Below are 72,089 nucleotides of genomic sequence, written 5' to 3' on the forward strand. Positions count from 1 at the left end.
ATTTCGTCCTTCTTGGAAATATCTCCAAACCTAATACATTGGGGACAAGATTTGCAATAGAGAGAAGCATCTTTGAGAAGAGTTGGCCACCAAAATCCGCAATCAAGGATCTTTCTTGCCGTTCTTTGGGGCCCATAGTGACCACCTCCTTCGGAAGCATGGCAAGCGTCCAAGATTGCTTGGAATTCGGTTTGGGGTATGCACCGTCGCACTATTTGGTCCGCTCCACACCTCCACAAATAGGGGTCATCCCAAATATAGTATTTGGATTCGCTTTTCAGCTTATCCTTTTTGTTTTTGTCAAGATTAGGAGGGAAAGTGCGTGAAACCAAATAGTTTGCTATTGGGGCATACCAAGGAACCACTTCCGAGATTGCGTGCAAGGTATCTAAAGGAAAGGAGTCATTGATGGGAGTGGTGTCGCCCTTTGTGTGTTCAAGGCGGCTTAAATGGTCCGCCACTAGGTTTTGGGCACCACTCCTATCTTTGATCTCCAAGTCAAATTCTTGTAACAAAAGCACCCAGCGAATTAATCTCGGTTTTGATTCCTTTTTGGCCAACAAGTACTTTAGTGCCGCATGATCCGAGTACACTACAACCTTGGAACCAAGAAGATAGGCTCGGAACTTGTCCAAAGCAAAAACAATAGCTAGTAGTTCCTTCTCGGTAGTAGTGTAGTTGGATTGGGCTCCATCTAATGTTTTGGAAGCATAAGCTATGACATAGGGAATCTTACCCTCGCGTTGTGCTAACGCGGCTCCTATCGCATAGTTCGAAGCATCACACATGATTTCAAAAGGTTGAGTCCAATTGGGGCCTCGTACTATAGGAGCTTGTGTCAATGCTACTTTGAGTTTGTCATATGCTTCCATACATTCTTTGCTTAGCTCAAATTCGACGTCTTTTTGGAGTAATCGAGAGAGAGGTAGGGCCACCTTGCTAAAGTCTTTGATGAATCTCCGGTAAAATCCTGCATGTCCTAGAAAAGAACGGACTTCCCTCTCGGAGGAGGGGTAAGGTAAACTAGATATGACATTTATCTTTTCCGGATCTACGGAGATGCCTTCCTTTGATACTATGTGTCCCAAAACAATTCCTTGTTTGACCATGAAATGACATTTTTCGAAATTTAAAACAAGGTTTGTTTTGGTGCATCTCTCCAAGACTTTTTCAAGGTTACCTAAACAATGCTCAAATGAATCACCATACACACTAAAATCATCCATGAAAACTTCCATTGATTGCTCTAGAAAATCCGCAAATAGGCTCATCATGCATCTTTGGAACATTGCCGGTGCATTGCATAGGCCGAATGGCATACGCTTGTAAGCATACGTCCCAAAGGGGCAAGTAAATGTGGTTTTTTCTTGGTCTTCTAGAGCAATATGAATTTGGAAGTATCCGGAGTAGCCATCAAGAAAACAATAATATGATTTACCGGCTAATCGATCAAGCATTTGATCAATAAATGGTAGTGGAAAATGATCCTTTCTTGTGGCCGCATTCAATCTCCGGTAGTCTATGCATACTCTCCAAGAATTTTGCACTCTTGTTGCTATAAGTTCACCACTTTCGTTTTTGATTGTTGTCACTCCGGACTTTTTGGGCACTACTTGGACCGGGCTTACCCATTCGCTATCCGAGATAGGATAGATGATGTCCGCTTCAAGTAGCTTAGTAACTTCTTTCTTTACTACCTCAAGGATGGTTGGATTGAGTCTTCTTTGAGGTTGCCGGACCGGTCTTGCTCCTTCTTCAAGGAATATGCGGTGCTCGCATACTTTGGGACTTATTCCCACTAGATCCGCCAAACTCCATCCGATTGCCTTTTTGTTTTTTCTCAATACGTTCAGCAATTTCTCTTCTTGTTGAGGGGTTAGCTCTTGTGCAATTATCACGGGTAGCTCTTGGGCTTCATCAAGGTATGAATACCTTAAGTGAGGTGGTAGTGGCTTCAATTCCATCTTTTTATTTTCCTTTGAGGTTTGAGTTTCCGGATGAGTTGCATGATGTGTGGTGTTTAGTTCGCTTGACTTTTCATTTGCTTCTTCAACCCTATACTTCTCATCTAATCTTGCTAGATGTACTTCGGCCACTATGTTGTCGATTGGATCACACCGAAATAAAGAATGGTTCTCCGGTGGATGCTTCATTGCTTCCTCTAGGCTAAAGCTTACAATTCTCCCATCTATTTCAAATGAGTAGTTCCCCGAGTAAGCATCAAGTTTAAATCTAGAGGTCCTCAAGAATGGTCTTCCAAGTAGGATAGACGATGCTCTCTCGGTTTCGCTTGATGGCATTTCAAGGACATAGAAGTCAATGGGGAATATCAACCCTTTTATATTCACCAATACATCTTCCGCAACACCCGCTACGGTTATTATGCTTTTATCTGCTAGGACAAATCTTGCCGTCGACCTTTTTAGTGGTGGTAAGTTCAATACCCGGTAGACGGATAGTGGCATGATGCTAACACATGCTCCAAGGTCGCACATACAATCTCTAAATTGAACTCCATTGACTGTGCAAGTGACCATACAAGGACCCGGATCATCACACTTCTCGGGTAGCGTTCCCATTAAAGCGGAAATAGAACTCCCCAATGGGATGGTTTCCAATTCAAGAATTCTGTCCTTATGTATGCATAAGTCTTTGAGAAATTTAGCATATCTAGGAACTTGATGGATATCATCAAGGAGGGGGATGGTTACCTCGACTTTCTTGAACACTTCCACCATTTTGGGGTCAAGTTCTATGCGCTTTTTAGCTTTCTTTGCAAGTGTTGGGAATGGAAGTGGTTGAGCAACTTCTTCTTCCAAGGTTCTTTTGGCCTTGGTTGTCTCTCTTGTTGGTTGGACCTCATCCTCAATTATGGCTTGTGGTGCCTCCTCTTCCACTACTTCTTCTATATTTGTTCTCTCCTCTTCTTGAGCGGTTGTGATAGGGCTTGAATCCTTTGCTTCCTTCCCTTTTAGTTGCGTACCGGATCTAAGGGTGATGGCATTGATGCCTCCTTTTGGATTTGGTTGAGGTTGAGAGGGAATGACACTTTGGATTGGGGGTTGAGGAGAGGGGGTTGATGGTGTATCCATGCGTGCAAGAAGAGCTTGTAGTGTAGAGGTGAGGCCGGTGAGGCCGGAAGCAAGTGTGTTCTGTAGTTCCTTTTGACCTTGGATAATGGTTCGGAGTGTTTCGTCTTGGTTAGAGGGGGTGGTTGCATATGTGAGTTGAGGAGCTTGTGATTGGTTGGGTGGTGGTCTTTGATGTGGTGGTTGATATGTTTGGTAGTTTCTTTGTGGGTTTTGTTGGTTGTATGGTTGATTTTGTGAGTTGTATGGTCGGTTTTGTGAGAAGTTTTGTGAATTGTTACCCCATCTTTGACCTCCTCCATTATTGTTGTTGTTGTCCCTATTCCCTTGTTGATGGTTGTCTCTCCAATTTTGATTATTGTATCCACTTCCTTGGTTGTGGCTTCCTCCTCCTTGATAAGAGTACCCTTGGTTAGGATTACCGCTTTGGTAGTATCCTTGATTGGGGCGATCATAGAAATTGTGGGTAGCCGCCAAGGTATTGTCTTCTTGAAGGCTTGGACATTCATCCGTGTAGTGAGAGTAGCAAGAGCAAATGCCACATACTCTTTGAGAGACCAATTGTTGGTTGTGTTGTTGAGGTGGTGGAGGGTGTTGTTGGTATGATTGAGGTTGTGATTGTTGTTGGTTCAATTGGAGTTGTTTCAAGATGGATGTCATCTCATTCAAGGATTGAGTTAGAGCATTGGTTTCACTACTAGTTGATACCTCATTCACGGTCCTTGAACGATTGACTCTTCGCCTCATATGTTGATTGGATTCGGCCAAGTCAATAATAAGTTGCCATGCCTCCTCCGCGGTTTTATATTTGGACAGAGAACCATTGCTAGAAGTGTCCAAGAGGGTTCTATCTTGCTCTCACATCCCTTGACATATGTATCCAAGCAATACTTGAGTGTCAAGCATGTGATTGGGGCATGCATCTAGTAGCTTACGAAACCGTTCCCAATACTCATAGAGTGGTTCCGTCTCACCTTGCACAATACAAGACATTTCTTTCCTTAACCTATCCATCTTCTCCGGAGGTAGGAATTTATCCAAGAATCCCCTTCTAAGTAAGTCCCAATCGGAGGTAACTTCACTAGAGAGAGTGTAGAACCATTCTTTAGCCTTGTCCTCAAGAGAGAAAGGGAAAGCGAACAACCATATAGCAACTTCATTGGACCCTTCCCGTCTAGTAGTTGAACATATGCGATGGAAGTCCTTGAGATGTCGAATAGGGTCTTGTGCGGGAAGCCCATGAAACTTAGGTAGGAGGTTGATCAAAGCGGTCTTTAATTCAAAGTTGGCATTCAAGTTGGGGTGAGTTACGTGAAGGGGTTGAAGGACATAATCCGGTGCACCCGCTTCCTTGATGGTAACTCTCCTCGGAGCATCCATGGTATTAGTACCTAGAACAAAAGAAGATTTGTTAGTGAGATTGGTGGGGGTAGGATTAATGCCTTCGTTGAGTGACGGTTCAATGTTCACTTTTAGTAAGGTGGTTGAGGTGGTGAAAACCTCTTCCCCTTTTCCAAACTTAAGCTGCCTCCGAGCTTGTCTAATATGAAACAAAGTTCGTTCTATTTCCGGATCAAAAGGGACTAAGCTCGGATTCGGTTGTGAACGCGTCATGCAATGAAGGGGGGATGAAATTCATTGTAACAATTGAGGGGTTAGTCACTTGAATTATTCACAATGAGGTGCAACTATGTACATATACACATGCTTAATCCAAACAATAACATGGCACACAAAGCAAATTCCCCGGCAACGGCGCCATTTTGACAAATGAATTTTTGTTGGTATAGAATTTATCAAGTGATCAATCGTAGCATAGTCTAAACCAACGCGAAATCCATCATCAAACAAAACTACAATCTATATCCGAGAGTATTAATCTCCCGAGTCGTTCTCCCTTGGAATTGCCAAAGTATGCATCTTATTGATTTAGTAAGCTTTGTTGAGTTCTTTGAAGATTTTAGCAAGTAATGAGAAACAAACAATCAATTATAAAAGGGACTTGACTTAGGGTTGGTATTGGAAAGTCTATCCTCATAGCTCATTCAATGTTGACAACTATTAGGCCTTGCTTCATTTAGTTATCCCCTAAGTATAGAGGAAAATCAAATGAAAACAATCAACTTGAGTCACAAGTCCTAGCTTCACCTTATGGGAATCTAGCTTTAGTGCACTCCAAGTCAATTAGCAATCCCTAACTCTCAATCAACTATTGAGATAACTATTCAATTCCTCCCAATATCCAAACCCTATGCCAAGTACAAAAATTCTACTCCATAGCTAGTATTGACATTTTATCAAACATGTAATGAGCAAAAAGGAAAGTCATGGTGAAATGAAGAGAAAAGTAAAATTAGAAATATTGCAACACAAGAAATTAGCAACAAGTATCAAGGAGCAACAATGAGAATCAAAATCTCAAAATATCAATGGAATCCAAAAAATCATAGAATTGAATCCTAGATCCAAGGAATATCAACAATTACAACCACAACTTGAAATTGGAAGAGAAAACCTATTACATGACAAAGTGAAATGAAGGTTGCAATGGATCTCACCAAGGAATGGGTAAGAATCCAGAATTTTGATAAGGAAGAGCCCTAGTAAAAGCTTGAGAGAAGTTGATGAATCCTAGAGAGAAGTTGGAGTTTCTCTCTCTAACAATGTAACTAACTCACTCCAAAATATCTCAAAAACTAGAAAATGAACTAAGTGTCCTCAACCTTTGCCCCCTTGGTCCTCTTAAGCCTTTTCCCGCCAAAGCACTCCTCAAAAGTTAGGACCTCTAACCAACTCCACGCCTAAGTCACGTGACTCTTAAAAAAATTCATTTTCGAACATCGGCGCGTACGCGCAAGGTACGCGTGCGCGCCCTGGATACGGCTCTGGAGTGTGCGCGGAAGCGGAGTGTACGCGTACGCGTCCATGAGGATCCTGGCTTAGCCGCTACTCAAGCCGGCTCGTGGCTTGGCTCTTAGTCTCGGCTTCACGTTGCTCTCATCCGCGCGGGCGCGCCAGGTGCGCGCACGCGCCCATGCGGAATTTCCAAAGCTTCAATTCTCATGCTTCCTTTCCTTGTACCCGTCTTCCTTCTCTTTTCCTGTCCATTCCTACTCTATACCCTGAAACCACTTAGCACACAAGTCACGGCATCGAATGGCATCAAGAGGAGATTAGAGAGGTATCTATTTAGTGCAAAATAAGCATGTTTTCATTCATGAGACAAGACTAGGAAAGGAATGCAAGTCCTTGTATTTTCATGCAGAAAATGTGTGAAATCATTGATAAACCCTTTGAAATTAGCACAAGATAAACCCTCAAAATGGGGTTTGTCAAACACTAGACTCAAACAAGAAATATTTTTGGATTTTATGATTTTGTAAATTTTTTGGATTTTTTCGAAAATTAAGTGAAAAGGAAAAATAAAGATATCAAAATTCTTAATGAGAATTCCAGGAATCATGCAATGTTAGTCTAAAGCTTCAGTCTAAAGAAATTAGACATGGCTGAACAAGCTTCAGCAGGACATTGCATTCAAGAGCTAAATTGATGAAAATCAATCAGCTTTGGTGATGATAAGAACATCACCTTGAAACACTAGAATTCATTCTTAAGAACTCTGAAGAAAAAAAAATACCTAATCTAAGCAACAAGATGAACCGTCAGTTGTCCATACTCGAACAATCCCCGGCAATGGCGCCAAAAACTTGGTGGACGAAATTGTGATCACTACAACTTCGCACAACTAACCAGCAAGTGTACTGGGTCGTCCAAGTAATAAACCTTACGCGAGTAAGGGTGGATCCCACAGAGATTGTTGGTATGAAGCAAGCTATGGTCACCTTGTAAATCTTAGTCAGGCAAACTCAAATGGGTATGGTGATAAACGCATAAAACATAAAGATAAAAATAGAGATACTTATGTAATTCATTGGTAGGAATTTCAGATAAGCGTATGAAGATGCCTTCCCTTCCGTCTCTCTGCTTTCCTACTGTCTTCATCCAATCCTTCCTACTCCTTTCCATGGCAAGCTTAAGCAAGGGTTTCACCGTTGTCAGTGGCTACCTCCCATCCTCTCAGTGGAAATGTTCAACACACCCTTTCACGGCACGGCTATCCATCTGTCAGTTCTCGATCAGGCCGGAATAGAATCCAGTGATTCTTTTGCGTCTGTCACTAACGCCCCGCCCTCAGGAGTTTGAAGCACGTCACAGTCATTCAATCATTGAATCCTACTCAGAATACCACAGACAAGGTTAGACCTTCCGGATTCTCTTGAATGCCGCCATCAGTTCTAGCCTATACCACGAAGACTCTGATCTCACGGAATGGCTGGCTCGGTTGTCAGGCGAGCATTCGGTTGTCAGGCGATCAACCATGCATCGTGTATCAGGAATCCAAGAGATATTCACCCAATCGAAGGTAGAACGGAGGTGGTTGTCAGTCACACGTTCATAGGTGAGAATGATGATGAGTGTCACGGATCATCACATTCATCAAGTTGAAGAACAAGTGATATCTTAGAACAAGAACAAGCGGAATTGAATAGAAGAACAGTAGTAATTGCATTAATACTCGAGGTACAGCAGAGCTCCACACCTTAATCTATGGTGTGTAGAAACTCCACCGTTGAAAATACATAAAAACAAGGTCTAGGCATGGCCGAATGGCCAGTCTCCCAATGATCTAAGATAGCATCAGAACAAAGATAACTACCCAGATGTCTCAATACAATGGTAAAAGGTCCTACTTATAGAGAACTAGTAGCCTAAGGTTTACAGAGATGAGTAAATGACATAAAAATCCACTTCCGGGCCCACTTGGTGTGTGCTTGGGCTGAGCAATGAAGCATTTTCGTGTAGAGACTCCTCTTGGAGTTAAACGCCAGCTTTGGTGCCAGTTTGGGCGTTTAACTCCCATTCTTGTGCCAGTTCCGGCGTTTAACGCTGGGAATTCTGAGGGTGACTTTGAACGCCGGTTTGGGCCATCAAATCTTGGGCAAAGTATGGACTATTATATATTGCTGGAAAGCCCAGGATGTCTACTTTCCAGCGCCGTTGAGAGCGCGCCAATTGGGCTTCTGTAGCTCCAGAAAATCCGCTTCGAGTGCAGGGAGGTCAGAATCCAACAGCATCTGCAGTCCTTTTTAGTCTCTGAATCAGATTTTTGCTCAGGTCCCTCAATTTCAGCCAGAAAATACCTGAAATCACAGAAAAACACACAAACTCATAGTAAAGTCCAGAAAAGTGAATTTTAACTAAAAACTAATAAAAATATACTAAAAACTAACTAGATCATACTAAAAATATACTAAAAACAATGCCAAAAAGTGTACAAATTATCCGCTCATCAATTCTCTTGGAGTCTTTTTGGTTTATTTTGTTTATAATCTCTCCTTTTGTATTTTGGTTTGCCTAGAGGCATGTATATGAGAGAACAAAAACTTGTATAAGCTGTTTTCACTGTATGGTTTCGTATATTTCTATATGGCTAGCCGGCTTAAACTCTGCGAGTCAAGGCTAGTTCCTTATAATATACACTATTATACTATTATCCTGTTTATATTTCATCTATATCTTGTGCCTTAAGTTAGTAGCTGATTTAGTATGCTTTGCGCTTTTAAATCCTATTTTGAGCTATATTCTTCATCAGGTTTCTAGATTATACTACTCTTTCTATATATTATGTATGAGCTTAGAACTGTTGTAATCTCTGGTTAACCTTTGCTTTACGACGCGAGGTAAGGCTTAGGCTAATTAGGGTGTTACATTTAGTGGTATCAGAGCGGTTCGTCCTCGTGAGCCTGAGAGATGGACCGATTGTGCTTTATTGCATATTCTGTGTGTCTTTTATTTGATGCTATTAGGTTATCTGCTATATATATGCATAACATGCTTGTTTGTGAATGCCTGTTTGGGATAATTGAAGCACTAGAATTTTGATATTGAGACTGATCACCTTGATATTGATTATTTGGTGTAGACAGGAACCCTACATGGCCACTCGCGGACGAGGTCAAACACGAATGCGAGAAAGTCGGAATGAGTAATCAGGTGACAATCATGCCGAATTCATGGCGGCAATGGCGAATCTCGCTAATACCATGGAAGCTAATATTGTTGCGACTCTACAAGCTGTGCAGAGATTGGGCCAACCGGCCGGGAATGGAAATGGCAATGGGAATGGCGAAGGAAATGCTAATGATAATGCTGAGGGTAACAGTGATAACACAGGAGGAGTTTTGATGACCTTGGCAACGTTCTTCATGGTTCATCCGCCAACTTTTCGAGGATCCACAAATCCTATTGAAGTGAACCACTGGTTCCAGGGTATGGAGCGTGCTTTACAAGTGCAACATGTTCCCCTCAATCAATATGTAGAGTTTGGCGCTTATCAACTAGCAGGAGAGGCCCAGCCCTGGTGGCAAGCTGAGTGTCATTTGCTACAGTTTCAGAATGCCGATATTCCATGGGAGGTGTTCCAAACGGCTTTCTATAAGAAATACTTCCATAAGTCTGCAAGGGAAGCAAAGGAAATGGAGCTAATGCAGCTGAAGCAAGGTTCCATGTCTGTGGATGAGTACACCAACAAGTTCGAAGAGCTTTGTAGGTTTTCTCGAGTGTGTCAGGGTGACCAGGAGACTTACGAGAGTTGGAGATGCGTTAAGTACCAAAGGAGTTTGAAGGATAACATTATGACTGCTGTGACTCCTTTGGAGATCCGTGTCTTCTCTAACTTAGTGAACAAGGCTAGAGTAGTGGAAGAGTATACCAAGACCGTGGCGGCATCTAAGGACACTTATGGAGGGAGCTCTAGTCGGGGGCGTGGCAAGTACTTTCGTTCGAGAGGACAAAGCTTTAAGAAAGGAGAATATGCGCCTCAAGGCCAAGGGGGCTTTAGAAAGAATAATCAGAATCAATTTCAGTATGCTAAGGGAAGAGGAAATCAGAGTAAGAATTCTCTGGATTTGACTTGTGTATGTTGTGGGCGTTTCCATCCTTATGACTCATGCAAAATTAGTTTAGGTGGTTGTTTCAATTGTGGGTTGCCTGCGCACATTGCGAGGGATTGCACTCGTAGGAAGAACCAGAATACGGGCCAGAGTCAGCATCAAGGTCGAGTCTTTGCTGTGAATGCCAAGGATGCTTCCAAGGCGGATCCATTGATGAGAGGTATATGTCTAATTGGTGATAAATCCTTACTTGCATTATATGATACTGGAGCTTCGCATTCGTTTATTTCATTTGCTAAAGTTGAGAAATTGGGCTTGAAAGTGTCAGAATTACCTTTTGATCTGCATGTGCATACTCCGCATCAAATAGTTATGACTAGGTCAGGTTATAGACAAGTAGGTTTCAAGCTTGAGGGTAGAGACTTTGTGCACGATTTAATCTGTTTACCCATGGTGGGGCTAAAAATGATTTTGGGGTTTGATTGGCTGTCAAATAATCGGGTTTTGTTGGATTGCTTTGAACGAACTATTCGGTTTATGCCGGAAGGAGAGAATGGAGCAGTGGTAGCTACAAGGTGTTACTTGAACTCTGTAATGGTGCATTGTAGTGGGGAGGAGTGTCAGGGTTATATTCTGTTGGCTACTAATGCGTTGGGTGATGCCCAGAACTTAGATCAGATTCTGGTGGTTAGAGATTTTCCAAAAGTATTTTCGAAAGATATCCCTGAGTTCCCACCTCAAAGGGAAATTAAATTTGCAATTGAATTGGTGCCGGGAGCCAGACCAGTATCGATTGCGCCGTATAGAATGGCTCCGATAGAACTTGCAGAATTAAAGACTCAGTTGGAAGAGCTTCTTAATAAGAGGTTCATTCGACCGAGTGTATCACCGTGGGGAGCGCCAATTTTATTGGTGAAGAAGAAAGATGGAGGAATGCATCTGTGTGTGGATTACTGACAGCTAAATAAAGTGATAGTGAAGAACAAGTACCCGCTACCAAGGATAGATAACTTGATGGATCAATTGCAAAGAGTTGGAGTGTTTTCCAAGATTGATTTGAGATCCGGTTACAACTAGATAAGAGTGAAGGAAGAGGATATCCCTAAGACTGCGTTTAGGACACGCTATGGACACTACAAATTTGCAGTAATGTCCTTTGGGTTAATGAATGCACCTGCTGTTTTCATGGATTACATGAACAGAGTCTTTCGTTCCTTTTTGGACAAATTCGTGGTGGTTTTCATAGATGACATCTTAGTTTACTCTAAGACGACAAAAGAGCACGAGGAACACTTGAGAATTGTGTTGCAAATCTTAAAAAAGCGGAAGTTGTACGCTAAGTTGTCAAAGTGCGAGTTCTGGAAGGAGGAAGTAAAGTTCTTAGGTCACGTGGTGAGTAAATGAGGAATAGCTGTAGATCCTTCTAAGGTAGAAGCGGTGATGGAATGGGAAAGATCGATGACTATGACGGAAGTTAGGAGCTTTTTGGGTTTAGTCGGATATTACCGAAGATTTATTGAAGGATTTTCCCGGATTGCGCTACCAATGACAAAGTTGACAAGCAAAGAAGTGCCATTCGTGTGGACGTCGGAATGCGAGAAAAGTTTTCAGACTTTAAAGTAGAGATTAACTTCAGCACCTGTTCTAATCCTACTGGAACTGCATGAACCATTTGAGGTATATTGTGATGCTTCTTTGAAGGGTTTGGGTTGCGTGTTGATGCAACACCGGAACGTGGTGGCTTACGCATCGCGTCAGCTAAGATCGCATGAGGTGAATTACCAAACTCATGACTTGGAATTAGCGGTGATTGTGTTTGCACTAAAGATTTAGAGACACCACTTGTACAGAGTGAGGTTTAGCGTCTTTTCTGATCATAAGAGTCTCAAGTATATCTTTGATCAGAAAGAGCTAAATATGCGCCAGAGAAGGTGGATGGAGTTGCTTAAAAATTATGATTTCAAGTTGAGTTATCACCCTGAAAAGGCGAACGTGGTAGCAGACGCTTTGAGTCAGAAATCTTTAACGATTGCTTGGATGAGAATCAAGGAAGAAGAGCTAGTAGATAAGTTTGTAGATCTTAAGCTGGATATTGGTGAAGTTGCCCGAAGAGCTTGTTTGAACCAATTACATATCTCAAGCACGTTTAAATCAGAAATACAAAGGGCTCAGCAAGATGAGCAGAAGCTTCAGCAATTGTTTCAACCAGTTGGTGATAAGAGGCGCGAAGAATTCACTAAGGATGAAGAAGGGTTATGGAGATATAAGGGGAGGATTTGCATACCAGATGTTGGGAGTTTAAAACAGGACTTATTGTTGGAAGCTCATAACAGTGGGTTTTCTATTCATCCCGGGAGTACGAAGATGTATTATGACCTGAAGAAGATGTTTTGGTGGCTTGGGATGAACGGTGATGTAGCAACAGTAGTATCCAAGTGTTTGACTTGTCAAAAAGTGAAGATAAAGCATCAGAAGCCATCGGGAATGCTACAGCCTCTTGAGATTCCTCAGTGGAAGTGGGGAGGAATTGCTATGGATTTTGTGACCGATTTACCGAGGACTAGGTCGGGATTTGATGCGATTTGGGTGATCGTGGATCGCTTAACCAAATCTACTCACTTTCTGCCTATCTGAGTAAATTGTTCTATGGAAGAGTTGGCAAGATTGTACGTCAAGGAGATAGTAAGGTTGCATGGTGTACCATCAAGCATAGTATCGGACTGTGATCCCCGATTCACTTCAAGGTTTTGGGAAACTTTCCAAAGAGCCTTCGGTACGAAGCTATGTCTCAATACCGCATATCATCCACAAATAGATGGACAATCGGAAAGGACTATTCAGATGCTGGAAGATATGCTGAGAGCATATGTGTTGGATCAAGCCGGGAGTTGGGACTGTTAGATGCCATTGGTGGAGTTTGCATACAACAACAGTTTTCATGCGAGCATTGGGATGGCTCTGTATGAAGCATTGTATGGATGGGAGTGCCAGTCTCTACTCTGTTGGTATGAATCAGGTGACGCAAGTATTTTGGGCCTAGATTTAGTAGCAGAGACTACTGAAAACATTAAGAAGATTCATGCAAGGATACTAACTACCCAAAGTTGACAGAAGAGTTATGCGAATTAGAGAAGGAAACCATTAGAATTTGAAGTGGGAGAACATGTATTTCTGCGGGTTACACTGACAATTGGGATTGGAAGAGAAATCAAGACTAGGAAGTTGAACCCAAGATATATAGGACCATTTGAGATTTTAAAGAGATTTGGGCCTGTGGCGTATCAAGTTGCTTTGCCACCTCATCTGTCTAACTTGCATGACGTATTCCACGTGTCACAACTCCGTAAGTACACAATGGATGCATCCCATGTGTTGGAGCCTGAGTCAATTGAGTTGAAGGAGAACTTAACTTTTCAAGTAACGCCAGTGAGGATCGACGATACTTGTGTGAAGAAGTTGCGAGGAAAGGATGTTTCATTGGTTAAAGTTGCTTGGGAGTGAGCAGGAGTAGAAGAGCACACTTGGGAATTGGAGTCTGAGATGTGAAAGGACTATCCCGAGCTTTTCTCAGGTAATTCAAATTTTGAGGGCAAAATTTCTTATTTGGTAGGGAGAATGTAAAAACCGCAACTAATCAGCCGGTTAATTAAGTGATTAATTACCCAAATCAGATTCCGAAAAGTTAGAGAGAGAATTTGAGGATTTAATGGTGATTTTTGGACTCAGTGGGTCTTTTTGAGTCAGAAAATGTGCTTTCTACGAAAAAACGTGAAAAATCGCGAACCGGCAGTTGACGGTTCAAGTCTGCCCAGTATCGCACGAGAAAAGTGAAAACTGTCAAAAACCTTAGAAAAACATTAGAAATGGAAAATCGGGCGTTAATTTTAAAGGTTTGGCCCGAAGTTGGGACGAATGGGCTAAAAATGGTAAAGGGTTGGACTGGGCCCAAGTTGGGCCCAAGCCCAACATATAAAAGGGTTCATAAGTGAACCCATTTCAGCATAACACGTAAACAAACACACTCACACAACTGAGAAATAGAAGAGAGAAACCCTATGAGCACTATTCATTGTCAACTTCCAAAGCTCATATCTTGAGCTAGAGAGCTCCGATCATCGCACCGTTTGCGGCTATGCATTCCTTGTGAATAGCTCTACAAAACTCATATAAGAAACTGGGTGCTCGAATCCCTCTCAGTTTCTCTCCTCAAAATTTTGGGTTTATAAGGTTTTTGATTAAATGAGTTATTTTGATTTTGGATGTTTAGGTTTGCTTTAATCCTTGCTTAGCCTTGGATTCTTGCTATTAAATCTGTGGGAAAAGGTAAAAGCCACTAAACCCTTGTGAATTTATGTTTATTTGGAACCCTAGGTTGATTTGAGGTGATTTGTATGTATATAGTTTGATTTTGTGGCTTTGGGAGCTCTTGGAACTTATTTGTGCTTATTGGAGTGGATTTGAAAGCTTGGATTGTGGTTGGAAGCTTGTTAGCGCTAAGTTGGAAATTGGGTGCATAAAGGGAATCGGCCAAGGTATGGTTTCAATTTCCTCTATGTAGTATATAATATTCATGGACACTTAGGCTAGTGACCTATAGGATAGGTATGAATAATAATGGTTGAGGAATTGTGAATGTTGATGTATGATGATTTATTGTGAATTAGTGATGATATGGTGATGATGATTGATCGTATGAATTTGATAAGTGAATTGTGATAATATGTGTGATGTTGGTATGGATGGATTGGTAAAGTGATTGGAAAATGTGAGATAAGATTGATTAGAATGTGTATTTTGTGATATATTGATATTGAGAAGGAGGAGGATGATACGTGAAGGAAAATGTGGTAAAGTTGGGGTGTTAAGGCACAACAGGTCAGTTTCGATGAAATATGAGGTTTTGAATGGTTTTGGTATGATTTGGAATGTGTATGGTAAGAAATTGTGTACATGATGAATTTTGGTAAAATTGGGATTTTGATGAATTTTGTTCGATCATAACTTTTGCCTCGGTTTTCGAAATTGATTGAAATTTATTTGGAATTAAAGATCTTTGAAAATCCTTTAATTTGATATAAAGTTTGCCAAATTTGAAATTTTGTAGAGGAAGTTATGATCATTCAAAGTTGGTGTTAAAAATATGAAATTCTACAAAGTTGCAGAATTTCATGATTTCTGATATGTGCGAGCGCACACTCTTGTGCGCAAAAATTTTGACCTGTGCGGACGCACACACCTGTGCGCACGCACAGGCAGGGAAGTGCATTCTGTTTGCCGTGCTAGCACAGCTTGTGCGCGCATATTTCTAAGGGAAAACTTCAACCTATGCGGACGTACATGTTGGGAAGGCCAATCTGTTGGGGGCACTGGCACGGGTTGTGCGACTGAACAGATTCTGAAAGTTTTGCCACTGTGCGTACGCACACATTTTAAAATTTCTGGGACGTGCGCACGCAAAGACCCCTGTGCGGCCACACACGTCCTGTTTCTCAAATTTACTTATTTTCAACTATTTTACCTTGCCAACAAGGTTGTAAGCTTCTATAATACCGTTTTAAGACTTTTCGGCTTGGTTTTGAGTATTAGCAAATGGAGGCCTAGGTTTCTGGCGAGCGAAGGATGGTTTGATGCCACATGAAGGGTGTTGGATAGAAGAGATGAGAAATTATGATTTGCTGATGTTTGGAAACTGAATTGTGAATGGACAGTGGTTGAGATGAGTTGGGGACTCAGATTGAGATTATGGATCTCTGTATACTGAAAATGGTTTTTGAAAACCACTGAAATAATGTTTTTACTGAGATTATGAGACGCTATGCGCCTGGCAGGGATGGTGGTTAATCCCGCCTGTCGAGGTAGCAGCGGTGGCGTAAGGACGGTGGTTAATCCCGCTTACGTTGAGATATGAGGTCTGAGGCAGAGTATCCCACTCGCATCCCTTCAGATCTATAGCGCGTGCAGGTGCCGGTACCTGGACAGTGATCTAGGCACTATATCTCGGGGGTTCCCATATGAGAAATCCGAAGGGCGACGTCTCCATGGAGATGTGTCGGATTGGTAGTTAAACCGACAATGTGATATCACAGCCAGTAGGGCAGGCATTCATCATATGCATTTTCTATCTGATTGTATGCTTTGTTTACTTGAAATGGCTTGCCTAATTGAATAACATGCTTACTTGCTATTTGAATTATTTGCCTTATATGCTTCTACTTGTGGTTTACTTGCATTGTATATTACCTGTGCTTTCTACTGGGATTGAGGAGGTTCGGAAGGCGGTGGTGATGGGACCGCATGGAGGATTGGTTGGTGAAGGCTGTGGGATAGTGGTGTTTGTTTAGAGTAGAAATCACTTCAGATAGATACCGGTTTTATTTAAGTCAAGTTGGTATATTATGCTTATTTGTTTTAGAATGCTTTTAAGTTGAATTTTGTGATGGATATGGAGTTTAGGATTGCCTTTGGCGTCCCAGGGTCTTATATCCTACATCACTGGGCACTGTTACCATACTGAGAACCTCCGGTTCTCATACCATATCTTTGTTGTGTTTTTCAGATGCAGGTCGAAACCCACCTCGGTGAGTTACTTTTGATGGTGATAGTAGCAGAGGATCTTGGATTCTCTTGGAGTCTTTTTGGTTTATTTTGTTTATACATCTCTCCTTTTGTATTTTGATTTTCCTAGAGGCATGTATATGAGAGAACAAAAAGTTGTATAAGCTGTTTTCATTGTATGGTTCCGTATATTTCTATATGGCTGGCCGACTTAAACTCCGTGAGTCGAGGCTAGTTCCTTATGATATACACTATTTTACTATTATCCTATTTATATTTCATCTATACTTGTGCCTTAAGTTTGTAGCTGATTTAGTACACTTTGCGCTTTTAAATCCTATTTTGAGCTATATTCTTCATCGGGCTTCTAGATTATACTACTCTTTCTATATATATATATATATATATATATATATATATATATATATATATATTATGTATGAGCTTAGAACTGTCGTAATCTCTGGTTAACCTTTGCTTTACGACGCGAGGTAAGGCTTAGGCTAATTAGGGTGTTACATCCTTCTCATTAAAGTACCATTCAGATAAGCCTAAGGTCGCCGGCTCAGTGGATGGCTGCGACCTTTCCCTCTTACTAGAGGTGGCCTTGGCTTTGCCTTTCCCTTTGTCAGACATCTTGAAAACAGAAATTACAGGATACAAATTTTAAATAAAGTAGAGGGAAGAAAAGTAGGTAAATAAGTGAGTAGACAGAAAAATAGGTAACAAAAGGCGAGTGTGACTCAATCATGAAGTGAGTTTAAAGAAATGGAATCTTGGAATGCAAGAAAACTGAAGTCAAACAACAATCAGGGTACAAACCAAGAATTCATACAATTATAGCAAGATGCTTGTTTGTTAAGCAACAACAATTATCATGCCTCAAAAGGAAACTAAAAGAATTAGTTGGCAACTAAAAGAAAAGTTAAAGAGTCAAATAAGTCAAGAGTTAGAAAAGTGGGTTAAAATTAGTGGCACGGTGATGTTGTTTTTAACCAAAATGTGTTCACAAAGTCAAAGAACAAGCAAGCTCACTTTCATGAAAACAAAGCAAATCATTGATGATGAAAGATGTAATTTAAGAAGCACAAAAGATAAGCATAAGTTATCATCAATGTATTTCATCACTCAAGTAAAAAGGCACCATCAATAGCAACTTCAGAGAACCTCAACAGAAAGAAACAAGATTAGGCCAGTTAGAAAATTTATGAGACAACTTCAATGGTCGAGAAGAAGTTAAAACTGAAACAGGACCATTAAGAGGGAAAGTTTGTAACCTAACTTGAAAAATTCAAACATAAAAGAAGTTTAAAAATTTATTGGTCAACAAAGTTCTAATTGACACAGAATTCCGTCAATTAGTTCTTTAATTCTACCAATGACGAATGCACATGAGAGGGAACCAAAATAAAGACAGAGATGTTGACCGAGTGAATTTATGAATTGAACTTGGCCAAAATAAAGTGTACCAAGGTAAAAATAGCACCAAATTCAATTAACAATTTGCAACTTAATAGCCGAAATATTATTTTGAAAATTTTAGCTGCATCCCGGCATTAAATTAGGCATTCCCGAATTAAAACAAGCAGCAAAAACTCAGTTTGTATGGATTCAAAGCAGTTCAGACAATGGCATCAATCATAATGTCATATGAACTCAGACAATAGCAACAATTTCAATCAGTAGTAACAGTTGCAACTCGTATGAATTTACATTATTAAGCAAAATAGCATAAAATAGCAGTAGCAAATCGAGATTGGCAACAACAGCAACATGTAGAGTCATAGAATATCAACATCATCATCACGCAGCAAAACAGATGAAAATCAACCATTCCAGACAGCATCAGTAGCAAAAACAGACCTAGATCCACTAACCAAAATCCTAAAACTACCTAACCACCTAGAATCCACTAAACATGCATCTCTAACTAACCTAATTGAGCAGAAATTAAGCAATGCTAACTATACCACTTAAACAGAATGTAAAAAGAACACAGAAAGGAGAAACGGGGGAAACCTAGTAAGGTTTCGGAGGCAGAAATAGAAACTAAAAGGGCGAGAAGAGCAGCGCCGACCCAGAGACAGCGGCTACTGATGGCAGTGACGAGGAGTAAAATGGCGGTGCTGAACTCAGGAAGCAAGGGAAGAAGCAGAGGCGTAGAAGAAATGTGGCTCAAGAGAAATGCTTGAAGAATCAGGAGAGGTGGTTGAAGAGGAGAGGAAGGGAAGAAACTGGGTGGTGAGCGCCGGCGACAATGGGGCCACGGTGGTGCCTGCGTCAGCGGAGAAGAGTGAACGGCCGAAAGAGAGAAGGGGAAGAAGAAAGAGGGAAGAAGAATAAGAAAAGAAGAAGGAGAGATGGGTGGTCGGCGGCGGTTCGGGGTCACCGTCGGCAGGTCAGATGGTGGTTGGTCGGAGTAGCTTGTGGTGATAATGGAGGTGGGAGGTGTAGAACAGAAAGAGACGTTTATGGGGGTTGGGGGAGGATACGCGAATGGCTAAGGCACTGCGCGATGGGGGTTAATGACATTTGAATCCACGCACACGCGTGGGTGGAGTGAAATGAAAGTGATGCGTACGCGTGAAGCACGCGTACGCGTCGGAAGAAATTGTGCTAAACGCACAATTCCAGCGCCGTTTTCGCGCAACTCTCTGTAACTTTTCATAGGGGCAGCTTTTTGGTACCACACGTACACGTCGGGGATGCGCACGCGTGGGTTGGATTGTACACCTAGCACCCTACCCACGCGATTTTAGCGCAACTCTCTGTTCGTTTGGCTAAAATGTGAAATTGGCATCGACGCGTACGGGTAGGTCATGCGTACGCGTCACACCCTCTTTTTTTTAGAGAAAATTAACAAGCTACCAAATTAACTCTAAACATTATTAACCCACTAGAAACACAATTTAAACCAAACAAACATAGCTAAAAATGAAAATTTAACTTAACACCAATATAAACAAAAGAGAAATTAGGAAGAATATACCATGGTGGGGTGTCTTCCACCTAGCACTTTTAGTTAAAGTCCTTACGTTGGACATTTGGTGAACTGCTTGTCATGGCGGCTTGTGCTTGAACTCATCTTGAAACCTCCACCAACGCTTGGACTTCCAATAAGCTCCAACCTCTCTAAGTGAATTCACTAAGCCTTGATGAAGTTCTTCACAAGCTTTGAGCTTCCAAAGTTGATCCTCTGGTATTCCTGGATCCCAAATCTTGTTTCTACACCCGTCCTTGAGTGGATCTTCATTATTCCAACTGGGTGGCAAGCAGTCCAAATTCTCAATGAAATACCAAACTTGTCTCTTATACCCATCTAATTGATCACCAATCCGACCCTTGTATCTAGCTATTGAAATCTCAACCTTGATGAGCTTTGATTTGCAGCTCTAACCACTAAACATCCTTCTCTTACGCTTCATTCCACAAAGCCTCCTAAGTTGGCCATCCGTTTCTAGTATACCATACTCAAGTGGGACAAATAAGCTAATGGAGATAAGTTTTATCCACTCAAATGGAGGAGTAGATGGCAACCTAGGTAGAGAAGTCTCCAACGATCTTGACAAAGCATATTCAACTCCCGTCTATCCTTTTCGAACGGCTTCCACCTTTTGAAAAGATTCTTCACCTTCAAGCTCTTCCTCATCGGATTCATCCAACTCTTCTCTGTCGCTCACATTATAAATATGAGGTGGAGAAAAGTCTACCTCAATGTTTCTTTCAATTTCATCGGGAGAAGGTTGGCTTGATTTGTGATCATCATCACCAAGGGAACTTGCCTCTTGATCGATTTCGTCCAATTCTTCATAGGGAATATGATTTGGAGGTTGTGTACTAGCCTCCTCAACATCAATTTCAATCTTCTTGGAGGAATACTCTACAACTCTAGATTCCCATGGAGGTTCGGCATCTCCTAAGTCTTCAACCACTTCTTCCTCTTCATCAATTATGGCTTCCTCCAATTGTTCTAGTACAAAATCCCACTCCTTGTTCTCCACCGGAGTTTCCAATCTCTCCTTCATGCTACACTCTTCTATTGATTCTCCACATGTAGCCATGGGAGTTTCTTGAGTGTCCAAATGTTAGGAGGCTATTCGATTTATTACCTCATCCAAGACGGCCGTGAATTATAGCACATCCTTTTTCATCTCCTCTTGCCCTTGAAGAAGGTCACGAAGGATGTCCTCTATTGGAGGTAGGGGTGGATATGAGGGTTCACTGTTTGGAAGGCAAGGTTCATGATAGGAAAGAGGTTCATAATATGGAGATGGTTCATCTTGATAGGCATATGGAGGTGGTGTATATTGAGGTGGTGATTCTTGGGAGTAATTGTGTTGGAATGGGGGTGGTTCTAAGTATGGTTCATAAGGCTCTTAGTATGGTGGGTAAGGATTAGGGTCATATGGGGGTGTTTGGTAACATGGGGCTTGTGAGTATGACAGTTCAAAGCTATATTGAGGAAGGGGTTTATAGGTATATTGTGGTGGGTATTGATTGTCACAAAGAGGTCCACCATACCCATTATCTTGGTATGCATCATGGAATGGTTGTTGCTCATAGCACATTGGAGGAGGTTGTTGCCAAGAGGGTTGATCAAATCCTTGTGGCTCCTCCCATCTTTGATTGTCCCATCCTTGATGTAAGCCTTCATTGTAATCTCCACTTCCTACAACATAATTGTAACCACACTCATAGCCAAATAGGTGAGAATTCATAGTAGCAAATAAAAACAAAAACTAATAAAAATAAGCAACTAAGTCCTAAACTAACAAAAATTAACAAACAAGCAAAAAGCAAATATATACAATAACCAATAATAGGGCACACGTTTGCAATTTTCCCGGCAACAGCGCCAAAAATTGATGGGGGAAAAATCGTCGGTAAAGAATTCACAAATTAATCGCGCTGTAAGTATAGATCTAAACCAACAATTCAACCTCAATCAAATTTAATTTGTTTGTCACTTAAGCAAACCCAATAAAATTAACCGAAGTGTTTAAGTCTTGGGTCGTCTCTCAAGAAATTGCAGGGAGGTGTACTTATAATTGCTTATGAAAAAGTATATTTTTGGGGTTTTTAAATGTTGAACAAGGAATGAAAAATGATAATAAAATAAACTAAAACTAAGAAAAGCTCTTAGCAAGGATTGATAATTAGATGTCCTATCCTAATTACCATTATCAATTGTGATGGTGATTGCCTTTTGCTTTCACTTAGTTAACCTCTAACAACGAAGGAAAGTCAAGTGAGCAAAAGCAACTTAGGTTCACAAGTCCTAATCAAAGACTAGATTTAGTGAAGCCTAAGCCAACTAGCAAGTCTCAATTACCAATCAACAAAAGACTTTTGATAATTAAGAGTCTCTAAATGATCAATCCAAGTTAAGAAATATAAAAATCTAAATTAAAATCCTCCCAAGCATTTCATCAAACACTTGGAAGGCACAAAATAAAAATATAGAAAATTAACAAGATAATATTAAATCTAAACAACCAATTGCAAATATAAATGAAAACAAATGAAGGAAGAAGCAATAAACATAAAATATCTTAATTTGCATTAATAAGAGATTAAATGTAACATGAAGAGTTCATAAACTAAATTGGGGAAATAAACAAACCAACAAGAGAAGATAAACTAAGATGCTAGGATAATAAAAATGAAGAAGAGAAACTAAATTAAAGCAATATGAAAACCTGAATTTGATGAGACCTAAAACTAAGAGAAACCCTAAAACCTAGAGAGAGGAGAGAGCCTCTCTCTCTCTAGAAAACTACATCTAAAACCTAATGTTGTGAATAATGAGAAGTGAATGAATGAATCTACCATTCTGTTCCACTCTGCAGCATCTAATTTGGATTTTTGAGCTTGAAACTGGTCAAAAAGGAGCCCAGAAATCGCCCCCAGCGTTTTCTGTAAATTACAACACATGACGCTCATCACGTGTACATGTCGTCCACACGTGCGCGTCGCTGCCAGCTTCTCAAAACTTCAACTTCTTGTGTTCCTTCCACTTTTGCATGCTTTCTTTCTATCCTCCAAGCCATTCCTGTCCTTTAAACCTTGAAAACACTCAGCAAACATATCACGGCATCGAATAGTAATAAGGATGAATTAAAATTAGCTAAATTAAAGCCAAAGGAGCATGTTTTCAACCATAGTATAGAATTAGGAAGGAAAATGTAAAACATGTGATTATATGCATAAATGTGAGAATAATAAGTAAAAATCCACTAAATTGAGCACAAGATAAACCCTAAAAATGGTGTTTATCATTAATCTCTGATGATACCCAATATCTTGAATGCATTTTTTGATTGAGTTAGTTAATGCTTCAAGTTTATGATCTTTTAAAAAATTTTGTATTGTACGCTAAAATGTTTATTCTCCTTAATTTTGTTGAACATATATAATAAAAGAAGCAGCACACATACGTATTTCTGTAATTTGGTTAGATTTAGTAAAACATATGCTTAACCGCTAGTATTTTTGTTTTGAAAATCTACTTTAGGCTTTATTTGCCGATCTTTAATTCGTTGGATCACAACCAAAATCCAGATAGTTTTTTCATCTATAGAAATATGAATCATTTTATTGTCGTGAGTAGTAACTCATGTGATTTCTCTCAAAATACAAAAGCACCAAGAGAAATAGTGTAACACCCTGTTACCTTAAACCTTACCTCTAGCCGTACAACAAAGGATAACAAAGTGTCACGATAGTTCTAAAGCTTATAATATATAATTGGTGGACGAAATTTTGATTCGTACTCTTTGTACTTGTATGAAATTTAATTCGAGATAATAGCTCTTTACTATGTGTGGTTACAACTCCGTTCAACTAACCAGCAAGTGTACTGGGTCGTCCAAGTAATAAACCTTACGTGAGTAAGGGTCGATCCCACAGAGATTGTTGGTATGAAGCAAGCTATGGTCATCTTATAAATATCAGTCAGGCAGATTTAAATAAATTATGGAATTTGGAAAATCAAATAATAGTAATTAAACATAAAATAAGGATAAAGTTACTCATGTATTTCCATGATGGGAATTTCAGATAGGCGTATGGAGATGCTGTGCTCCTCCTGAATCTCTGCTTTCCTACTACTTTTATCCAATTTTATCACTCCCTTCTATGGCAAGCTGTATGTAGGGCATCACCGTTGTCAATGGCTACATCCCATCCTCTCAGTGAAAAAGGTCCAAATGCTCTGTCACAGCACGGCTAATCATCTGTCGGTTCTCAATCAGGTTGGAGTAGAATCCCTTGATTTTTTTGCGTCTGTCACTAACGCCCAGCCTTCAGGAGTTTGAAGCTCGTCACAGTCATTCAATTCCGGAATCCTACTCGGAATACCACAGACAAGGTTAGACCTTCCGGATTCCCATGAATGCCGCCATCAATTCTAGCTTATACCACGAAGATTCTGATTAAGGAATCCAAGAGATATGCGCCCGGTCTAGGATAGAACGGAAGTGGTTGTCAATCACGCGCGTTCATAGGTGAGAATGATGATGAGTGTCACGGATCATCACATTCATCAAGTTGAAGTGCAACGAATATCTTAGAGTAGGAATAATTCGAATTGGACAGAAAATAATAGTAATTGCATTGAAGCATGAGGTACAGCAGAGCTCCACACCCTTAATCTATGGTGTGTAGAAACTCCACCGTTGAAAATACATAAGTGAAAGGTTCAGGCATGGCCGAATGGCCAGCCCCCCAAAATGTGATCAATAGTCTCCTCAGATGAAGAATAAAATAAAACTGAGACCAAAGATGTCTAATACAATAGTAAATTATCCTATTTATACTAGACTAGCTACTAGGGTTTACATGAGTAAGTAATTGATGCATAAATCCACTTTCGGGGCCCACTTGGTGTGTGTTTGGGCTGAGCTTGATCTATCCACGAGCTGAGGCTTCTTTTGGAGTTGAACGCCAAGTTGTAACGTGTTTTGGGCGTTCAACTCCGGGTCGTGACGTGTTTCTGGCGTTTTACTCCAGATAGCAACATGGAACTGGCGTTGAGCGCCAGTTTACGTCGTCGATTCCCGAATAAAGTATAAACTATTATATATTTCTGGAAAGCTCTGGATGTCTACTTTCCAACGCCATTGAGAGCGCACCATTTGGAGTTCTGTAGCTCCAGAAAATCCATTTCGAGTGCAGGAAGGTTAGATTCCAACAACATCAGCAGTCCTTTGTCAGCCTCCTATCAGAGTTTTGCTCAAGTCCCTCAATTTCAGCCAGAAATTACCTGAAATCACAGAAAAACACACAAACTCATAGTAAAGTCCAGAAATGTGAATTTAACATAAAAAATAATGAAAACATCCCTAAAAGTAGCTTGAACTTACTAAAAACTACCTAAAAACAATGCCAAAAAGCGTATAAATTATCCGCTCATTACAACACCAAACTTAAATTGTTGCTTGTCCCCAAGAAACTGAAAATCAAATAGGGTAAAAAGAAGAGAATATACTATAAATTCCAAAATATCAATGAATATTAATTCTAATTAGATGAGCGGGACTTGTAGCTTTTTGCTTCTGAACAGTTTTGGCATCTCACTTTTTCCTTTAAAGTTCAGAATGATTGGCTTCTCTAGGAACTTAGAATTTTGGATGGTGTTATTGATTCTCCTAGTTAAGTATGTTGATTCTTGACCACAGCTACTTATGAGTCTTGGCCGTGGCCCTAAGCACTTTGTTTTCCAGTATTACCACCGGATACATAAATGCCACAAACACATGACTGGGTGAACCTTTTCAGATTGTGACTCAGCTTTGCTAGAGTTCCCAGTTAGAGGTGTCCAGGGCTCTTAAGCACACTCTTTTGCTTTGGATCACGACTTTAACCACTCGGTCTCAAGCTTTTCACTTGGGCCTTCATGACACAAGCACATGGTTAAGGACAGCTTGGTTTAGCCGCTTAGGCCTGGATTTTATTTCCTTGGGCCCTCCTATCCAGTGATGCTCAAAGCCTTGGATCCTTTTTACCCTTGCCTTTTGGTTTTAAGGGCTATTGGCTTTTCTGCTTGCTATTTCTTTTTCTTTCTATTTTTTTCGCCATATTTTTTTTCGCAAGATTTTGTTTTTCACTGCTTTTTCTTGCTTCAAGAATCAATTTCATGATTTTTCAGATTATCAATAACATTTCTCTTTGTTCATCATTCTTTCAAGAGCCAACAGTTTTAATATTCATAAACAACAAGATAAAAAATATGCACTGTTCAAGCATTCATTCAGAAAGCAAAAAGTATTGTCACCACATCAATATGATTAAACTAAATTCAAGGATAAATTCGGAATTCATGTACTTCTTTGTTCTTTTGAATTAAAAACATTTTTCATTTAAGAGAGGTGAAGGATTAATGGAATTATTCATAACTTTAAGACAGTTACTAAACACTAATGATCATGAAGTAGAGACACAAAACATAGATAAACATATAATATAAAAATTGAACAGCAGAAAAGTAAGAACAAGGAATGAATCCACCTTAGTGGCGTCTTCTTCTTGAAGGACCAACAATGTCCTTAAGCTCTTCTATGTCCCTTCCTTGCCTTTGTTGCTCCTCCCTCATTGCTCTTTGATCTTCTCTTATTTCATGGAGAATGATGGAGTGCTCATGATGTTGCACCCTTAATTGTTCCACATTGTAGCTCAAATCTTCTAGGGAAGTGTTGAGTTGTTCCCAATAGTTGTTGGGAGGAAAGTGCATCCCTTGAGGCATCTCAGGGATTTCTTGATGATGAGATTCCTCATGCATCTCTTGAGATCCGTGGAGGGTCTCTCTTGCTTGCTCCATCCTCTTCTTGGTGATGGGCTTATCCTCTTCAATGAGGATGTCTCCTTCTATGATAACTCCAGCTGAGTAACATAGATGGCAAATAAGATGAGGAAAAGCTAACCTTGCCATGGTGAAGGACTTTTCGGCTATTTTGTAGAATTCATGGGAGATGACTTCATGAACTTCTACTTCCTCTCCAATCATAATGCTATGAATCATGATGGCCTGATCCACAGTAACTTCAGATCGGTTGCTAGTGGGGATGATGGAGCGTTGAATGAACTCTAACCACCCTCTAGCCATAGGCTTGAGGTCTAGTCTTCTTAGTTGAACCGGCTTGCCTTTGGAGTCTCTTTTCCATTGAGCTCCTTCCACACATATGTCCATAAGGACTTGGTCCAACCTTTGATTAAAGTTGACCCTTTTAGTGTAGGGGTGTTCATCTCCTTGCATCATGGACAAGTGGAATGCCAACCTCACATTTTTCGGACTAAAATCTAAGTATTTCCCCCGAACCATTGTGAGATAATTCTTCGGACTCAGATTCACACTTTGATCATGGTTCCTAGTGATCCATGCATTGGCATAGAACTCTTGAACCATTAAGATTCCGACTTGTTGCATGGGGTTGGTTAGGACTTCCCAACCTCTTTTTTGGATTTTATGTCGGATCTCTGGATACTCATTTTTCTTGAGTTTGAAAGGGACCTCAGGGATCACCTTCTTCTTTGCCACAACATCATAGAAGTGGTCTTGATGGCTTTTGGAGATGAATCTTTCCATCTCCAATGACTCGGAGGTGGAAGCTTTTGTCTTCCCTTTTCCTTTTCTAGAGGATTCTCCGGCCTTAGGTGCCATTGATGGTAATGGAAAAACAAAAAGATTATGCTTTGACCACACCAAACTTAAAATATTGCTCGCCCTCGAGCAAGAGAAGAAAGAAGAGAAGAAGAAGAAGAAGAAAATATGGAAGAGAGTGAGGGAAGGTGTTTCGGTCAAGGTGTAGAAGAGGGGTTTGTGTTGTGTGAAAATGAAGTAGAATGGAAGGGTATATATAGGGAGGGGAGTGGGTGTAGATTCGGTCATTTAGGGTGGGTTTGGGTGGGAAAGATTTTTGAATTTTAAAGGTGGGTGGGGTTTATGGGGAAGAGTGGATGGATGTGAGTGGTGAAGGGGGTAATTGGGAAGAGAGGTTTGAGGTGATTGGTGAAGGGTTTTTTTTGGGGAAGTGTGTTTATTGGAAAGAGAGAATGAATGTTGAGAAGACGTGAGAATATGTTAGGTGGGGATCCTGTGGGGTCCATAGATCCTGAAATGATCCTGTGGGATCCACAGATCCTGAGGTGTCAAGGATTTACATCCCTACACCAATTAGGCATGTAAAATGCCTTTGCACACCATTCTGGCGTTTAAATGCCGAAGTGATGCGCACTCTGGGCGTTTAACGCCCATGTGTAGTATGTTTCTGGTGTTGAACGCCAGTTCCATGCTTGTTACTGGCGTTCAGCGCCAGCTTTCCTCAAGGCATATTCCTGGCGTTCAAATGCCAGGATGTTGCTTTTTCTGGCGTTCAGCGCCAGAAACATGCTCTGTTCTGGCGTTGAACGCCAGCCAGATGCACCTTACTGGTGTTTAAATGCCAGTAAGTCCTTCCTCCAGGGTGTGATTTTTCTTCTGCTATTTTTAATTCTGTTTTTAATTTTAGTATTTTTTTCGTGACTCCACATGATCATGAACCTAATAAAACACAAAATAACAATAAAATAAAATTAAAATTAGATATATAAAAATTGGGTTGCCTCCCAACAAGCGCTTCTTTAGTGTCATTAGCTTGACAGTGGGTTCTCATGGAGCCTCACAGATATTCAGAGCATGATGAGGGCCTCTCAACACCAAACTTAGAGTTTGAATGAGGGGGCTTCTCAACACCAAACTTAGAGTTTGGTTTTGGCCTCCCAACACCAAACTTAGAGTTTGACTGTGGGGGCTCTTTTTGACTCTGTACTGAGAGAAGCTTTTCATGCTTCCTCTCCATGATTGCAGAGGAAGGTCCTTGAGCTTTAAACACAAGGTAGTCCCCATTCAATTGAAGGACTAATTCTCCTCTGCTAACATCAATCACAGCTTCTGCTGTGGCTAGGAAGGGTCTTCCAAGGATAATGCATTCATCTTCTTCCTTCCTAGTGTCTAAGATTATGAAATCAGCAGGGATGTAAAGGCCTTCAACCTTTACTAACACGTCCTCTACTAATCCATAAGCTTGTCTTACTGACTTGTCTGCCAATTGAAGTGAGAATAAGGCAGGCTGTACCTCAATGATCCCCAGTTTCTCTATTACAGAGAGTGGCATAAGATTTATGCCTGACCCCAGGTCACACAGAGCCTTATTAAAGGTCATGGTGCCTATGGTACAGGGTATTAAGAATTTACTAGGATCTTGTCTCTTTTGAGGTAGAGTTTTCTGAATCCATGTATCTAGTTCACTAATGAGCAAGGGGGATTCACCTTCCCAAGTCTCATTACCAAACAACTTGGCATTCAGCTTCATGATAGCTCCTAGATATTGAGCAACTTGCTCTCCAGTTACATCTTCATCCTCTTCTGAGGAGGAATAGTTTTCAGAGCTCATGAATGGCAGAAGGAGATTTAGTGGAATCTCTATGGTCTCTATATGAGCCTCAAATTTCTTTAGGTCCTCAATGGGGAACTCCTTCTTGTTTGAGAGACATCCCAGGAGGTCTTTCTCACTAGGATTTACGTCCTTCTCCTCCCTTGTGCATTCGGCCATATTGATTACTTCAATGGCCTTGCAATCTCCTTTTGGATTCTCTTCTGTATTGCTTGGGAGAATGCTGGGAGGCGTTTCAATGACTTTCTTACTCAGCTGGCCCACTTATGCCTCCAGATTTCTAATGGAGGACCTTGTTTCACTCATGAAACTTAAAGTGGCTTTTGACAGATCAGAGACTAAGTTTGCTAAATTAGAGGGGCTCTGTTCAGAATTTTCTGTCTGTTGCTGAGAAGATGATGGAAAAGGCTTGTTATTACTGAGCCTATTTCTTCCACCATTGTTAAAGCCTTGTTGAGGCTTTTGTTGATCCTTCCATGAGAAGTTTGGATGATTTCTCCATGATGAGTTATAGGTGTCTCCATAAGGTTCACCCATGTAATTAACCTCTGCCATTGCAGGGTTCTCAGGATCATAAGCTTCTTCAGAAGCTTCCTCTTTAGTACTGTTGGATGCATTTTGCCATCCATTCAGACTTTGAGAGATCATGTTGACTTGCTGAGTGATGCAATTGCATATTTACTATATTAGCTAGTTAGTTTAGTTGGTTTTAGCTTAGTTTCACTCATTTTCTCTAAATAAACAAGTCCTTTTATGATTTTTGTCTTCATGCATGAGAATACCAAGGAACATGTTGATTTTAGCCAAATTCATGCAAATGATTTAAGGAATACATAAATGAATGATTATGAATGAATCTCATGAAATTGATTGCATGGATTGGTAAGACTTTGAAGCTATTTCCCTTGTTGATGATAGGTGATGAAACAAGAAAGCATGGAAGCAAAAATGAAGCAAGCTGGGCAAGAAGAAAAGAAGTTGTTGGCGTTGCCAACTTGGAGAAAAGGTGAGTTGTTGAAGGCAACGCCAAGGCAGCCCTGGAGAGCACACTTGGGCGTTGCCAACGTGGGAAGTATGGGTGTTGTTGAAGGCAACGCTGGGCTAGAAGAACTTGGGCCAAGGAGGAGCTTGAGCACGTTGCCAACGTGCTACTTCATTGGAGTGTTTAGTGGCAACGCCAGGGAGGAAAGCTTGGTGAGCACCAAGCCTTGGATCTCCATCCATCGAGCACGTTACCAACGCTACTCTTCATTGGCGTGCTTGACAACAACTCAAGCCAACGTTGGCAACGCCAGGAATCATAGGCGTGTCCCTAGGCAACGCCACACGAGCAAGGTTTGGTTGGAAGGGTGTGAAGCACGTTGCCAACGCCAGGAACCATAGGCGTTATTCAAGGCAACGCCAAGCAATCTTGGGGAGCTAGTTTAGAGCCTCGAGCACGTTGCCAGCCTAGAGATGAGGGGCGTGTTTGATGACAACGCAGGCAAACAACGCTGAATGGAAAACTTGGCCCAGGGAAAGTAGATGCACGTTGCCAACGCCAAGTTATGATGGCGTGTTCCTTGGCAACGTAGCAAGCAACTTTGGCACCTTGAGGAAGGCTCGAGCACGTTGCCAACGCCAGCTTCCAAAGGCGTGTTTGAGGGCAACGCATGCAAGCTAGGATTATGGGCACACGAGAGCGTTGCTAACTTGGAAATGAACTGGCGTGTTCATCAATAACGCCAGGGACAAGATCTTGGATGCCAACCACGTTGCCAACGCCACTTTCATTGGCGTGTTCTAAGGCAACGCCAGGAAGGGATGCTTGGCTAGGCACCAAGTCTTGGATGCCAACCACGTTGCCAACGCCAGGAAGCATAGGCATGTTCAAGGACAACGCCAAGCAACAAGCATAGAGCCTTGAGGAAGGCTCGAGCACGTTGCCAACGCCAGCTTCCAAAGGCGTGTTTGAGGGCAACACAGCAAGCAAAATTTGGCAAGGAAGCTCACTTGAAAAAACACTCGAGCACGTTGCCAACGCCAGCTTCTAAAGGCGTTCTCTAAAGCAACGTGACAAGCAAAACTGAAGGCTAGAGATGAGCCTTGGAGGGAGCACGAGCACGTTGCCAACGTGCTAGGAAGGAGGCGTGTTTGGCAACAATGCCAGCCTCATGTCTCTGCCTTGGGAGGCTAGGCACGTTGCTAACGTGGGAGGATGGGTGCGTTTTTGGCAATAACTTGGCAGCTTGACCTTACCTTCTTTGAGGAAGCATAACTTGAGCTAGGAAAGTCCAAATGAGGTGATTCCAGTGGCATTGGAAAGTAGACATCAAGAGCTTTCCGATGATGTATAATAGTCCATATTGAAGTAGAGGATTGACACTCAAATTCTGGGCTACATTTAGCATGAAAGTAGAGTCAAGAAGAAGAAAAGCAAGTTGTTAGCAACAACTTGGGCTAGCAATGCCCAAGTCTGAAAGTTCACTCCCAGGAAAATATGATACACGTTGCCAACGTGCATTAAGGCTAGCGTTATTGACAAAAACGCCAAGCCATTGGGCCAGAAGCATGATGAATGAACTCCTCCTTTCCAAGTCTAGCAACACTTCTTCCAATTGAGCCAAGAATTCAACAAAGAGGAAGCCCATATTGCTAACCCAATTAAAGATCTTTGAAAGAGTTTTGGGACTAATATAAATAGAGATTGAGTTTGTACTTTGAGGGGACTTTTGACACTTAGAATTTTAGACTCTTAGCACTTTTATTTTGGAGAACTCTCTAGCACTTCCGGGAGGATACCCGGAGAGCTATTTTGGTTTTTCTTGGAACTCTTCTTCTTCAGCTTTAAGTGTTAAGCATTTTTCCTTATTATTCTTCTTCTTCTTTTCTTTACACTGAGTTTAATTTTTGTTTATGGCAATTGTTGTTGAAATTGGAGCTATGATTCACTAAACCCCACTTTCATTAGGGGGAAGAGCTCTGCTTGTTTGAATGCATTGATGAACTCCTCTTTTCCTCCTTAATTCAAGTGATTAATCCAAAGAGGAAACTCTTGTTCTTCAAAGATTCAACCACCATCGAGAGAGGGGTTAATCTATGAGAATTGTGTGGTGAATTTGAGGAATGAGCCACATAATTCAGTTTAGAGTTCATCCTTTCATGATTTCCTTAATCAATACACCTTGGTTGGTATGTGAGATGTAACTTTCCTTGGTTGAGATTATGGGAGTTGTGTGGCTGGATTAGAATTGAGCTTCATCTCTTCTCATGAACAACTAGATCACGAGAGTGGCAATTGGTTATGTTGAGAGAAATTGAATCACCAAGAGATTGGGATTCAATTAACCACTTGCCATGGATCTATACCCATGATTGAGAAGGACTTGACTAACATCAATTCATGAAAACTTGCATCTCTGATCCCTAATGATCCTCTCCACCATTAATTCTTATTTCTTTTGCTTCTAGTTGTTTGACTACCCATAACCCAATTCCCTTCTACATTCTGTCAATTTATTATTCTTGTCAGCTACATTCTGTTCCTTTATTTCTTGCTATTTATTCTTATGTTCTTTAAATTTCTGCAACCTTTAATTCCTTGCAATTTATCTTTGATGTCATTTAAGTTTCTTGCACTTTAAGTTTCCGTCATTTACTTTCATTTTATTTCTCTCTTCTAGTTCTTTAAATTCTTTGCCATTTAAATTCTTGCAATTATGTTCAAAAATCACAAATCTCATGAAATCAAAACTATGTTTGCTTGACTAAATCCATCATTTAACTAAAGTTGCTTAATCTACCAATCTCCGTGGGATCGATCTCACTCTTAGTGAGTTTTATTACTTGATGCGACCCGGTATACTTGCCGGTTGTACGTGAAATCTAATTTTTACGTATCAAGTTTTTGGCGCCGTTGCCGGGGATTGGAAAAGATTGACAATGATTAAGTGAAAGGTGGTTTAGATTAAGCATTTTTTTTAGTGTTTTTGTTAAGCCCACTAACTGTTTGATACTTTGTTTCACTAACCCCAATTCCACTCTAGTTCTAGAGTATCTCACTTGTGATTTTGGTTTTGTTTGTGTATGTCAGGAGCTAGTAGACGTAATATTGAGGACGAGAGAACCCTCCGAAGGATAAGGAGAGCAGAAAGAGGAAAGGGAATAGTTGGTGAAGAGGAGTCAGAGGGAGAAGATCAAGTCATGGAGGATGAGATGCAAAATCCTCCTGGAGGGGTCAACAATAATGATGGACCACCTAGAAGGGTGTTATCTTCGTATACTATCCCCGATCCAAGGCATTGTGGGAGCAGTATTGCTACACCAAATGTTCATGCCTATAACTTTGAGTTGAAACCTCAGCTTATCACTTTGGTACAGAACAACTGCTCTTATGGAGGGGGACCTCTTGAAGACCCAAATCAACATCTATCTGTTTTTCTGAGGATATGCAATACAGTGAAGACAAATGGAGTGCATCCAGATGTCTACAAGTTGCTGCTATTCCCATTCTCTTTGAGGGACAAAGCCACTCAATGGCTAGAATCATTTCCCAAGGAAAGCCTCAACAATTGGAATGACGTGATGGGCAGATTTCTAGCAAAATTCTACCCTCCTCAAAGAATCATCAAGTTGAAGACAGAGGTCCAAACTTTCAGGCAAATGGAGGGGGAATCATTGTATGAAGCATGGGAAAGATATAAGGCACTAATGAGAAGATGTCCACCTGACATGTTTAGTGATTGGGTTAAGCTCCAAAACTTCTATGAAGGCTTAAGCTTAGAAGCAAGGAAGGGACTAGACTACTCATCAGGAGGATCACTCAACATGATGAAAACTGCCGAGGAGGCTCAAGACCTCATTGAGATTGTGGCAAACAATCAATATTATTACTCATCAGAGAGGCAGCATAATCCGACCCCAAAGAAAGGTGTAATGGAGCTTGAAGGTGTTGATGCTATCTTGGCACAAAATAAGTTAATGCACCAACAAATCCAACAACAAATGGAGATGATAACAAAGAGAATGGATGGTTTGCAACTTGCAGCAGTGAACACAACAAATCAATCATTACTTGAATGGAACCAAGGTGAAGGGACTACTGTTGAACAACCACAAGAACAAGTTCAGTACATGCAGAATACCTCAAATTCTCAGGATGAATTTCATGGCGATACATACAACCCATCTTGGAAAAATCATCCCAATCTAAAGTGGGGTGAAAACCATTGGCAAAAGAATAACAACCACAATCACACCCGTAACACAAATAACCAAAATCACCATGCCAACAACACTAACCAATATAGAAAAACACAAAACACATATCAACCACCCCATCATAATTCACAAACTCACCAAAATAACTTTTCTGCACCACCATCCAACTCACAAAATTACCACACTAATCCGCCCAACAACTTCCAACAACAATCAACCCCCATCATACCCCCAACTGACCATCATGAGACCAGAATCTCAAATCTTGAAGCAACCTTGCAAGCACTTGCTCAAACCACTCAAGCCTTAGCTAAGGGACAAAAGGAACATGAGGTCACCATGAAGAATATTGAGAGACAAGTGGGACAATTAGCCAAACAAGCCGAGCGACCAACCAATGTTCTCCCAAGTGACACAATACCCAACCCAAGAGAAGAATGTAAAGCTCTGCAGTTAAGGAGTGGCAAGGTAGTTGGTGAAAGTTCGAATAAAGAAGCAATAAAACCCAAAGAGCGAGACACAATGGAAAGGCAGGATGAAGAAAAGGCTTCAACGTCTAACAAAGGCAAAGAGGCTGTCAAGCCACAAGTCAGACCATCCAGTCAAGGAAGCAACCATGATAGCAAGGAAGATGTGAATCTACAACAAGAAAACAAAAATGAAGGAGTAAAAGCTTATGTACCCAAGCTTCCGTACCCAACTAGGATACATAAAGGAGCAAAGGACCAACAATTCCCAAGGTTCTTAGAAATCTTCAAGAAACTTGAAATCAACATCCCATTGGCAGAAGCTCTGGAACAGATGCCATAATATGCAAAGTTTCTTAAGGAATTGATCACCAAGAAGAGAAGTTGGCAAGAAAAAGAAACGGTGATTCTCACTCAAGAATGTAGTGCCATCATTCAAAAAGGGCTACTCCCAAAACTCAAAGATCCTGGCAGCTTCCTCATACCCTGCACGATTGGGAGCATGGCCATTGACAAATCACTTTGTGACCTGGGAGCAAGCATTAACCTAATGCCTCTTACCATGATGAAGAAAATGATGATTGAAGAGCTTAAACTCACAAGGATGTCACTCCAACTTGCTGACAGATCCATCAAAATACCAAATGGAGTGGTTGAGAACCTCTTGGTGAAGGTGGGAAACTTCATATTCCCAGCTGATTTCGTGGTCCTAGACATGGATGAAGAGGGAAACAATTCAGTCATTCTTGGTAGACCCTTTTTGGCTACAGCTAGAACAATCATTGATGTGGAAAAGGGGGAAATGATTTTTAGAGTGCATGATGAGCAAATGACCATAAATGTTTTCAAAGCAATGCAACACCCCGTTGAGAAAGAAAGTTGCATGAGGATTGATGTAGTGGATTCGTTGGTTGAAGAGGTACTTGACACAAATCATCAAGTGAAACAGGAGGAAGTCCAGAATATTAAAGGACAAGAAGAGAACAAATTGGAAGCATCAGAGGAACCAAGTGAAGCTATGAAAGAAGAGGCACCATGATGAGCGGATAATTTGTATGCTTTTTGGCATTGTTTTTAGTATGTTTTTGGTATGATATAGTTAGTTTTTAGTATATTTTTATTAGTTTTTAGTTAAAATTCACTTTTCTGGACTTTACTATGAGTTTGTGTGTTTTTCTGTGATTTCAGGTATTTTCTGGCTGAAATTGAGGGACCTGAGCAAAAATCTGATTCAGAGACTAAAAAGGACTGCAGATGCTGTTGGATTCTGACCTCCCTGCACTCGAAGTGGATTTTCTGGAGCTACAAAAGCCCAATTGGCGCGCTCTCAACGGCGTTGGAAAGTAGACATCCTGGGCTTTCCAGCAATATATGATAGTCCATACTTTGCTCAAGATTTGATGGCCCAAACCGGCGTTCAAAGTCACCCTCAGAAATTCCAACGTTAAACGCCGGAACTGGCACCAAAATGGGAGTTAAACGCCCAAACTGGCATAAAAGCTGGCGTTTAACTCCAAGAAGAGTCTCTACACGAAAATGCTTCATTGCTCAGCCCAAGCACACACCAAGTGGGCCCGGAAGTGGATTTTTATGTCATTTACTCATCTCTGTACACCCTAGGCTACTAGTTCTATATATATAGGACCTTTTACTACTGTATTTTCATCTTGGTTCTTCTGGTTCCCTCTCTGGGGCCGAAACCAACGATCACTCTTGTTCTTATGTATTTTCAACGGTGGAGTTTCTACACACCATAGATTAAGGTGTGGAGCTCTGCTGTACCTCGAGTATTAATGCAATTACTATTGTTCTTCCATTCAATTCCGCTTGTTCTTGTTCCAAGATATCACTTGTTCTTCAACTTGATGAATGTGATGATCCGTGACACTCATCATCATTCTCACCCATGAACAAGGTGACTGACAACCACTTCTGTTCTACAAGCAACCAAGGCTCTAGTGAATATCTCTTGGATTCTTTAATCGGAATCTTCGTGGTATAGGCAAGAACTGATGGCGGCATTCAAGAGAATCTGGAAGGTCTAACCTTGTCTGTGGTATTCTGAGTAGGATTCAATGATTGAATGACTGTGACGTGCTTCAAACTCCTAGCGGGCGGGGCGTTAGTGACAGACGCAAAAGAATCGATGGATTCTATTCCGGCCTGACCGAGAACCGACAGCTGAATTCCGCGTGCTGTGACAGAGCATATGCAATCGTTTTCACTGAGAGGATGGGAGGTAGCCATTGACAACGGTGAAACCCTACACGAGCTTGCCATGGAAAGGAATAAGAAGGATTGGATGAAGACAGTAGGAAAGCAGAGAGACGGAAGGGAAGGCATCTTCATGTGCTTATCTGAAGTTCCTACCAATGAATTGCATAAGTATCTCTATCTTTACCTTTGTGATATTTTCGTTCATCACCATATCCATTTGAGTCTGCCTGACTAAGATTTACAAGATGACCATAGCTTGCTTCAATACTAACAATCTCCGTGGGATCGACCCTTACTCGCGTAAGGTTTATTACTTGGACGACCCAGTGCACTTGCTGGTTAGTTGTGCGAAGTTGTGTAATGCCATGGTATTGAGCTACCAAGTTTTTGGGGCTCATGACCGGGGATTATGAGAGTTGTGAAAAGTATTGTTCACAATTTCGCGCACCAAGTTTTTGGCGCCGTTGCCGGGGATTGTTCAGTTTGGACAACTGACGGTTCATCTTGTTGCTTAAATTAGGTATTTTTTTTTCTTCAGAGTTCTTAAGAATGAATTCTAGTGTTTCAAGGTGATGTTCTTATCATCACCAAAGCTGATTGATCTTCATCAATTTAGCTCTTGAATGCAATGTCCTGCTGAAGCTTGGCTAGCCATGTCTAATTTCTTTAGACTAAAGCTTTAGACTAACATTGCATGATTCCTGGAATTCTCATTAAGAATTTTGATATCTTTTTCCATTTAATTTTCGAAAAACACAAAAAAAAATATCATAAAATCCAAAAAAAAAATATTTCTTGTTTGAGTCTAGTGTCTCATATTAAGTTTGGTGTCAATTGCATGCATTCATTCATGTATCTTAATAATCTTCAAGTAATTCTTGATGATTTTCGTGCTCTGATCTTTGAATTCTATTGACTTGAGTGTTTTGTGTGTCTCATATGCATTCTCATTTTGTTAAGTGTCAGTAGTGTACAAACTGCTAAGTTTGGTGTCTTGCATGCATTGTTATTTGATTCTTGTTGCATTTTTTATTTATTCCTTATTATTAAAAATCCAAAAATATTTTTAATTTGTGTCTTTTCAAGTCAATAATACAGAGAATTGAAGATTCAGAACATACAGCAGAGGAATTGCACAGAAAAAGCTGGGCGTTCAAAACGCCCAGTGAAGAAGGACAGACTGGCGTTTAAACGCCAGCCAGGGTACCTGGTTGGGCGTTTAACACCCAAAAGGGTAGCATTTTGGGCGTTAAACGCCAGAATGTGCACCATTCTGGGCGTTTAACGCCAGGATGGCTAGAAGGGAAGATTCTGTTTTCAAATCAAATTTTTTCTAAGTTTTCAAATCTTTTCAAAATCAAATCTTTTTCAAATCAATTTTTCAGTCAAATCTTTTTCAAACCAATTTCTTTCCTTTTTTTAAAGATACTTACTATCAATTAATGATTTGATTCAACATTTCAAGTATGTTACCTTTTCTGTTGAGAAAGGTTTAATGTTTGAATCATATCTTTTCTTGTTAGTCAAGTTTTTAATTTTCAAATCAAATCTTTTTAAAATGTTTTTCAAATCATCCTCCTCAATCACATCTTTTTAAAACTAATCATATCTTCTTAACCACATCTTTTTCAAAATAGTTTTCAATCAAATCTTTTTGATTTCTAATTTCAAAATCTTTTTCAAAAATCACTTGATTTCTTTTCCACTTTTAATTTTCGAAAATCAATTAAAGTTTTTCAAAAATATTTTCAAAATCTTTTACTTGATTTTCGAAAATTACTTCCCTTCTTCTCACATCCTTCTATTATTGGAGTACCACTCCTTCTCAATGCACAATTCGAACTCCATCTAATTAAGTTCGAATTCTTCTCCTTCTGTCTTCTATTTTTCTTTTCTTCTGACACCTCAAGGAATCTCTATACTGTGACATAGAGGATTCCATATTTTCTTGTTTTCTTCTCTTTCATATGAGCAGGAACAAGGACAAAGGCATTCTTGTTGAAGCTGATCCTGAACCTGAAAGGACCTTGAAACAAAAGCTAAGAGAAGCTAAGGCACAACTCTTTGTAGAGGACCTAAACGAATTCTTCAAGGAAGAAGAACACATGGCAGCCGAAAACAACAACAATGCCAACAATGCAAGGAAGGTGCTGGGTGACTTTGCTGCACCTACTCCCGACTTTTATGGGAGAAGCATCTCTATCCCTGCCATTAGAGCAAACAACTTTGAGCTTAAGCCTCAACTAGTTTCTCTAATGCAACAGAATTGCAAGTTCCATGGACTTCCATTGGAAGATCCTCATCAGTTTTTAGCTGAGTTCTTGCAAATCTGTGACACTGTCAAGACTAATGGGGTAGACCCTGAGGTCTATAGACTTATGCTATTCCCTTTTGCTGTAAGAGACAGAGCTAGGACATGGTTGGACTCACAACCTAAAGAAAGCCTGGACTCTTGGGAAAAGCTAGTCAATGCCTTCTTGGCAAAGTTCTTTCCACCTCAAAAATTGAGTAAGCTTAGAGTGGAAGTCCAAACCTTCAGACAGAAGGATGGTGAATCCCTCTATGAAGCTTGGGAAAGCTACAAACAATTAATCAGAAAATGTCCTTCTGACATGCTTTCTGAATGGAGCATCATAGGTATTTTCTATGATGGTCTCTCTGAACTATCCAAGATGTCTTTGGATAGCTCTGCTGGAGGATCTCTTCATCTGAAGAAGACGCCTGCAGAAGCTCAAGAACTAATTGAAATGGTTGCAAATAACCAATTTATGTACACTTCTGAAAGAAATCCTATGAATAATGGGACTAGTCAGAAGAAAGGAGTTCTTGAGATTGACACTCTGAATGCCATACTGGCTCAGAATAAAATATTGACCCAACAAGTCAATATGATTTCTCAAAGTCTGTCTGGAATGCAAAATGCACCAAGCAGTACTAAGGAAGCTTCATCTGAGGAAGAAGCTTATGATCCTGAGAATCCTTCAATGGAAGAGGTGAATTACATGGGAGAACCCTATGGAAACACCTATAATCCTTCATGGAGGAATCATCCAAATCTTTCATGGAAGGATCAATAGAGACCTCAACAAGGTTTCAATAACAATAATGGTGGAAGAAACAGGTTTAGCAATAGCAAGCCTTTTCCATCATCTTCTCAGCAACAGACAGAGAATTCTAAGCAGAATACCTCTGACTTAGCAACCATGGTCTCTGATCTGATCAAAACCACTCAAAGTTTCATGACTGAAACAAGGTCCTTCATTAGAAACTTGGAGGCACAAGTGGGTCAGCTGAGCAAGAAAATTACTGAACTCCCACCTAGTACTCTCCCAAGCAATACAGAAAAAAAAAGGAGAGTGCAAGGCCATTAACATGGCCGAATTTGGAGAGGAAGGAGAGGCAGTGAACGCCACTGAGGAAGACTTCAATAGGCGTGCACTGACCTTCAATGAGTCCCCTAATGAGGAACCATGGGAATCTGAGGCTCAAAATGAGACCATAGAGATTCCATTGGACTTACTTCTGCCTTTCATGAGCTCTGATGAGTATTCTTCCTCTGAAGAGGATGAGTATGTCATTGAAGAGCAAGTTGCTAAGTACCTTGGAGCAATCATGAAGCTAAATGACAAGTTATTTGGAAATGAGACTTGGAAGGATGAACCCCCTTTGCTCACCAAAGAACTGGATGACTTGTCTAGGCAGAAATTACCTCAAAAGAGGCAGGATCCTGGGAAGTTTTCAATACCTTGTACCATAGGCACCATGACCTTCAAGAAGGCCTTGTGTGACTTAGGGTCAAGTGTAAACCTCATGCCCCTCTCTGTAATGGAGAAGCTAGGGATCTTTGAGGTGCAAGCTGCAAAAATCTCACTAGAGATGGCAGACAACTCAAGAAAACAAGCCTATGGACTTGTAGAGGATGTTCTGGTCAAAGTTGAAGACCATTACATCCCTACTGATTTCATAGTCCTAAAGACTGGGAAGTGCATGGATGAATCCATCATCCTTGGCAGACCCTTCCTAGCCACAACAAAAGCTATGATTGATGTTGATAGAGGAGAGTTGATCATTCAAGTGAATGAAGAATCCTTGGTGTTTAAGGCCCAAGGATATCCCTCTGTCACCATGGAGAGGAAGCATGAAGAGCTTCTCTCAAAGCAGAGCCAAACAGAGCCCCCACAGTCAAACTCTAAGTTTGGTGTTGGGAGGCCACAACCAAACTCTAAGTTTGGTGTTGAACCCCCACATTCAAACTCTAAGTTTGGTGTTGGGAGGTTCCAACATGGCTCTGAGCATCTGTGAGGCTCCATGAGAGTCCTCTGTCAAGCTAATGACATTAAAGAAGCGCTTGTTGGGAGGTAACCCAATGTTTTATAATTAATTATTTTCCTTTGTTATTTTATCTTTTTTTGTAGGTTGATGATCATGAGAAGTAACAAAATCAATGAAAAAGGCAAAAACAGAATGAAAAACAGGAAGAAAAATAGCACACCCTGGAGGACGCACCCACTGGCGTTTAAACGCCAGTGAGGTTAGCTGTTGGGCGTTTAACGCCCAGTCTGGCACCATTCTGGGCGTTTAACGCCAGAAAGGGGCACCAGACTGGCGTTAAACGCCAGAGAAGGGCAAGAAGCTGGCGTTAAACGCTAGAAATGGGCACCAGCCCGGCGTTTAACGCCAGAATTGGCTCAAAACGTGTTTTTGAATGCCATTTGGTGCAGGGATGACTTTTCCTTGACACCTAAGGATCTGTGGACCCCACAGGATCCCCACCAACCCCACCACCCTCTCTCTTCTTCACCCATTCACCAATCACCTCAACACCTCTCTCCCAAAAACCCCCCACCTATCAAATCCCACTATCATCTTCACTCCTTCATTTTCACACACCCTAAACACTACTTTTTCCCCTTTTGGCCGAACCACAAAGCCATCTCCCTCTCCTCCATTTCTTCTTCTTCTACTCTCTTCTTTCTTCTTTTGCTCGAGGACGAGCAAACCTTTTAAGTTTGGTGTGGTAAAAGCATTGCTTTTTGTTTTTCCATAACCATTTATGGCATCCAAGGCCGGAGAAACCTCTAGAAAGAGGAAAGGGAAGGCAAAAGCTTCTACCTCCGAGTCATGGGAGATGGAGAGATTCATCTCAAGGGTGCATCAAGACCACTTCTATTAAGTTGTGGCCATGAAGAAGGAGATCCCTGAGATCCCTTTCAAACTCAAAAAGGGTCAACTTTGATCAAAGGTTGGACCAAGTCCTCATAGACATTTGTGAAGAGGGCGCTCAATGGAAGAGAGATTCAAAGAGGGAAGCCGGTTCAACTGAGAAGGCATGACCTCAAGCCCATCACTAAGAAAAGGATGGAGCAAACAAGAGATCCCACTCATCATGAAATCCCTGAGATACCTCAAGGGATGCACTTTCCTCCACAAAACTATTGGGAGCAAATCAACACCTCCCTAGGAGAACTGAGTTCTAACATGGGACAACTAAGGGTGGAGTACCAAGAACACTCCATTCTCCTCCATGAAATTAGAGAAGATCAAAGAATCATGAGAAAGGAGCAACAAAGACAAGGAAGAAACATTGAGGAGCTCAAGCACTCCATAAGACCTTCAAGAGGAAGAACAAGCCGCCATCACTAAGGTGGACCCGTTCTTTAATCTCCTTGTTCTTTATTCTTCTGTTTTTCGAAAATTTATGCTTATGTTTATCCATGTTTGTGTCTTATGATCATTAGTGTCTTAGTGTCTATGCCTTAAAGTTATGAATGTCCTATGAATCCATCACCTCTCTTAAATGAAAACTGTTTTTATCACAAAAGAACAAGAAGTACAGGATTTCGAATTCATCTTTAAAACTAGCTTAATTAGTTTGATGTGGTGACAATACTTTTTGTTTTCTGAATGTATGCTTAAACAGTGCATATGCCTTTTGAATTTGTGGTTCATGAATGTTAAAATTGTTGGCTCTTGAAAGAATGATGAAAAAGGAGACATGTTACTGAGGATCTGAAAAATCATTAAAATGATTCTTGAAGCAAGAAAAAGCATTTCTATAAAAAAAAATTTCGAAAAAGAAAAGAGAAATAAAGTTGTGATCCAAGGCAATAAGAGTGTGCTTAAGAACCCTAGACACCTCTAATTGGGGACTCTAGCAGAGCTGAGTCACAATCTGAAAAGGTTCACCCAATTATGTGTCTGTGGCATGTATGTATCCGGTGGTAATACTGGAAGACAGAGTGCTTTGGGCCACAGCCAAGACTCAATAAGTAGCTATGTTCAAGAATCATCATACTTAACTAGGAGAATCAATAACACTATCTGGATTCTGAGTTCCTAAAGAAGCCAATCATTCTGAATTTCAAAGGATAAAGTGAGATGCCAAAACTGTTCGGAGGCAAAAAGCTACTAGTCCCGCTCATCTTCTTTTTATCTTATTTGATTTTCAGTTGCTTGAGGACAAGCAACAATTTAAGTTTGGTGTTGTGATGAGCGGATAATTTGTATGCTTTTTGGCATTGTTTTTAGTATGTTTTTGGTATGATATAGTTAGTTTTTAGTATATTTTTATTAGTTTTTAGTTAAAATTCACTTTTCTGGACTTTACTATGAGTTTGTGTGTTTTTCTGTGATTTCAGGTATTTTCTGGCTGAAATTGAGGGACCTGAGCAAAAATCTGATTCAGAGACTAAAAAGGACTGCAGATGCTGTTGGATTCTGACCATCCTGCACTCGAAGTGGATTTTCTGGAGCTACAAAAGCCCAATTGGCGCGCTCTTAACGGCGTTGGAAAGTAGACATCCTGGGCTTTCCAGCAATATATGATAGTCCATACTTTGCTCAAGATTTGATGGCCCAAACCGGCGTTCAAAGTCACCCTCAGAAATTCCAGCGTTAAACGCCGGAACTGGCACCAAAATGGGAGTTAAACGCCCAAACTGGCATAAAAGCTGGCGTTTAACTCCAAGAAGAGTCTCTACACGAAAATGCTTCATTGCTCAGCCCAAGAACACACCAAGTGGGCCCGGAAGTGGATTTTTATGTCGTTTACTCATCTCTGTACACCCTAGGCTACTAGTTCTATATATATAGGACCTTTTACTACTGTATTTTCATCTTGGTTCTTCTGGTTCCCTCTCTGGGGCCGAAACCAATGATCACTCTTGTTCTTATGTATTTTCAACGGTGGAGTTTCTACACACCATAGATTAAGGTGTGGAGCTCTGCTGTACCTCGAGTATTAATGCAATTACTATTGTTCTTCCATTCAATTCCGCTTGTTCTTGTTCCAAGATATCACTTGTTCTTCAACTTGATGAATGTGATGATTCGTGACACTCATCGTCATTCTCACCCATGAACAAGGTGACTGACAACCACTTCTGTTCTACAAGCAACCAAGGCTCTAGTGAATATCTCTTGGATTCTTTAATCGGAATCTTCGTGGTATAGGCAAGAACTGATGGCGGCATTCAAGAGAATCCGGAAGGTCTAACCTTGTCTGTGGTATTCTGAGTAGGATTCAATGATTGAATGATTGTGACGTGCTTCAAACTCCTAGCGGGCGGGGCGTTAGTGACAGACGCAAAAGAATCGATGGATTCTATTCCGGCCTGACCGAGAACCGACAGCTGAATTCCGCGTGCTGTGACAGAGCATATGCAATCGTTTTCACTGAGAGGATGGGAGGTAGCCATTGACAACGGTGAAACCCTACACGAGCTTGCCATGGAAAGGAATAAGAAGGATTGGATGAAGACAGTAGGAAAGCAGAGAGACGGAAGGGAAGGCATCTTCATGCGCTTATCTGAAGTTCCTACCAATGAATTGCATAAGTATCTCTATCTTTACCTTTGTGTTATTTTCGTTCATCACCATATCCATTTGAGTCTGCCTGACTAAGATTTACAAGATGACCATAGCTTGCTTCAATACTAACAATCTCCGTGGGATCGACCCTTACTCGCGTAAGGTTATTACTTGGACGACCCAGTGCACTTGCTGGTTAGTTGTGCGAAGTTGTGTAATGCCATGGTATTGAGCTACCAAGTTTTTGGGGCTCATAACCGGGGATTATGAGAGTTGTGAAAAGTATTGTTCACAATTTCGCGCACCACACCACAACAAGAGTTGAAACCACTACCCCCTCATCTTAAATATGCATTTCTTGGTGAAAAAGATAGCTTTCCAGTAATCATAAATTCTACATTGAGTGCAGAGGAAAAAGAAAAGCTCCTTGTAGTATTGAAAGCTCACAAAGAGGCGTTGGGATGGACCATTGATGACTTGAAAGGCATAAGCCCTGCCATATGCATGCACAAGATACTCTTAGAGGAGAATTCCAAACCAGTGGTACAACCTCAAAGAAGATTGAATCCCACAATGAAGGAGGTTGTTCAAAAGGAAGTCCTGAAGTTGTGTAAAGCTGGGATCATCTACCCTATATCTGACAGCCCTTGGGTCAGCCCAGTGCAAGTAGTACCTAAGAAAGGGGGGGTGACTGTCATTGTTAATGAGAAGAATGAGCTTATTCCAACACGAACAGTGACAGGGTGGAGGATGTGCATAGATTATAGGAGGCTGAATGATGTCAACACGAAAAGATCACTTTCCTCTCCCTTTCATTGATCAGATGCTTGAAAGGTTGGCTGGCCATGCCTATTACTGTTTTCTTGATGGATATTCTGGGTATAACCAGATAGTGGTTGACCCCATGGATCAAGAGAAGACTTCCTTTACTTGTCCCTTTGGAGTCTTTGCATACAGGAGAATGCCATTTGGACTGTGTAATGCCCCAGCTACCTTTCAAAGGTGCATGCTATCAATCTTCTCAGACATGGTAGAAAAATTTATTGAAGTATTTATGGATGATTTCTCCATCTTTGGTGATTCTTTCAATGCTTGCTTGCACCATCTTACCCTAGTCTTGAAAAGATTCCAAGAAACCAATTTGGTTTTAAATTGGGAGAAATGTCAATTCATGGTACCCAAAGGCATTGTTCTTGGTCACAAAATTTCAAGAAAGGGTATAGAAGTTGACAAGGCAAAAGTAGAAATTATAGAAAAACTTCCTTTGCCAACTAGTGTGAAAGCTGTTAGAAGTTTCTTAGGGCATGCTGGATTCTATAGGAGATTCATCAAAGATTTTTCCAAAATAGCAAAGCCACTAAGCAATTTGCTGGTGGTAGACAATCCTTTTCTCTTTGATGATGAATGCAAACATGCTTTTGAACTTCTAAAGGCTAAGCTCACCACAGCACCAATCATCACACCCCCAAGTTGGGGATTACCTTTTGAACTCATGTGTGATGCAAGTAACCTTGCAATTGGTGCTGTGTTGGGGCAGAGGAAAGAAAAGAAGCTTCATGTTATTTATTATGCAAGTAAGGTATTGAATGAAGCTCAAAAAAACTACACCACAACAGAGAAAGAGCTACTAGCTGTGGTATATGCTTTTGATAAGTTTAGACAATATTTGATTGGATCTAAAGTATTAGTGTATACTGACCATGCTACTCTTAAGTATCTTATGTCAAAACAGGATGCCAAACCAAGGCTAATCAGATGGGTGTTACTCCTACAAGAGTTTGACATTGAGATAAAAGATAGAAAGGCCAATGAAAATCAAGTTGCTGACCACTTATCAAGGCTACCACAAGATGCATGCCAAGACAACTTTCCATCAATAAATGAAGAATTTCCAGATGAGCACCTCTTGCAAATTCAACATGTCCCTTGGTTTGCAGACATGGCCAACTACAAGGCGGGAAGAATCATTCCACAAGAGTACACAAAACAACAAGTTAAGAAGCTGCTTCATGAGGCTAAGTTCTTCTTCTGGGATGAACCATTCTTGTTCAAAAGATGCCCAGATGGAATGATAAGAAGATGTGTGTCAGAGGGTGAGATGAAGAACATACTATGGCATTGTCACAACTCTAGTTATGGTGGTCATTTTGGGGCCGAAAGAACGGCTGCAAAGGTCCTTCAAAGTGGTTTCTACTGGCCCTCAATCTTCAAGGATGCTAGAGAGTTTGTGAGCCATTGCAATGAATGTCAAAGAACAGGGGGTTTGTCAAAGAAAAATGAGATGCCTCAGAAGTTCATTTTAGAAGTGGAACTCTTTGATCTGTGGGGAATAGATTTCATGGGACCTTTTCCTCCATCCTACACATTCAAATACATTTGGTAGCAGTAGAGTATGTCTCCAAATGGGTAGAAGCAATAGCCACCACCACATGTGATACCAACGTGGTCTTACAATTCCTCAAGAAGAACATTTCACTAGATTTGGAGTGCCCAAAGGACTTATAAGTGATGGGGGAAGCCACTTCTGCAACAAGCAACTAAATTCTTTACTCCACAATATGGTGTTACTCACAAAGTGCACCCTATCACCCACAAACCAATGGGCAAGCTGAACTGCCAACAGAGAGCTAAAAAGGATTTTGGAGAAAACTGTGGGACAACAAGAAAGGATGGTTTAGGAAGCTAGATGATGCACTTTGGGCATATAGGACAGCCTTCAAGACACCCATAGGAAAATCTCCATTTCAGCTGGTGTATGGAAAAGCATGCCACCTCCCTGTGGAGCTTGAACATAAGGCCTTTTGGGCCACAACTCTTGAATTAGATGCTCAAGCAGCAGGAGAGAAGAGGTTGCTACAACTCAATGAACTTGAGGAGTTCAGATTGGAGGCATATGAAAATGCCAAATATACAAAGAGAGAGCAAAGAGATGGCATGATAAGAGGATCTCTCAAAGAACATTGAACCGGCCAAAGGGTGTTGTTATTCAACTCAAATTGAAGATTTTCCCTGGGAAGCTGAGGTCTAGATGGACTGGTCCATACACCATCATCAAAGTATCACCTCATGGCTATGTCGAATTACTTGATGAAGCCTCAAAACAAACCTTCACAGCTAACGGACATAGGGTGAAGCACTATTTTGGTGGCCCCTGGAGCAAGGAAGAAAGTGTGCAAATGCTAACATAAGCAAGGAAGTTGCATTGTCAAGCTAAGGACAATAAACAAGCGCTTCATGGGAGGCAACCCATGCAGAGGAGTTCTCTTTTATTTGCTTTAGTAGTCAATAAGAAATTTTCCTTCAAAAAAAAAAAAAAGAGGTTGAAATAGCATATAATGTAGGTAAATACTAAGTTTGGTGTGGCTGTCTTTGGAATTAATTCCATAGAACACTTAGTCACAAACTAAGTTTGGTGTCTTTACTTACATTAATAATGCTAGAAAAATAGAGTAGGGAATCAATTCATAAATTTTAATTTTAGTTTAGTCAACTTTACATAGGAATGTCATCATGAGTTGTTAGCTAGTAATGTCACTTTAAGAATCTCAAGATTTTGGAATTTTGTTGCAGGAAAGAAAGAAAGAAGTGATGGGGAATCTTGGAAGGAGGTCACGGATCACAAGGAAGGGAAAGTCACATAAGTCTTGAACTTTGTGCATGGGGAAAAACAACTCAACATGCATTGGGCACAAGGAAGCATGCTCCCCATGCTATGACCGAACCCTTAGAACCATGCATCTCACCACGGAAATCACTAGAACCATGCATCCCACCAAATTTCACTTTAAATACTTCAACCATATTCATCAAACCTCACTTTTCCTCACTCATCCTTCTACCCTTCCATAACCCCATTTCATCACCCGAACTCACACTCCACCTCCAACTCATTCCGTGTTTCACAAATTCTAGCCTCATCATCATTTTCTAGCTTGTCTAAGTCACCTTGTCGTCATATATCTCCCCATTCACAACTATTTTCTTTATGCTTGAGGACAAGCATTCACCTAAGTTTGGTGTGGGAGATTCAACCCTTGCAAGTGAATTTCAATGGCCTCATCATCAAGGGATAGGAGAGAAGATGAAGGACAAGACACCTTTGATCAAAGAAGATTCAAATCCAAACACAACGAGCGTATCTTTAGCTGGATGTCAAGCAAAGATGTTGTTCCGGAGTTACCTTCAAGCTAAGAAAAGATGAATACCCTGAAATACAAAAAATAATCAGAAAAGGGGGATGGGAGCTTCTCTGTAACCAACCTCAAGAAGTGAGCATGCTTCTCATCCATGAGTTCTACACTAATGTGATAAGAGAATATGATGATGAAGAACCATACATGAGTTATGTAAGAGGTGTGACTGTTGATTTTAGCCCGGACACCATCAACAGGGTGCTAAAGGTCAAGCCAAAACAGTTCAAACGAGCTAGCTATGAAGAAAGGGTTGAAAATGACCCAATATATATGGATGTGGTAAGTGACTTATGCAGAGTAGGCACGGATTGGGTGTTGGATTCACATGGACAACCAATCAAACTTCGGAGAGGTGATCTCATACCTCAAGCAAAAGGATGGCATGACATAGTGAGGAGATCATTGATCTCCACTTCAAATAATTCTGAGGTAACGGTGAATAGAGCAATAATGATCCATTGTATAATGAAAGGAGGGGAAATCAATGTTGGAGACATTATAGCCAAGAACATCATTGACATAGCTCAAAAGGTCAAACAGGACAGCTGGCTAGGATATCCTAGTACTATTCTGCGCCTATGTGAAGAAGCTGGAGTGCCTCTGGAAGAATTTGAAGAAACTGATGTGGTCTCTGTTGGAAAACCTCTTACCTGAGAAAGGTTGGAATTTATCACCACAACCCAATTGGAAAGGCAACCTTTAGCAAGAAGGAAGAAAAGGAAAGAAGCAAGACAAGAGGAGGAGCCTCAAGAAATGGAAGAACCTCATACCTTGAACAGGAATCAACTCCAAGCCGCTTTGGAAGGAATCTCTGGGCAATATCACAAATTCAAAGAAGCCAAGAGGAACAAGCTCAGCAACAAAGGGACCTTTGGCAGTTGATGGACAACAAAGAGGGGTTCAAGTTCAATGGATGAACCAACAAAATGAATACCAAACACACATGATGGAACTACAACAAGAACAATATGCCAAGATGCATGAAGCCATCAACAATTCAACTGTTGAATATGGAAAAGCCATGGAGAAAGTAATACAAGAACAAGCTCAACTAAGGAAAGAGCAAGCTCAGCAAAGGGAACTTCTCCATAGGTTGGATGCTAGACATGATACATTTCACAAAGAGTTCAATGAAAGCAGAATGTTCAGGGAAGCCAGGCATAAGGACAGACTTGACTATGATATATGCACCCAAGAAAAGCTCAGTTACCTCTGTGGAGCACCCCTATTACTCAACCCACAAATTAAAACCTTTAATGAAGCTCGCAAGATATTTGAAGAGCAGGAACTTGCAAGGGTGAGATTTAATGCTCAGAGGCTAAAGGAGACAATGATAAGCTCAGGAGTATGGCAAAGAGAAGAGGGGGATTCAACAACAAAACAACAAGGAGAACTAAGAAAGAAAAAGAAAGAAGATCCAAAGGGGGATTCAACAACAAAACAACAAGGAGAACTAAGAAAGAAAAAGAAAGAAGATCCAAAAGGCAAAGGAAAGCAAGGAGAATCAAGCAAGGAAAAAGGGACATGAAGACTAAAGGTGGTGAAGTTCCTTTTGTTTTTCTTTATGCTTTATTAAATAAAGAAGATGTATGTCTGAAATATGGTATACCTTCTAAGATGCATTTTTTTTTGAAGCATTTTCTTTTATGTTGCCCATTCCATGCATCACTACTCACAGGTTTGGAATGGTTGCTTGTCTTAAGTACTTTTGCTTGTCAATGGAATAAAAGATGTAGTTTGAGCAAGAACAGAGAGAATTCTAGCTTAAAAAGAATCATGTTGTCCCATAAGAAAAGTGTTAGTATATATACATTTATTGTGAAAGAATCAAGGTTCAAGAAATTCAAAAGAATGCTTGCTTATACAAGACTAGTTCGGTTAAGAATCACAAAGACTTTATCAGTAAAAGCACAAATAACCTTGACAATAAAGAAAACAGAGTACAAAGAATGAAAGGCTAGGCATCAATGACAAAATTTGGATATGTGTCTGTGGTGATTGATGTTAAGAGACATACTTGGGCTAGTAAATCCGACGGGTGCTTCATCACCCGATAACTTGAGTTAACTAACTCGGGATTATCGATTGAAAACTCACAATCAAGAGTAGCTCTATAACAGAACATTTAGCAACCCAAAGAGGTGCTGGACACCACTATCCAAATAAAATTTCAATGTTATATGCCTGTGATTGAATGTGTTAAGGAGAGAGGCTTGAGTTAGTAAATCTTTAAGAGTGGCTCAACACTTAACAACTTGAACCAACTGGTTTGGGATTGTTGATTGAAAGCTTATGCTAAAGAGCCGCCTTAAGACAAGATTTCGAGCTCATTTGAAAAAAAAAAAAAGAAGAAAGAAAAGCATCAAGTAAAGAATGGTTCAAGGGTCATGTGCTACGGTATAGAAAAAAAGTCTAGTGAAGTTAACCAAAAGTCTAGTGAAGTTAACCAATTTAGTATTGAAGCAAGCATTCTAATTGAAAAAGTTGAATAGCCGTGATCAATTACAATAAATTAATGACCACACAAGTGAGGATGACATGCTCAATGAAAAATTACTTTCTGGTAGAACATTCAAGTCTTACATCTTAGATTCTTGTGACAAAGTTTTTATATTTTGCTTGAGGACAAGCAACACTTTAAGTTTGGTGTTGTGATGCAATTGCATATTTGTTATATTAGCTAGTTAGTTTAGTTGGTTTTAGCTTAATTTCACTCATTTTCTCTAAATAAACAAGTCCTTTTATGAGTTTTGTCTTCATGCATGAGAACACCAAGGAACATGTTGATTCTAGCCAAATTCATGCAAATGATTTAAGGAATACATACATGAATAAGTATGAATGAATCTCATGAAATTTATTGCATGAATTGGTAAGACTTTGAAGCTATTTCCCTTGTTGATGATAGGTGATGAAACAAGAAAGCATGGAAGCAAGAATGATGCAAGCTGGGCAAGAAGAAGAAAAGTTGTTGGCGTTGCCAACTTGGAGAAAGGGTGCGTGTTTGAAGGCAACGCCAGGCAGCCCTGGAGAGCAAATGTTGGCGTTGCCAACTTGGAGAAAGGAGTGAGTGTTTGATGGCAACGCAGGCAAGCAAAGAGCTGAGCCAAGGAGAGCTCGAGGGCGTTGCCAACGTGGGAATGAAGAAGCATTATTCAAGGCAACGCACACAAGCAAATTTGGCCCAAGAGGAGGAGAAGCTGGCGTTGCCAACGCCAAGAACCATAGGCGTTATTTAAAGCAACGCCAAGCAATCTTGGGGAGCTAGTTTAGAGCCTCGAGCACGTTGCTGGCCTAGAGATGAGGGGCGTGTTTGAGGACAACGCAGGCAAACAACGCTGAATGGAAAACTTGGCCCAGGAAAAGGAGATGCACGTTGCCAACGCCAAGTTATGAAGGCGTGTTCCTTGGCAACGTAGCAAGCAACTTTGGCACCAAAGGGGAGCTCGAGCACGTTGTTAAGCTGGGAAAGCATGGGCGTGTTCCTTGGCAACGCATACAAGCTAGGATTATGGGCACACGAGAGCGTTGCTAACTTGGAAATGAATTGGCGTGTTCATCAATAACGCCAGGGATAAGATCTTGGATGCCAACCACGTTGCCAACGCCACTTTCATTGGCGTGTTCTAAGGCAACGCCAGGAATGGTTGCTTGGCTAGGCACCAAGTCTTGGATGCCAACCAAGTTGCCAACGCCAGGAAGGGTGCCACTCAAGTTGCCAACGCCAGGAAGGGTGCCAATCAAGTTGCCAACGCCAGGAAGGGTGCCACTCAAGTTGCCAACGCCAGGAAGGGTGCCAATCAAGTTGCCAACGCCAGGAAGCATAGGCGTGTTCAAGGACAACGCCAAGCAACAAGCATAGAGCCTTGAGGAAGGCTCGAGCACGTTGCCAACGCCAGCTTCCAAAGGCGTGTTTGAGGGCAACGCAGCAAGCAAAATGTGGCAAGGAAGCTCACTTGAAGAAGCACTCGAGCACGTTGCCAAAGCCAGCTTCCAAAGGCGTGTTTGAGGGCAACGTGACAAGCAAAACTGAAGGCTAGAGATGAGCCCTGGAGGGGGCACGGGCACGTTGCCAACGTGCTAGCAAGGAGGCGTGTTTGGCAACAACGCCAGCCTCATGTCTCTGCTTTGGGAGGCTAAGCACGTTGCCAACGTGGGAGAATGGGTGCGTTTTTGGCAACAACTTGGCAGCTTGACCTTACCTTCTTTGAGGAAGCATAACTTGAGCTAGGAAAGTCCAAATGAGGTGATTCCAGTGGCATTGGAAAGAAGACATCAAGAGCTTTCCAATGATGTATATTAGTCCATATTGAAGCAGAGGATTGACACCCAAATTCTGGGATACATTTAGCATGAAAATAGAGGAAGAGCAAGTTGTTAGCAACAACTTGGGCTAGCAACGCCCAAGTCTGAAAGTTTACTCCCAGGAAAATGTGATGCACGTTGCCAACGTGCATTAAGGCTAGCGTTATTGACAAAAATGCCAAGCCATTGGGCCAGAAGCATGATGAATGAACTCTTCCTTTCCAAGTCTAGCAACACTTCTTCCAATTGAGCCAAGAATTCAACAAAGAGGAAGCCCATATTGCTAACCCAATTAAAGATCATTGAAAGAGTTTTGGGACTAATATAAATAGAGATTGAGTTTGTACTTTGGGGGACGTTTTGACACTTAGAATTTTAGACTCTTAGCACTTTTGGAGAACTCTTTAGCACTTCCGGGAGGATACCCGGAGAGCTATTTTGGTTTTTCTTGGAACTCTTCTTCTGGACTTTGAAGTTTTAAGCATTTTCCTTCTTCTTCTTCTTCTTCTTCTTCTTCTTCTTCTTCTTCTTCTTCTTCTTCTTCTTCTTCTTCTTCTTCTTCTTCTTCTTTTTTCTTTACACTTAGTTTAATTTTTGTTTATGGCAATTGTTGTTGAAATTGGAGCTATGATTCACTAAACCCCACTCTCATTAGGGGGAAGAGCTCTGCTTGTTTGAATGCATTGATGAACTCCTCTTTTCCTTCTTAATTCAAGTGGTTAATCCAAAGAGGAAACTCTTGTTCTTCAAAGATTCAACCACCATCGAGAGAGGGGTTAATCTATGAGAATTATGTGGTGAATTTGAGGACTGAGCCACATAATTCAGTTTAGAGTTCATCCTTTCATGATTTCCTTAATCAATACACCTTGGTTAGTATGTGAGATGTAACTTTCCTTGGTTGAGATTATGGAAGTTGTGTGGCTGGATTAGAATTGAGCTTCATCTCTTCTCATGAACAATTAGATCACGAGAGTGGCAATTGGTTATGTTGAGAGAAATTGGATCACCAAGAGATTGGGATTCAATTAACCACTTGCCATGGATCTATACCCATGATTGAGAAGGACTTGACTAACATCAATTCATGAAAACTTGCATCTCTGATCCCTAATGATCCTCTCCACCATTAATTCTTATTTCTTTTGCTTCTAGTTGTTTGACTACCCATAACCCAATTCCCTTCTACATTCTGTCAATTTATTATTCTTGTCATCTACATTCTGTCCTTTATTTCTTGCTCTTTACTCTTATGCTCTTTAAATTTTTGCAACCTTTAATTCCTTGCGATTTATTGTTGGTCATTTAAGTTTCTTGCATTTTAAGTTTCCGTTATCTACTTTCATTTTATTTCTATATTTCCAGTTCTTTAAATTCCTTGTCATTTAATTTCCTGCAGTTATGTTCAAAAAATCACAATGCTCATAAAATCAAAACTATGTTTGCTTGACTAAATTTACCATTTAACTAAAGTTGCTTAATCTACCAATCTCCGTGGGATCGACCTCACTCTCAGTGAGTTTTATTACTTGATGCGACCCGGTATACTTGCCGGTTGTACGTGAAATCTTAATTTTTACGTATCAATACCTTTCTTGAAATTTTGTGACCAAGAACAATGCCTTCGGGTACCATGAAATGGCATTTCTCCCAATTTAAAACCAAATTAGTTTCTTGGCACCTTTTCAAGACTAGGGTAAGATGGTGCAAGCAAGCATTGAAAGATTCACCAAAAACAGAGAAATCATCCATAAAGACTTCAATAAACTTTTCTACCATATCCGAGAAGATTGATAGCATGCATCTCTGAAAGGTAGCTGGGGCATTACACAGTCCGAATGACATTCTCCTGTATGCAAAGACTCCAAAGGGACATGTAAATGATTTCTTCTCTTGGTCCATGGGGTCAACCACTATTTGATTATAACCAGAATATCCATCAAGAAAACAGTAATAAGCATGGCCAGCCAACCTTTCAAGCATCTGGTCAATGAAAGGGAGGGGGAAATGATCCTTTCATGTGGCATCATTCAGCCTCCTATAATCAATGCACATCCTCCACCATGTTACTGTTCATATTAGAATAAGCTCATTCTTCTCATTGACAATGACAGTCATTCCCCCTTTCTTGGGTACTACTTGCACTGGACTGACCCATGGACTGTCAGAGATAGGGTAAATGATCCCAGCTTTACACAACTTCAAGACTTCCTTTTGAACAACCTCCTTCATTGTGGGATTTAATCTTCTTTGAGGTTGTACCACTGGTTTGGAATTCTCCTCCAAGAGTATCTTGTGCATGCATATGGTAGGGCTTATGCCTTTCAAGTCATCAATGGTCCACCCCAATGCATCCTTGTGAGCTCTCAATACTACAAGGAGTTTTTCTTCTTCTTCTGCACTTAATGTAGAGTTGATGATCACTGGGTAGCTGTCCTTTTTACCAAGGAATGCATATTCAAGATGAGGGGGTAATAGTTTCAACTCTTGTTGTGGTGCCTCTTCTTTCTTGGCTTCACTTGGTTCCTCTGGTACTTCCAATTTGTTCTCTTCTTGTCCTTGAATGTCCTGGACTTCCTCCTGTTTCACTTGATGGTTTGTTTCAAGGACTTATTCAACCAAAGAATCCACCACATCAACCCTCATGCAACTTTCTTTCTCACTGGGGTATTGCATTGCCTTGAAGACATTGATGGTCATTTGCTCATCATGTACTCTGAAGATCATCTCTCCCTTTTCCACATCAATGATTGTTCTAGCTGTGGCCAAAAAGGGTCTACCAAGAATAACTGAGTTGCTCCCCTTTTCATCCATATCTAGGACTACAAAATCGGCTGGGAATATAAAATTTCCCACTTTCACCAAGAGGTTCTCAACTACACCATTTGGTATTTTGATGGATCTATCAGTTAGTTGGAGTGACATCCTTGTGGGTTTAAGCTCTTCAATCATCATTTTCTTCATCATGGTAAGAGGCATTAAGTTAATGCTTGCTCCCAGGTCACAAAGTGATTTATCAATGGCTATATTCCCAATTGTGCAAGGTATAAGGAAGCTACCTGGATCTTTAAGTTTTAGTGGCAACCCCTTTTGAATGATGGCGCTGCACTCTTGAGTGAGAACCACTATTTCTTTTTCTTGCCAACTTCTCTTTTTGGTGATCAGTTCTTTAAGAAACTTTGCATACAATGGCATTTTTCCAAAGCTTCAGCCAATGGAATGTTGATTTCAAGTTTCTTAAAGATTTTCAAGAATCTTGGAAATTGTTGGTCCTTTGTCCCTTTGTGTATCCTAGTTGGGTATGGAAGCTTTGGTTCATATGCTTTTACTCCTTCATTCTTGTTTTCCTGCTGTGGCTTCACATTCTCTTTGTTGTCATGGTGGTTGTCTTGAGTGGGTAGCTTGCTTTGTGACTTTACATCCTCTTTGCTTTTTTAAGATGTTGACCCCTTTTCTTCATCTTGCTTTTCTGCTGCATCTTGCTCCTTGGGTTTTGTTGCTTCCGCTCCAACTACCTTGCCACTCCTCAACTGCAAAGCTTTACATTCTTCCCTTGGGTTGGATATTGTATCACTTGGGAGGACATTAGTTGGGCGTTCAGCTTGTTTGGCCAATTGTCCCACCTGCCGTTCAAGGTTCTTCATGGCAACTTCGGATCTTTCTTGTCCTTTGATCAAGTTTTGAGTGAATTGAGCAATTGCTTGTGTGTTTTGGGTAAGGTTTTGCAGAGCTGCCTCAAGACTTGAAATTCTAGTTTCATAATGGTCAATTGGTGATATGATGGGGGTGATTGTTGTTGATGATTGTTGTTTTGGTGAGTCTGTGAGTTGTTGTGAGGTGTTTGGTATGTGTTTTGTGGTTTCTTGTATTGGTTAGTGTTGTTAGCATTGTGGTTTTGATTGTTTATGTTACGGGTATGGTTGGGGTTATTGTTCTTTTGCCAATGATTTTGGTTCTCACCCCACTTTAGGTTAGGGTGATTTCTCTAGGATGAGTTGTATGTATCACCATGGAATTCATTCTGAGAAAAATTTAAAGTATTCTGCATGTATTGAACTTGTTCCTGTGGTTGTTCAATAGTAGTTCCATCACCTTGGCCCCATTCAAGTGAAGGTTGATTTGTTGTATTCACTGATGCTAGTTAAAGGCCATCCATTCTCTTTGTCATCATTTCCATTTGTTGTTGGATTTGTTGGTGCATTAACTTATTCTGAGCCAATATAGCATCAACACCTTCAAGCTCCATCACGCCTTTCCTTGGGGCTGAGTTATGATGCCTCTCTGATGAGTAATAGTATTGATTGTTTGCCACAATCTCAATGAGGTCTTGAGCCTCTTCTGCAGTCTTTATCATGTTGAGTGATCCTCCTGATGAGTAATCTAGTCCCTTCCTTGCTTCTAGATTTAAGCCTTTATAGAAGTTTTGGAGTTTGACCCAATCACTAAACATGTCAGGTGGGCATCTTCTCATTAGTGCCTTATACCTTTCCCAGGCTTCATACAATGACTCCCCTTCTATTTCTCTAAAAGTCTGAACCTCTGTCTTCAACTTGATGATCTTTTGAGGTGGGTAGAACTTTGCTAGGAATCTGCTCATCAAATCATTCCAATTGTTGATGCTTTCCTTTGGGAATGACTCTAGCCATTGAGTGGCCTTATCCCTTAAAGAGAATGGAAATAGCAACAATTTGTAAACATCTGGATGCACTCCATTTGTCTTCACTGTATTGCATATCCTCAGAAAAATAGACAAATATTGATTTGGGGCTTCAAGAGGTCACCCTCCATAGGAGCAGTTATTTTGTACCAAGGTGATGAGCTGAGGTTTCAACTCAAAATTGTGAGCATGAACATTTGGGGTGGCAATGCTGCTCCCACAATGTCTTGGGTCAGGGATGGTGTAAGAAGATAACACCCTTCTAGGTGGTCCATCATTGTTAACAGCTCCTTCAGGAGGGTTGTGCATGTCGTCTTCCATGACTTGGTCTTCTCCCTCTGATTCCTCTTCACCGACTATCCCCTTTCCTCTTTTTGCTCTCCTTATCCTTCGGAGGGTTCTCTCGTCCTCAATATTGAATCTATTTACCCCTGACATACACAAACAACACCAATAACAAAAGTGAAGCACTCTATTGCTAGAGTGAAATCAAAGTTAGTGAAACCAAATATCAAACAGTTAGTGGGTCTAACAAAAAAGACAAAAAAATGCTTAATCTAAACTACCATTCACTTAATCATTGTCAATCGTTTCCAATCCCCGGCAACGGCGCCAAAAACTTGATATGCGAAAATTTAGATTTCACGTACAACCGGCAAGTATACCGGGTCGTATCAAGTAATAAAACTCACTAAGAGTGAGGTCGATCCCACGGAGATTGGTAAATCAAGCAACTTTAGTTAAATGGTATATTTAGTCAAGCAAACATGGTTTTGATTTCATGAGATTTGATTCTTGAATGTAATTGCAGAAAGTTAAATAACAAGGAATTTAAAGAATTAGAACAAGGAAAGAAAATGAAAGTGAATAACTGAAACTTAAAGTGCAAGAAACTTAAATGATATGGAAAATAAACAGCAAGAAAGTAAAGAGTGCAGAATTGTAGAGAGCAGAAAAGTAAATTGCAAGGAATAGAAAACAGAGTGTAAGTGACGGAATGATAAATTGCAGGAAAGTAGAAGGGAATTGGGTAATGGGTATTCAAAGAACTAAAGAGCAAAAGAAATGAGAATGAATGATGGAAAGGATCATTAGGGATCAGAGATGTAAATTCTCATGAATTGATGTTGATCAATGCCTTCTCAATCATGGGTATAGATCCATGGCAAAGTGGGTAATTGAGTCCCAATCTCTTGGTAACTCAATTTCTCTCAACACAACCAATTTCCACTCTCGTGATCTAATTGTTCATGAGAAGAGATGAAGTTTAATTTCTAATCCAAGCTACACAACTTCCAGAATCTCAACCAAGGGAGGTTACATCTCACATACCAACCAAAGTGTATTAATCAAGGAAAACATGAAAGGATGAACTCTAAACTGAATTATGTAGCTCCTTTCTCAAGTTCACCACATAATTCATATAGATTTAATCCTCTCTTAATGGTGATTGAATCTGTGAAGAACAAGAGTTTCCTCTTAGATGAACTACTTGAATTGAGAAGGAAAAGAAAAGTTATCAACCCATTCAAATGAGCAGAGCTCCTCCCCCTAATGAAAATGGGGTTTAGTGAATCATAGCTCTAAATTCAACAACAAATGCAAAAAGTAAACATTCAAATTGAGTAGAGAGGAGTAATGAAGATTGAAGAAGAAGTTCTTAAAAATTGAAATTCAAAAATTGCAAAAGAAAACTAACTTCCTCCCTGCTATGCTTCCCAATTGGGAGTGTAGCACCAAGCAGAGTGAAAAGCTAGTAAAAGTAACTACTATGATGTAAAATGTAAAAGTGTCTAAGAGTCCCCTAAAGTACAAAACTATTCTCTATTTATACTATTCCTAAAACTCCTTGAAATTCTCCTTTTGGGTTAGCAATTTTGGGCCTTGCTCTTGTTGATTTTGCTTCATGAAAGAATTCTTGTCAAACAGAGGCAACAAGGCTCATTTTCACTACTTTGGCCCAATGGCCTGGCGTGTTTGTCAATAACGCCAGCCTTGGTGCACGTTGGCAACGTGCAATGCCTTTTCCTGGGAGTGGGACATGGTGCTTGGGCGTTGTTGCCCAAGTTGTTGCCAAACACTTGCTTGTTCTTCATTCTTACTTCACTTTTTATGCTTGATGTTGCCTGAACTTTGAGCTTCAATCCTTTGCTCCAATATAAACTATTATACATCGTTGGAAAGCTCTTGATGTCTACTTTCCAATGCCACTAAAATCACCTCATTTGGACCTTCCTAGCTCAAGTTATGTTCCATTGAAGAGGGCAAGGTCAGGCTGCCTTGGTTAGGCGTTTTTGCCAAACACGCCACCAATAACGTGCTCAACAACGCCCCTAGCCCAAATTTCTTGGCCTGAGCGTTGTTGCTGAAGTTGCCAAGGAACACACCAGTTCATTTTGGCCCTGGCAACGTGTTCGACCCTCCTCTCTTGGCTCATTCATGCTTCCTTGAATTTCAACCTCATTTCCTTGTTTTTAGAGCCTAAAGATGGCTCTGATTCGAGCTTCCATTTCATGCTTCACTATGGACTATTATATATCATTGGAAAGCTCCGAATGTTAGCTTTCGAACGCGACTAGAAGCACTCAAATTGGATTTCTGTAACTCAAGTTATGCATCCTTGAAGAAGGTGAGGGCAGGTTGTCTTGGTTGGAGTTGTTGGTGAAGTTATTGACAAACACGCCCCAAACAACGCCCAATCCTCCCCTGGCTCAAGTTTTTATCCTTGGCATTGTTGTGGGCGTTGTCAATGAACACGCCACTTCAACTTCAAGGCAACAACGCCTTCGAGCTCTCCTTGGCTCAATTTTTTGGCCTTGCGTTGCTAAGGAACACGCACATGTAACTTCAAGTTAGCAACGCCCAAGATCATTTTCCATAGTCACGTTGCAGGGACCAGCGTTGTTACTGGCATTGTTGATGAACACGCCAGTTCATCCTTCACTCAACAATGCTCTCGAGCCTTCTCTAGGTGTGCCTTGGAGTAGCCAGCGTTGTTGCTGGAGTTGCCAAGGAACACGCCAGCACCAACGTGCTAGTGCCCCTCTGGCGTTGTTGTGGGCGTTGCCAGGGAATACGCCAGTTCACTCCTTGCCTGGCAACGCTCTCGAGCTCCCTCTCTTGCTCTATTTTAAGCTTCCTGGCATTGTCCACAAACACTCCGGAGTTGGCAACGTGCTTCCTCTGTTTCCTTGCCAAGATTGACATATCTTCACATCTTTTTGCTCCAACTTTTGCTCCCTTATCTTCTTTCTTCATCACCTAACATGAACCAAAGAATCTTCCTCAAAGTTTTGCCATCTCATGTAATGAATTTCAAGAGAATCATTCATATCAACTTGTTTATAAACTTCTTAAATCATTTGCATGAATTATACCAAATTTCACCTATTTTTGGTTCATGAATGCATGTAGAGAAAGCTCACAAAATTGCTTGTTTATTCTGGTGATAATAAATGAAATTAAGATAAAACCAACTAAACTAACTAGTTAAGATAACAAAAATGTGGATGCATCAATAAGCAACAGATATGTAAATTTATTATTAATTTTTAATTTTTAAAGAAAAAAATAATTTTTTTCTAATAGTAGAAAAATAAAAAAATCCAACAATATCTTAAAAGTAAAAAAATTGAAAATTTTTAGATTTTTAAAATTAAATTAGTCAACTGTCGGGTGTAGCATTATCCGGTAAAGAACAAAATAACAAAAATATTTTTAAAAAAATAAAAATTTTACAAAAACTAAATTTCTTAATTTTGAATTTTTAAATTATAAGATTAAATTTTTTTATTTAAATTAAAAAAATAAAATAAAGTCCAGCAATATCAAGTAAAAAAAAATCAGTAAATTTATTATTTTTTAATTTTAAAACTGAAAAATAAATTTTTTATAATAGTAGTAAAATAAAAAATTCCAACAATATCCAAAAAATAAAAAAATTTAAAAATTTTAAATTTTTAAATTAATTTATTCTTAATTTGTGAACAAGTGGAGCAAAAAAAGTCAACTGTAGGGTGTACCATTATCCAGTGAATAAAAAAATAAAAAATTATTTTTGAAAAAAATTAAAAATTTCAAAAAACTAATTTTTTATTTTTGAATATTTAAATTTTATGATTAAATTGTTTTATTTAAACTAGAAAAATAAAATAAAGTCAAGCAATATCTAGTAAATAACAGATCTATAAATTTATTATTTTTTTAAATTTTTAAAATAAAAAATAATTTTTTTTCTAGTAGTAAAAAAATAAAAAAATTCCAATAATATGCAAAAAATAAAAAATTGAAAATTTAATATTTTTTAATTACTTTATTCTTAATTTTTGAACAAGTGCAGCGAAAAAAAAGTCAGCTGTACGGTTGTAGCATTATTCGGTGAATAAAAAAATACTTTTAAAAAAATAAAAATTTGAAAAAAATAAATTTTTTATTTTTGAATTTTTAAATTATAAGAATAAACTTTTTTATTTAAATTAGAAAAAATAAAGTCTAACAATATCCAGTAAGTAACAGATATGTAAATTTATTTTTAATTTTTAATTTTTAAAGCAAAGAATAATTTTTTTCTAATAGTAGAAAAATAAAAAATTCCATCAATATGTAAAAAATAAAAATTGAAAATTTTTAGATTTTTAAAATTAATTTATTCAACTGTCAGGTGTAGCATTATCCGGTAAATATAAAGATAACAAAAATATTTTTAAAAAAAATGAAAATTAAAAAAAATAAATTTCTTAATTTTGAATTTTAAATTATAAGATTAAATTTTTTTATTTAAATTAAAAAATAAAATAAAGTCCAGCAATATCAGGTAAACAAAAAAATCAGTAAATTTATTATTTTTTTAATTTTAAAACTGAAAAATAAATTTTTTATAGTAGTAGAAAAATAAAAAATTCCAACAATATCCAAAAACATAAAAAAATTTAAAAATTTTAAATTTTTTGAATTAATTTATTCTTAATTTGTGAACAAGTGGAGCAAAAAAAGTCAACTGTAGGGTTGTACCATTATCCAATGAATAAAAAAACAATATTTTTGAAAAAATAAAAAATTTCAAAAAACTAATTTTTTTATTTTTGAATTTTTAAATTTTATGATTAAATTGATTTATTTAAACTAGAAAAATAAAATAAAGTCAAGCAATATCTAGTAAACAACAGATCTATAAATGTATTATTTTTTTTAAATTTTTAAACGAAAAAAATAATTTTTTTCTATTAGTAAAAAAATAAAAAAATTCCAATAATATCCAAAAAATAAAAAATTGAGAATTTAATATTTTTTAATTACTTTATTCTTAATTTTTGAACAAGTGCAGCGAAAAAAAGTCAACTGTCCGGGTGTAGCATTTTTCGGTGAATAAAAAAATACTTTTAAAAAAATAAAAATTTGAAAAAAATAAATTTTTTAATTTTGGATTTTTAAATTATAAGAATAAACTTTTTTATTTAAATTAAAAAAATAAAGTCTAACAATATCTAGTAAGCAAACGATATGTAAATTTGTTATTAATTTTTAATTTTTAAAGCAAAAATAATTTTTTTCTAATAGTAGAAAAATAAAAAATTCCAACAATATCTAAAAAATAAAAAATTGGAAATTTTTAGATTTTTAAAATTAATTTAGTCAACTGTCAGGTGTAGCATTATCTGGTAAATAAAAAAATAACAAAAATATTTTTAAAATTTAATAAAAAATTTAAATTTCTTAATTTTTAATTTTTAAATTATAAGATTAAATTTTTTTATTTAAATTAAAAAATAAAATAAAGTCCAACAATATCAAGTAAACAAAAAATTAGTAAATTTATTATTTTTTTAATTTTAAAACTGAAAAATAAATTTTTTATAACAGTAGAAAAATGAAAAATTCCAAAAAATAAAAAATTTAAAAATTTCAAATTTTTTAAAGTAATTTATTCTTAATTTGTGATTAAGTGGAGTAAAAAAAGTCAACTGTAGGGTGTACCATTATCCAATGAATAAAAAAAATATTTTTGAAAAAATTAAAAATTTCAAAAAAATAATTTTTTTATTTTTGAATTTTTAAATTTTATGATTAAATTGATTTATTTAAACTAGAAAAATAAAATAAAGTCAAGCAATATCTAGTAAACAATAGATCTATAAATTTATTATTTTTTTTAATTTTTAAACTAAAAAAATAATTTTTTTTCTATTAGTAAAAAAATAAAAATTTCCAATAATATCCAAAAAATAAAAAAATTGAAAATTTAATATTTTTTAATTACTTTATTCTTAATTTTTGAACAAGTGCAGCGAAAAAAAGTCAACTGTCCGGGTGTAGCATTTTTCGGTGAATAAAAAAATACTTTTAAAAAAATAAAAATTTGAAAAAAATAAATTTTTTAATTTTGGATTTTTAAATTATAAGAATAAACTTTTTTATTTAAATTAAAAAAATAAAGTCTAACAATATCTAGTAAGCAAACGATATGTAAATTTGTTATTAATTTTTAATTTTTAAAGCAAAAATAATTTTTTTCTAATAGTAGAAAAATAAAAAATTCCAACAATATCTAAAAAATAAAAAAATTGGAAATTTTTAGATTTTTAAAATTAATTTAGTCAACTGTCAGGTGTAGCATTATCTGGTAAATAAAAAAATAACAAAAATATTTTTAAAATTTAATAAAAAATTTAAATTTCTTAATTTTTAATTTTTAAATTATAAGATTAAATTTTTTTATTTAAATTAAAAAATAAAATAAAGTCCAACAATATCAAGTAAACAAAAAATTAGTAAATTTATTATTTTTTAATTTTAAAACTGAAAAATAAATTTTTTATAACAGTAGAAAAATGAAAAATTCCAAAAAATAAAAAATTTAAAAATTTCAAATTTTTTAAAGTAATTTATTCTTAATTTGTGATTAAGTGGAGTAAAAAAAGTCAACTGTAGGGTGTACCATTATCCAATGAATAAAAAAAATATTTTTGAAAAAATTAAAAATTTCAAAAAAATAATTTTTTTATTTTTGAATTTTTAAATTTTATGATTAAATTGATTTATTTAAACTAGAAAAATAAAATAAAGTCAAGCAATATCTAGTAAACAATAGATCTATAAATTTATTATTTTTTTAATTTTTAAACTAAAAAAATAATTTTTTTTCTATTAGTAAAAAAATAAAAATTTCCAATAATATCCAAAAAATAAAAAAATTGAAAATTTAATATTTTTTAATTACTTTATTCTTAATTTTTGAACAACTGCAGCGAAAAAAAGTCAACTGCCCGGGTGTAGCATTATTCGGTGAATAAAAAATACTTTTAAAAAAATAAAAATTTGAAAAAAATAAATTTTTTATTTTTGAATTTTTAAATTATAAGAATAAACTTTTTTATTTATATTAGAAAAAAAATAAAGTCTACCAATATCCAATAAGCAACAGATATGTAAATTTATTATTAATTTTTAATTTTTATGGAAAAAAGTAAATTTTTTCTAATAGTAGAAAAATAAAAAATTCCATGGATATAAAAAAAATAAAAAATTGAAAATTTTTAGATTTTTAAAATTAATATATTCAACTAACAGGTGTAGCACTATCCGATAAATATAAAGATAACAAAAATATTTTTAAAAAAATAAAAACTAAAAAAACTAAATTTCTTAATTTTGAATTTTTAAATTATAAGATTAAAGTTTTTTATTTAAATTAAAAAAATAAAATAAAGTCCAACAATATCAAGTAAACAAAAAATCAGTAAATTTATTATTTTTTAATTTTACAATAGAAAAATAATTTTTTTATAATAGTAGAAAAATAAAAAATTACAACAATATCCAAAAAATAAAAAATTTAAAAATTTTAAATTTTTTAATTAATTTATTCTTAATTTGTGAACAAGTGGAGCAAAAAAGTCAACTGACTAGTGTACCATTATCCAGTGAATAAAAAAATAAAAAATTATTTTTGAAAAAATTAAGAATTTCAAAAAACTAATTTTTTATTTTTGAATTTTTAAATTTTATGATTAAAATGTTTTATTTAAACTAGAAAAATAAAATAAAGTCAAGCAATATCTAGTAAACAACAGATCAATAAATTTATTATTTTTTTAAATTTTTAAACTAAAAAAATAATTTTTTCCAAGTAGTAAAAAAATAAAAAATTCCAATGATATCCAAAAAAGAAAAAAACTTGAAAATTTAATATTTTTTAATTACTTTATTCTTAATTTTTGAACAAGTGCAGCGAAAAAAAAGTCAACTGTCCGGGTGTTGCATTATTCGGTGAATAAAAAAATACTTTTAAAAAATAAAAATTTGAAAAAATAAATTTTTTATTTTTGAATTTTTAAATTATAAGAATAAACTTTTTTATTTATATTAGAAAAAAATAAAGTCTAACAATATCCAATAAGCAAAAGATATGTAAATTTATTATTAATTTTTAATTTTTAAGGCAAAAAATAATTTTTTTCTAATAGTAGAAAAATAAAAAATTCCATCAATATCAAAAAATAAAAATTGAAAATTTTTAGATTTTTAAAATTAATTTATTCAACTGTCAGGTGTAGCATTATCCGGTAAATATAAAGATAACAAAAATATTTTTAAAAAAATAAAAATTAAAAAAAAAACTAAATTTCTTAATTTTGAATTTTTAAATTATAAGATTAAATTTTTTTATTTAAATTAAAAAAATAAAATAAAGTCCAACAATATCAAGTAAACAAAAAATCAGTAAATTTATTATTTTTTAATTTTAAAACAGAAAAATAAATTTTTTATAATAGTAGAAAAATAAAAAATTACAACAACATCCAAAAATAAAAAAATTTAAAAATTTTAAATTTTTAAATTAATTTATTCTTAATTTGTGAACAAGTGGAGCAAAAAAAGTCAACTGTAGGGTGTACCATTATCAAGTGAATAAAAAAATAAAACATTATTTTTGAAAAAATTAAGAATTTCAAAAAACTAATTTTTTTATTTTTGAATTTTTAAATTTTATGTATAAATTTTTTTTATTTAAACTAGAAAAATAAAATAAAATCAAGCAATATCTAGTAAACAACAGATCAATAAATTTATTATTTTTTTAAATTTTTAAACTAAAAAAATAATTTTTTTCCAGTAGTAAAAAAATAAAAAATTCCATTAATATCCAAAAAATAAAAAATTGAAAATTTAATATTTTTTAATTACTTTATTCTTAATTTTTGAATAAGTGCAGCGAAAAAAAAGTCAACTGTCCGGGTGTAGCATTATTCGGTGAATAAAAAAATACTTTAAAAAAATAAAAATTTGAAAAAAATAATTTTTTTATTTTTAAATTTTTAAATTATAAGAATAAACTTTTTATTTAAATTAGAAAAAAAATAAAGTCTAACAATATCCAGTAAGCAATAGATATGTAAATTCATTATTAATTTTTAATTTTTAAAGCAAAAAACAAATTTTTTTTCTAATAGTAGAAAAATAAAAAATTCCAATAATATCTAAAAAATAAAAAAATTGAAAATTTTTAGATTTTTAAAATTAATTTAGTCAACTGTCAGGTGTAGCATTATACAGTAAATAAAAAATAAGAAAAATATTTTAAAAAAATAAAAATTTAAAAAAAAACTAAATTTCTTAATTTTGAATTTTGAAATTATAAGATTAAATTTTTTTATTTAAATTAAAAAAATAAAATAAAGGCCAGCAAAATCAAGTAAACAAAAAATCAGTAAATTTATTATTTTTTTATTTTTAAAACTGAAAAATAAATTTTTGATAATAGTAGAAAAATTAAAAATTCCAGAAATATCCAAAAAAATAAAAAATTTAAAATTTTTAAATTTTTTGAATTAATTTATTCTTAATTTGTGAACAAGTGGAGCAAAAAAAGTCAACTGTAGGGTGTACCATTATCCAGTGAATAAAAAAATAAAAAATTATTTTTGAAAAAAATTAAAAATTTCAAAAAACTAATTTTTTATTTTTGAATATTTAAATTTTATGATTAAATTGTTTTATTTAAACTAGAAAAATAAAATAAAGTCAAGCAATATCTAGTAAATAACAGATCTATAAATTTATTATTTTATTATATTTTTAAACTAAAAAAATAATTTTTTTTCTATTAGTAAAAAAATAAAAAATTCCAAAAATATCCAAAAAATAAAAAATTGAAAATTTAATATTTTTTAATTACTTTATTCTTAATTTTTGAACAACTGCAGCGAAAAAAATCAACTGTCCGGGTGTAGCATTATTCGGTGAATAAAAAAATACTTTTAAAAAAATAAAAATTTGAAAAAAATAAATTTATTAATTTTGAATTTTTAAATTATAAGAATAAACTTTTTTATTTAAATTAGAAAAAAATTAAAGTCTAACAATATCCAGTAAGCAACAGATATGTAAATTTATTATTAATTTTTAATTTTTAAAGCAAAAAATAAATTTTTTCTAATAGTAGAAAAATAGACAATTCCACCAATATCTAAAAAATAAAAAATTGAAAAGTTTTAGATTTATAAAATTAATTTATTCAACTGTCAGGTGTAGCATTATCCGGTAAATATAAAGATAACAAAAATATTTTTAAAAAATAAAAATTAAAAAAAAAACTAAATTTCTTAATTTTGAATTTTTAAAATATAAGATTAAATTTTTTATTTAAATTAAAAAATAAAATAAAGTCCAACAACATCAACTAAACAAAAAATCAGTAAATTTATTATTTTTTTAATTTTAAAACTGAAAAATAAATTTTTTATAATAGTAGAAAAATAAAAAATTACAAAAATATCCAAAAAAAATTTAAAAATTTTAAATTTTTAAATTAATTTATTCTTAATTAGTGAACAATTGGAGCAAAAAAAGTCAACTGTAGGGTGTACCATTATCCAGTGAATAAAAAAATAAAAAATTATTTTTGAAAAAATTAAGAATTTCAAAAAATTAATTTTTTTATTTTTGAATTTTTAAATTTTATGATTAAATTTATTTATTTAAACTAGAAAAATAAAATGAAGTCAAGCAATATCTAGTAAATAGCAGATCTATAAATTTATTATTTTTTATTTTTAAACTAAAAAAATAATTTTTTTCTAGTAGTAAAAAAATAAAAAATTCCAATAATATCCAAAAAATAAAAAATTGAAAATTTAATATTTTTTAATTACTTTAATCTTAATTTTTGAACAAGTGTATCGAAAACAAAAGTCAACTGTCCGGGTGTAGCATTATTCGGTGAATAAAAAATACTTTTAAAAAAATAAAAATTTGAAAAAAATAAATTTTTTATTTTTGAATTTTTAAATTATAAGAATAAACTTTTTTATTTAAATTAGAAAAAAATAAAGTCTAACAATATCCAATAAGCAACAGATCTGAAAATTTATTATTAATTTTTAAATTTTAAAGCAAAAAATAAAATTTTTTTCTAATAGTAGAAAAATAAAAAATTCCAACAATATCTAAAAAATAAAAAATTGAAAATTTTTAGATTTTTAAAATTAATTTAGTCAACTGTCGGGTGTAGCATTATCCGGTAAATAAATAAATAACAAAAATATTTCTAAAAAATAAAAATTAAAAAAAAATTAAATTTCTTGATTTTGAATTTTTAAATTATATGAATAAATTCTTTTATTTAAATTAAAAAAATAAAATAAAATCCAGGAATATCAAGTAAACAAAAAATCAGTAAATTTATTATTTTTTAATTTTAAAATTAAAAAACAATTTTTTTTATAATAGTAGAGAAATGAAAATTTCCAACAATATCCAAAAAATAAAAAATTTAAAAATTTTAAATTTTTTAAATTAATTTATTCTTAATTTGTGATCAAGTGGAGCAAAAAAAGTCAACTGTAGGGTGTACCATTATCCAGTGAATAAAAAAATAAAAAATTATTTTTGAAAAAATAAAAAAAATTTAAAAAATTTTTAATTTTTTAAATTAATTTATTCTTAATTTGTGAACAAGTGGAGCAAAAAAAGTAAACTGTAGGGTGTACCATTATCCAGCGAATAAAAATAATAAAAAATATTTTTGAAAAAATTAAAAATTTCAAAAAACTAATTTTTTATTTTTGAATTTTTAAATTTTATGATTAAATTGTTTTATTTAAACTAGAAAAATAAAATAAGGTCATGCAATATCTAGTAAATAATAGATCTATAAATTTATTATTTTTTTAAATTTTTAAACTAAGAAAATAATTTTTTTGTAGTAGTAAAAAAATAAAAAATTCCAATAATATCTAAATAATAAAAAAATTGAAAATTTTAGATTTTTTAATTACTTTATTCTTAATTTTTGAACAAGTGCAGCGAAAAAAAAGTCAACTATCCGGGTGTAGCATTATCGGTGAATAAAAAAATACTTTTAAAAAAATAAAAATTTGAAAAACATAATTTTTTTATTTTTGAATTTTTAAATTATAAGAATAAACTTTTTTATTTAAATTAGAAAAAAATAAAGTGTAACAATATCCAGTAAGCAACAGATATGTAAATTTATTATTAATTTTTAAATTTTAAAGCAAAAAATAATTTTTTTTTCTAATAGTAGAAAAATTAAAAAATTCCAACAATATCTAAAAAATAAAAAATTGAAAATTTTTAGATTTTTAAAATTAATTTAGTCAACTGTCGGGTGTAGCATTATCCGATAAATAAAAAAATAACAAAAATATTTAAAAAAAAAACTAAATTCCTTAATTTTGAATTTTTAAATTATAAGATTAAATTTTTTTATTTCAATTAAAAATAAATTTTTTATAATAGTATAAAAATGAAAAATTCCAAATTTATCGAAAAAATAAAAAAATTTTAAATTTTAAATTTTTAAATTAATTTATTCTTAATTTGTGAACAAGTGGAGCAAAAAAAGTAAACTGTAGGGTGTACCATTATCCAGCGAATAAAAATAATAAAAAATATTTTTGAAAAAATTAAAAATTTCAAAAAACTAATTTTTTATTTTTGAATTTTTAAATTTTATGATTAAATTGTTTTATTTAAACTAGAAAAATAAAATAAGGTCATGCAATATCTAGTAAATAATAGATCTATAAATTTATTATTTTTTTAAATTTTTAAACTAAGAAAATAATTTTTTTGTAGTAGTAAAAAAATAAAAAATTCCAATAATATCTAAATAATAAAAAAATTGAAAATTTTAGATTTTTTAATTACTTTATTCTTAATTTTTGAACAAGTGCAGCGAAAAAAAAGTCAACTATCCGGGTGTAGCATTATTCGGTGAATAAAAAAATACTTTTAAAAAAATAAAAATTTGAAAAAAATAAATTTTTTATTTTTGAATTTTTAAAATATAAGAATAAACTTTTTTATTTAAATTAGAAAAAAATAAAGTGTAACAATATCCAGTAAGCAACAGATATGTAAATTTATTATTAATTTTTAAATTTTAAAGCAAAAAATAAATTTTTTTTCTAATAGTAGAAAAATTAAAAAATTCCAACAATATCTAAAAAATAAAAAATTGAAAATTTTTAGATTTTTAAAATTAATTTAGTCAACTGTCGGGTGTAGCATTATCCGATAAATAAAAAAATAACAAAAATATTTAAAAAAAAAAACTAAATTCCTTATTTTTGAATTTTTAAATTATAAGATTAAATGTTTTTATTTCAATTAAAAATAAATTTTTTATAATAGTATAAAAATGAAAATTTCCAAATTTATCGAAAAAATAAAAAAATTTTAAATTTTAAATTTTTAAATTAATTTATTCTTAATTTGTGAACAAGTGGAGCAAAAAAAGTCAACTGTATGGTGTATCATTATCTAGTGAATAAGAAAATAAAAAAATATTTTTGAAAAATTTAAAAATTTCAAAAAACTAATTTTTTTATTTTTGAATTTTTAAATTTTATGATTAAATTGTTTAATTTAAATTAGAAAAATAAAATAAAGTCAAGCAATATCTAGTAAACAACAGATCTATAAATTTATTACTTTTTTAAATTTTAAAACTAAAAAAATAATTTTTTCTAGTAGTAAAAAAATAAAAAATTCCAATATTATCCAAAAAATAAAAAAACTGAAAATTTAATATTTTTAATTACTTTATTCTTAATTTTTGAAGAAGTGCAGCGAAAAAAAGTCAACTATCCGGGTGTAGCATTATTCGGTGAATAAAAAATACTTTTAAAAAATAAAAAGTTGAAAAAAATAAATTTTTTATTTTTGAATTTTTAAATTATACGAAAAAATTTT

General features: G+C 36.8%; 2 protein-coding genes and 1 non-coding gene across 3 annotated transcripts; 2 read left to right on the top strand and 1 right to left on the bottom strand.

Annotated features, from left to right (window-relative positions):
* The first annotated feature begins 9,163 nt into the window (after window positions 1-9,163).
* Window positions 9,164-11,446, top strand: LOC140183601 (uncharacterized). The gene is made up of 2 exons (XM_072232061.1): window positions 9,164-10,884; window positions 11,245-11,446. The coding sequence occupies exons 1-2, from the start codon at window positions 9,164-9,166 to the stop codon at window positions 11,444-11,446; spliced, it is 1,923 nt and encodes a 640-aa protein (XP_072088162.1).
* A 60-nt stretch (window positions 11,447-11,506) lies between these two features.
* LOC140183606 (uncharacterized) lies at window positions 11,507-13,543 on the top strand. The gene is made up of 4 exons (XM_072232064.1): window positions 11,507-11,645; window positions 12,198-12,466; window positions 12,787-12,938; window positions 13,246-13,543. The coding sequence occupies exons 1-4, from the start codon at window positions 11,507-11,509 to the stop codon at window positions 13,541-13,543; spliced, it is 858 nt and encodes a 285-aa protein (XP_072088165.1).
* A 25,875-nt stretch (window positions 13,544-39,418) lies between these two features.
* On the bottom strand, window positions 39,419-39,526 carry LOC112714978 (small nucleolar RNA R71). The gene has a single exon (XR_003159423.1). It is a non-coding gene; the product is annotated as a small nucleolar RNA R71 (small nucleolar RNA).
* Window positions 39,527-72,089: the final 32,563 nt, after the last annotated feature.

This window comes from Arachis hypogaea, chromosome 1, assembly GCF_003086295.3.
Source record: "Arachis hypogaea cultivar Tifrunner chromosome 1, arahy.Tifrunner.gnm2.J5K5, whole genome shotgun sequence".
NCBI lineage: Eukaryota > Viridiplantae > Streptophyta > Magnoliopsida > Fabales > Fabaceae > Arachis > Arachis hypogaea.

Excerpts from the sequence above, each read along its gene's own strand:
- LOC140183606 (XM_072232064.1), top strand. The coding sequence starts at position 11,507 with ATGACGGAAGTTAGGAGCTTTTTGGGTTTAGTCGGATATTACCGAAGA. Across the intron at positions 11,646-12,197 it reads GACGTCGGAATGCGAGAAAA|AAATACAAAGGGCTCAGCAA; the intron begins GTTTTCAGACTT and ends CGTTTAAATCAG. Across the intron at positions 12,467-12,786 it reads TGAACGGTGATGTAGCAACA|GTTTTGGGAAACTTTCCAAA; the intron begins GTAGTATCCAAG and ends ATTCACTTCAAG.
- LOC140183601 (XM_072232061.1), top strand. The coding sequence starts at position 9,164 with ATGGCGGCAATGGCGAATCTCGCTAATACCATGGAAGCTAATATTGTT. Across the intron at positions 10,885-11,244 it reads CTTGCAGAATTAAAGACTCA|AGTCTTTCGTTCCTTTTTGG; the intron begins GTTGGAAGAGCT and ends TTACATGAACAG.